General features: G+C 37.3%; 5 protein-coding genes and 1 long non-coding RNA gene across 7 annotated transcripts in view; 1 reads left to right on the top strand and 5 right to left on the bottom strand.

The window, feature by feature from the left end:
* Positions 1-34,900: 34,900 nt before the first annotated feature.
* On the bottom strand, positions 34,901-38,395 carry LOC104084739 (ultraviolet-B receptor UVR8). The gene is made up of 7 exons (XM_009588691.4): positions 38,103-38,395; positions 37,594-37,633; positions 37,190-37,471; positions 36,743-37,092; positions 36,253-36,654; positions 35,746-36,133; positions 34,901-35,378 (listed from the first exon to the last, which is right to left on the bottom strand). Exons 3-7 carry the CDS (start codon positions 37,412-37,414, stop codon positions 35,136-35,138), a joined length of 1,608 nt encoding a protein of 535 aa, XP_009586986.1. The 5' UTR covers positions 37,415-37,471; positions 37,594-37,633; positions 38,103-38,395; the 3' UTR covers positions 34,901-35,135.
* On the top strand, positions 35,380-35,709 carry LOC138903741 (uncharacterized). Its single transcript, XR_011413127.1, has 2 exons — positions 35,380-35,515; positions 35,644-35,709. It is a non-coding gene; the product is annotated as an uncharacterized lncRNA (long non-coding RNA).
* Positions 38,396-53,579: 15,184 nt separating the features above from the next.
* On the bottom strand, positions 53,580-54,147 carry LOC138902900 (uncharacterized). Its single transcript, XM_070190800.1, has 2 exons — positions 53,757-54,147; positions 53,580-53,584 (listed from the first exon to the last, which is right to left on the bottom strand). The coding sequence occupies exons 1-2, from the start codon at positions 54,145-54,147 to the stop codon at positions 53,580-53,582; spliced, it is 396 nt and encodes a 131-aa protein (XP_070046901.1).
* A 2,355-nt stretch (positions 54,148-56,502) lies between these two features.
* On the bottom strand, positions 56,503-57,186 carry LOC138902899 (uncharacterized). The gene has a single exon (XM_070190799.1). It carries the CDS (start codon positions 57,184-57,186, stop codon positions 56,503-56,505), a length of 684 nt encoding a protein of 227 aa, XP_070046900.1.
* Positions 57,187-57,258: 72 nt separating this feature from the next.
* On the bottom strand, positions 57,259-57,928 carry LOC138902898 (uncharacterized). The gene is made up of 2 exons (XM_070190798.1): positions 57,609-57,928; positions 57,259-57,442 (listed from the first exon to the last, which is right to left on the bottom strand). The coding sequence occupies exons 1-2, from the start codon at positions 57,926-57,928 to the stop codon at positions 57,259-57,261; spliced, it is 504 nt and encodes a 167-aa protein (XP_070046899.1).
* A 12,649-nt stretch (positions 57,929-70,577) lies between these two features.
* LOC104121157 (ALBINO3-like protein 1, chloroplastic) overlaps positions 70,578-72,089 on the bottom strand; it is a 6,115-nt gene continuing 4,603 nt past the window's right edge. The window contains exons 8-11 of one of the 2 annotated variants that reach the window (XM_009633072.4): positions 71,957-72,060; positions 71,544-71,801; positions 71,177-71,467; positions 70,578-71,089 (exon numbers count right to left, since the gene is read on the bottom strand). In XM_009633072.4, coding sequence (XP_009631367.1) covers positions 71,179-71,467; positions 71,544-71,801; positions 71,957-72,060 — 651 coding nt within the window. In that variant the 3' untranslated portion in view covers positions 70,578-71,089; positions 71,177-71,178. Of the gene's footprint in view, positions 71,090-71,165; positions 71,468-71,543; positions 71,802-71,956; positions 72,061-72,089 lie in introns of both variants that reach the window. The other variant, XM_009633071.4, reaches the window with a different exon arrangement.

Raw genomic sequence — 72,089 nt, 5'->3', positions numbered from 1 at the left:
CAGCTTGAAGAGTGCCGGTTTCAGTTGGAAGCCCTCAACGGCGAGGTTGCCGAGAAGAAGGAGGAACTTGAGAAGGCGGAGTCCTCTGGTTTGGATGATCGGAGGAAGGCGGAGATGTTCGAGTTGGCGAATATGACCCTTCAAGCCGAGCAAGAAAATGATCAATCAACAGCGAGAGCTAAGGAGGAACGACTCGAGGAGAGGATCGAGGAGATGGAGAAAGACAACTCTGTCCTTCATGATCGAGCAACCGCTCTAGAGGCCGAGACAGCTCAATTTCTTGCACATCCGTCCTCTTCAAATGCTTCTGATTTTCCCAATATACATCTGGAGTTATATGAATAGTGGATCCATGCCGAGGCCCAGTTAGATGTGTTTCGGGACTTGCACGCAGTGGGCCCTGATCCTGAGGCTGCCCGGGTTAAGGCTTGTGAAGCTCGAGTCGCTTATGGATATGATCCCTCTATGCCTCGACCTAACGAGGAGGATGGGGAAGAGGGTGTAGACCTCCTTTAGGAGGATGCTTGGTATGATACCGTTTATCCTCAGGGCGAAGGTGGAGAGGATGCCGGGGACCGAGGCGGCGAGGTCCAGTAGTCTTTCTCTTAGACTTTTTGTGTATTTTTGTCAGAGTCTTTAAGAGCCCTTGTAATGAACTCTTTATTCGTGTATAAATGTATAAGTTATTTTCTACGCTTTCTTCCATACCTGTTACTTGTTTCAGCACTTGTGTACTTTGCTTTTGTTGTTTGCTTGTTATGATTTCTGCTCATTCTATGGCTGTTGTCTTCTAGTTGGTTGTAGCCTTGTTGGCGAATATTTATGGGTCGTGTCTGCCCTTTGTTTATATAGGTCGGGTGTGCTTTTTTATTTAGATTTGGTTTATTGGTGTTGTTTGAACTTGGTTGATTTTGATCATTTGCCAAGTTGTGGCCGAGGGCCGGTAGGTGTTACAAGAGCGCGGTCGAGCTTAACCTTTCCTTAAATCATGGACTGAGGGCCGATAGATGTTGTTCGAGCTGGTTCGAAATTTAACCTTTGTTAAAGTGTGGCCGAGAGCGGGTAGGTGTCATTCGAATTTGGTCGAACTTAACCTTTTATTTATGTGTAGCCGAGGGCCGATAGGTGTTGTTCGAACTGGGTCGAACTTAATCTTTGTTTAGGTGTGGTTGAGGGCCGATAGATGTCATTCGAACAGGGTCAAATTTAATCTTTGTTTGGGTGTGGCCGAGGGCCGATAGGTGTCGTTCGAACTTAACCTTTTATTAGTGTGCGGCAGAGGGCCGATAGGTGTTGTTCGAGCTGGGTCGAACTTAGCCTTTGTTTAGGTGCGGCAGAGGGCCGATAGGTGTTGTTCGAGCTGGGTCGAACTTAACATTTTGTTAATCGCGGCCGAGGGGCGATAGGTGTTGTTCGAACGGGGTCGAACTTAACCTTTTGTTAATCGCGGCCGAGAGTCGATAGATGTTTCTGATAAACGTAAGTTTCTTGTTACTTTGACGTTGTTGCTCTGATTACATGATTGGAGAAAGTTACAAATTGGCCGCAGGCCTCGCCAAATTGGCCGCAGCTACCAAAAGCATCACGACCGGGGATAAAAGTGTAGTCCACCTCCTCAACTCATCGATAGACCAAATCGAGATAAGATCTGTAAGCTTAACTTGGGATTGGAGCAATCGTATTATCGCCTATTTGCAGGATGGTGCACTCCCAAACGACAAAAAGGAAGCCAAGAAACTACGAATGCAAGCAACCAGATACAATCTTCTCCATAGCGACATGTACAAGAGGACATACGGTGGCTCTCTGGCGAAATGCTTGGCCCAAACCAAATCCAGTGCGACCTCGAAGAAGTCCATGAAGGCCATTGTGGTGCTCATTCCGGAAATCGAGCACTCATCATGTGCCTCATACGGGCAGGATACTATTGCCCACCATGAAAAAGGATGCCTCAGAGTTTGTGAAGAAATGCGAACAATGTCAGAAGTACACCCCAATAATTCACCAAACAGGCGAACACCTCTACTCAGTCACCTCTACTTGGTCGTTCATCAAGTGGGGAATGGACATCGTGGGTCCCCTTCTAGCAGGGCGAGGTAATGTACGGTTCCTTTTGGTTTTAACTGATTCTTTCTCTAAATGGGTGGAAGTAGAAGCGTTCGCCCAAATACGCGAACAAGAGGTAATCACCTTTATATGGAGAAACATCATCAACCAATTCAGCCTACCCAAGGAGATCAGTTGCGACCACGGACCCCAGTTCACGGGAAAGAAAATCGTCGAATTCTTCGAGAAATGGTATATTAAGAGGATACTTCCAACCTCGTATCACCTGGTGGGTAACGTACAGGTAAAATCCTCTAACAAATCCATATTAAACATCATGAAGAAAAAGCTTGAAGACGCTAAGGGACTGTGGCTGAAGATACTGCCACAAGTATTATGGGCGTATAGAACTACTCCAAAGATGAGCACAGGAAAAACACTCTATTCTTTGGTCTATGGGACCGAGGCAGTCATACCAGTCGAAGTCGGAGAACCCAGCCTAAAGTACTCCTACGAAAGCGGTACTAGTAATGATAAGAGTAAAAGGCAGGAACTCGATGAAATCAATGAACGAAGAGATATGGCGAACATAAGGATGGTCGCCTAAAAGAAGCCAACAGAACGTTATTACAACAAGAAAGCAAAGGTCCGGCCGCTCAAAGTCGGGGACTACGTACTCAAAGCCAAAACTCAAGCGAGCTAAGACCCATGGGAAGTCAAGCTGGGAACAAACTGGGACGGCACATACAAAATTATAGCCAAAGCAAACAAGGGTCCGTTCCAATTAGACATAATGGAAGGAAAGCAATTACCGAACAATTGGAACATCAGCCACCTTAAATACTTCAACTTCTAAAAGAAAGAAGTGTCCCCGAGTCGTACTCTTTTTTCCCTCACTTGAGTTTTTTTCCATTAGGGTTTTCTCAAGTTGGTTTTTAACGAGGCGACAAATGGGACACTTCGAGCCGAAGTATGCGAGGGAGGGACTGTGTTTCTTATTCATTGCCTGACTCCTCCATACTCTCCAAGTCAAGCAATTAAGGGACTAGATAGGCTGAGACTAGGACTGAAACGTCATCCAATACCCAAAATTTGTAACTTTCTCCAATCATGCAATCATAGCAACAACGTCAAAGTAATAAGAAACTTACATTTATCAGAAACATCTTTCGACCCTCGGCCGCGATTAACAAAAGGTTAAGTTCAACCTCACTCGAATATCACCTATCGCCCATCAGACGCGATTAACAAAAGGTTAAGTTCGACCCATCTCGAACAACACCTATCGGCCCTCGCCCGCACCTAAACAAAGGTTAAGTTCGACCCAGATCGAACAACACCTATCGGCCCTCGGCCGCATACTAATAAAAGGTTAAGTTCGACCAAGTTCGAACGACACCTATCCGCCCTCAGCCACATTTAAACAAATAAAGAGTTCAATACAAGGGCCCTTAAAGATGCCGACAAAAATACACAAAAAAGTCTAAGAGAAAAACTACTGACCCTCACCGCCTCGGTCCCCGGCATCCTCACCACCTTTGCCCTGAGGATAAACGGTATCATACCAAGCGTCCTCCTCAAGACGGTCTACCCCCTCTTCCCCATCCTCCTCGTCAGGTCAAGTCATAGCGGGATCATATCCACAAGTGACTCGAGCTTCACGAGCCTTAACCCGGGCATCCTCAAGGGCAACTTTAGGAACAAAGCCTGCTGCGTGAAAGTCCTAAAACACATCTAACCAGGCCTCGACATGGATCCACTTATAACTCCCGAGGTACATTGGGAAAATCAGAAGCGTTGGAAGAGGACGACCGTGCAAGCAGTTCAGCCTTCTCGGCCTCTAGAGTGGTCACTCGATCATGAAGGACAAAGTTATCTTTCTCCAGCTCCCCGATACTCTCCTCGACCTGGTCCTCCTTAGCTCTCGCCGTCGATTGATCATTTTCTCGACTGGCTTGAAGATTTTTATTCGCCAACTCGAACATCTTTGCCTTCCTCCGAGCATCCAAATAAAAGGACTCCGCCTTCTTAAGTTCCTCCTGCTTCTCGGCAACCTCGCCGTTGAGGGCTTCCAACTGAAACCGGCACTCTTCAAGCTGCCCTCGCAATTCAACCACTTGAACTTGAAGATCACTGCATTAGGCCTCTACGCCCCTATTAACCTCAAGCTCTTCTTCCCTACTTCTCAACGTACCCTCGAGGATGCTGCACTTCTCGATGGCCTGCACCACCTCCTCGTCCCTCTTCTTCAGATCTTCCCTCAGGGCCCGCATATTGCCGCCCTCACAAACTGACTACAGAGATCCCGATACTTGCCACAATACTCAAGATACTTATTTTTTAGTTTCACGAAGATCTCTTTGCGCCTTTTTCTCCCTCTGGGCACTCTCAATTTCTAAAATCACCGTCTGCAAACCAAAAAAGAAAAGGAAAAGGTTAGAACTTAGAATGTTCTAAAAAATTAGGAAAATAATTCATATAAGAGATACTCACCCTAAGAGCGAGACCAGCAATGCTCCTCGACAAGGCACCATCATTTGTCTCCTTAAGGGTCTTACCCTCAACATCGGAACAGAGAGGACTGAGGGTCGAGACTACCTCCTCAGTGTTCACCAACAAATCACGATCCATAAGGATCGTGATAGTCCTCGAGCCCCCCTCTAACCTCACCTCGAGATGGGTAAGCCCCTCTTCAATCATTCTCAGGTCGTCCATGTCCACATCGAAACCTGACTCGACGCCCTCCTCAGTAATACTTTTACCCCTATCATCGGCAGGCAAAGAAGTATCCACGACTGTCTGAGAGGTTGAAGCCTCTTCTCGCCGCGAAAGGTCAAGGTCGCCAGCAGCCGCCCCTTCGGTCTCCATCCCCTTGGAATGAAAAGACATGCCTACATCGGATTCCATTGGCCTCGGAGCCTCGAGACTCGGTTCAACGTCATCACTAACAAAAATTATCGTTTTCTTATGCAATGAAAAGTCCCTTTCCGCCAAGTCAATGGCCAGAGTGACTCTATTACCCACATCCACAGGACTCCTCTTTCGAAGTTGAAGATCTCTGTCGCTGGGCAAATGCCCATCGTCCTCGTCAATGAGTGAATATAGAGGAGGGGCAGAAGTATCAACAACCGGAGCAGAAACAGAGGCGGATGTAGCGACGAGTGGAATTGGAACGAAGGTAGGAGCGGTCATAGTCGAGGCAGGGGCAGAGACTGAAGGCGCAACGACCCTCCTCTTTCGGAATGAGGGCGTGGGAGATCTCGACCTCCTCGTCGACCCCCTGACCGAAGCTAAAGAAAAATGAGAAAGGAAGTAATCAGTAAAGGCAACAGACGTATGCGAAGAAACCACGACGTCAACGGTAAAGAATAGGTTACCTGCCGAGGGAAGAGATGACCAGAATCTCTTAGAAAAACTCGACCAATCACGTAACCCCACCGTATGAGGAAGAATCTGTCTAACCCAATCGGCAATGTGGGTCACCATCTGGAAAGGTCGAGCAGTAGCTACAAAAAGGGAAAAGCAGGTTAACCAACCCACAGTAAAGAAAACATCGGAAACTAAAAGAATATTTAAACATGTATAAGCACTTACGAGTAGGGTTCCAAGCCTCAGGGAAGCCTGCAGCAGCGGATACTACAACCTCCGTCCTAATAAAGAAATAATCGAGCGAAAAACCCAACTAATCTTGTCATCCATCCTCACCCCCAATTTTTTTTTCCCACGGTGGCGAAGGTTCAGCAACGTCCCTCGGTAGAACTAAGGGGCGAAGAGGTGAATCAGGTGGCGCACTGTTATGTCAACGTTGGCCAATTCAACGAATTTCATCAATATCAAAATCACCTTAAAGATATAAGGGGAGAGCTGCGCCGGGCACAAATTGTAGTAGCAGCATAACTCTTCTATCAACGGTGGCAAGGGGAACGAATAGCCGATGATGAACGGATACGCGTAAAGGGTGCAGAAACCGCGACGATGGACCTGCACTTCGTCGTCGCCCGCAGGGACCTACTCCACGTGACCAGGTAAGCCGAGCCTAGCCTTGAATTCGGGTTAATCGCTCAACCGCCATCATTGATTCAAACCTCCCCGTCACCACTTTCGGCGCCTTGTGAAAATCGAGTTTAGCCTCGGGGTTTGGAGGTACGATTTTCTCTACAGTATGAAGGGTTTCCTCTTCAATGGTGGCTCCGCCATCTTCCCCTAGTCAGAAAAACAACGTCTAGAGATAAAAGGGTTCTGCGAATAAGAAGAAGCTCAGCTTATGAAGTAGAAGGAGTGTGGAAAAGTTTCAAAATCCAAAAACAACCCCCTATTTTGTAAGACTTGGGGGCACCAGAATCGAAACGACATGCCATGATTAGCACAAAGATCTAAATGACAGAGCCAATCAAGGGTCACACGTGAATTGACGCAACACGTCGGGAAACGGCGTCATCATGACACATGACATCATTACGTCACTTTTTCTCTTAGACCAGATGGTTCCAACAGACTTTCCGGGAAAATTCGAAGAATTCAAAATGTGCGGTCATCAGAAAGCCACATTGCCTGATGATTATGACGACCACGACCTGTATAGCCAGCTCGGTAATCTAGACCACAAACAGCACTATCCAGTCATCGACCTCACCCGCGAGGACAATCTTGATAAGCGGAGGGACTAACTGTATGGGCCAAAAAATATATTTGATATAGACAAGCCACATCAACACCATTATAGTCTTCATCGACTACCACGTGCTATCAGTAAGGTACCCACAAAGATCGGCCCCAGGGCGAAATAGTCTCGAAGCGATGAAGGGTGTTGTCGAAGAGTCAACAAAGATCAAGGTCGTGAAGTCATCGTAGTTCAAGGTCGAGGTCGAGCATCTTAGACAGAGTTATAACAGCTAGTTCTAAGATAAGACATAAAAGAGAATATTTTAGTGGATATTCTCTACACATGTACTATTAAGGTTTCTAGGAATATGTTCCCTATAAATAGAAAGTGACATAATGGTAGGGGACATAAGATATTCATTTGTAAAAAAACACATTGACTTTATAGAGAGAATCTGATCCTATTGCAAGCATACAAAAACAACATTTTACTAAGATTCTTGTCTAGCATTTTCACCGGATCCAAGAACAACCTAAGTGTTCAAAGGCTTATCAATCATTCGTCATTGTCAGATAGAATATCAACTGATCTCATCCATTTTCGGGTGACTCACACGTTTTTGTTTACTTAATTGCCATTTATTACTATTTAATGTCATATTCCATCTTTTTGGATCATTAAATACTGTTATTATTGCTTCTATTCGTTGCCATCCGGACAAATATACTAGTTATTTATCATAACACCGATAGCTTTACCTTTAGGATATTATTTTTAACTAAAATTAACTCTTTTTTATTTAAATATAATTGATTGAACCAAGATCTATATTTTTGATCAAACAAACTCGAGTTCAAAAAACAAACAAAAGTCTAGTAAAACAAAGTGTTGTGACTCGTGATTATACAGTTTGAGAAGTAAACTTTTGCCAAAGAAAAGGGATCCGAGTGAAAAGCGAAATTACTCATATATGAAGAATAGATGACTATGACGCACATGATCAAGTTTGGCCTCATTTGGAAATAATGTCCTATTCAACCTCCCATGTTATTGTTAGTTCTTGATCAAGTTTGCCTCGGTTGTATAAACAGAATCTTGATCTATGTTTTAGATTATGGTTTATTGGATTTATGTTTTATATACAGATAAAATAAATATTTTTTATATCATTGTTAGTGCTCTAACTCGCAATAACAAGTTAGTTATATGAATTATAAAGAATCATTTATAATTACTTTATAAATAGTTTGATTGTATGTATATTTTTACACCATCAATATATAAAACTTAATTTTTTCTACTATTATAAATATATTTTTACACCATTAATGTATAAAACCTAAATTCTTCTACTATTATAAATATTTCCATTGTTTAGTCTCTAGTTAGCAGTATTTGTGATGAATAACCAATAGCATCCTTTTACACTAGATCTTGACTGAATATTTCAATCATTTCACCTATTATGATTGAGATTATCTCTTGGTTGACATAAAGTTTTTAATATAAAATTAATCACCTCCATAAGAAATTTCCTACCTTCTTTTATTCTCTTTTTAACAAAAAAGTTCAAAGATATGTCACCGTCAAATTTTTAATTATTTTCTGCAGCAGTAAAATATAACAACAAGCAAGACAGAAGGTCCTCCTGAACTCCTCCCATTTTATATGCATTGAGTTGATTTTTAGATGTGTTATTATTTTTGAGTTTGTTACATATTTGTTTCAATAATACAAATGCTGTAATAAGATATGAAAATATCGCATTAAATTAAAAATAATAATAAATGATGGAATGATAGATAGATTTCTTCAGGCTGGCGTAAAATTAGGAAAAATAGGACCTATTATTTGATGAAGATGGGTTGTTTTCTTTTCTCTAAGAAGCTATACAGAAAAAGTGGGAAAAAGATGTTGAAAATGACAAAATAAAATATTGGACAAAATGAAAAAAAGCACAGATTACACATAAGGGCCTCAAATCTCAATAGGTTAGTCTTTAGGCATGAATATTGAATACTATAGAAGCACCGACAATTCAAAATTATTTGTCGGTAGGTTAATTTACTTCCTTAAAATTTTCTTTCCAAGAGTATATTAACATGTTTTTGCTTAAATACTTAAGTGGATTGTTCTAGTGGTAAACACCCTCCACTTTCAACTAAGAGGTTGTGAGTTCGAGTCACCCTAAGAACAAGGTGGAGAGTACTTGGAGGGAATGAGCCGAGGGTCTATCGGAAACAGTCTCTCTACCTCCAAGATATGAGTAAGGTCTGCGTACACACTACCCTCCCCATATCCCACTAGTAGGATTATACTGGATTGTTATTGTTGCTTAAATACTTACAACTTTCATTTCTACATGGCTAATATTTTTTAGCCTAACAAAGGACAATTTCTTTTAAGGTAAAAAGGGACCATTTTGGTGATCCGATACGTTTGTGGTGCCTATTTTCTTTCCCATCCGTAGCCAAAGTAGCACCTAAAACCAACAAAAAGGAGATAGGGGAATAAATCTTAGGTGGATTTGGCTCACTAGACCGGTTAGTCCCAATATCAAAAGGAATTCAATTTATCAAAATCAATAGACCTAACATAATGGAATTAGAGAACCTTTCGAATTGAAAAACCATAGCTAATTTGTTTAGTTCGACAAATGTTTTCTCATTTTGTTTGGAATTGTAGAATAATTGATTGATTGATTGATTGATATAGAAGAGGGGGAGTGTGTATATTTTGGAGAGTGAGGCCTCAAATTTAGGGAGGATAAATGGGACAGAATAGAGAGCATCCACCTTTATATATCTAGAGTAGTACTTAGTAACTTTTACCAATAACCAAAAAAATAAAAATTAATCAGCAAAAATTTAAAATCGAAGAAGCAGAATGTTCCGGTTTGATTTGGATTATGAATTTAGTAAATTAATAGATAATTCAATTTTATTGAAGAAAAAGACTGAATCAAACTGAACTATATACACTATATCTTTCTCTAGCTTTTTATTTTCAATTTTATCTTCTCTTTTCGTTGTTTAAAGTTAAGAAGATCATATACATATTTAAAGAAAAAAAGTGATGACAAAGTAGGTGCCCATGTGTATAATAGCCTGTTTGGCCAAGCTGTAAAAATCAGCTTATTTTGAGAAGTGCTTTTTCTTAAAAGTATTTTTTTCAAAAGTACTTTTGGTGAGAAATAATTTGTGTTTAGCTAATTTATTTAAAAAATACTTATGAACAACAATTAGTGTTTGGTCAACCTTTTAAAAGTCAACCTTTTAAAAACTACTTCTAAGTGTATTTTTCTCAAAAGTGTTTTTGGATACAAACTATTTTTTCTGCTTCTCCAACTCTGCTTCTACTTCTCCTCAAAAACATATTTTTTCTTCCAAAAACTTGGCGAAATACTTCTAACTTTAAAAAAAAAAAGTACTTTTTTTAAAAATAATAATAATTTAGAATTGGAGAAACTTGACCAAAGGAAAAGAAAGAATGAAAAATGCGTAGGAAACTGGTTTTTGGAGCCCCACGTAAACAAACACCGTATAGTCCGTACTGAAAGAAGGCTAAAAATGTCAAAGATGATGACGTGGCCACTTTAGGGGGAAGTCACGTTCCTCCATGTGACTTGTTCCCCAATCCCTATAGTCCCTAGCCACTGCCACAAATACAATCCTCTGCTTTATTCTGGAAACAATTAATACTACACTGATATTTATGAAATTCTTATTAGTATAAAATAAATAAGTCCTCGAGTTTCATTATTGTGCTAAAACTTTCAAACTTTGTCTTCACTTTTTGGATTCACTATTTAAATTTACCATATTAAAATTATAAAGTAAATGCTCGTTTCTAGGCTAAATGGAACACTTATAAATAAAGATGGAGAGAGCTTAAAAAATTGTGAATAGAAGATCTCTTGAGGGGCTTTTATTGATATTCTTTTCTCGTTTTAAGAGTAGATTTTTTTTTTCGTATACAATATTTGAATCTTATTTACTAAAATTGTCCAAATTTACCTGTTTTAAATAAGTTTTTCTTACAATTTATATGCAATCCATTATTAGTGTCTTAATGTATGAAATTTTTTGCTTGAAAAAAAGGCGTAACTTAAGGAACGAAGTCCAAATTGCCCTTTCATCTAAATAAGACTCATTCCAGTTGTGTGTTACCTATTTTAAGCCATAATTAGCGCAACTCTTCTCTCTCTTTGCAATAATTACCTATTTACGAAAGTAATAATGTGTTGTACAGCGGGAACAAATTAAAAATAAATTTCATACAAATTTAATACAAAATTTGATATATCTACGATAACATACATATTAAAAATAAATTTTCATACAACTAATTATACAACTTATCTACAATTTTCATACAACATTCTTACCCAGTTAAATACAACTACAACATCATACAACTTAAATGCAATTTTCATATAAATTCTATACAATATGTCTTTTGTATGTATTTTTATATATGATTTGTATATATTTTATATGCGGTGTGTTCTGTTGCTTCTTCTTCGAATTTTTAATCTGAAAATCAAGTCAAATCAAATGTAATTTTCACCAAACAGCCTCAAAATCGAGATATAAACTTCATAAAATATTCTCAATCGTTTGTAATAACACCCAATCCAAACAAATAATATTTTTTTGAAAAATCCGAATTCGAAATCAAGGCTTCGAAGTTTTTTTTTAATGGTTGTCAATGGTGGAGAGTCAAACACCTTTAAAATTTATTGATTAACATCCGTCTGTTGCTAGCCCGCCATCGGAACGTCAACAAGAAAAAGGGAAGCCCAGAAAAGATCGAAACTCCAGCCATGAAAAAATTCAAATCGATAAAAAATTAATTCCTTTCTTCGCTATTGCTAGAGAAAATTATGAGCTTTTTTGAAGAAAAAATCTTGTAGAAAGATGGTTGATTTAATTCAAAGAGAGAAAGAGTAAAAAAGTACCGTGATTGACGAATTTACTAAATTAATGGACTACAATCAAGGGAGACTCATTTAAAACTATTTTGTATATAATTGATAAATTGTATATGACCATATAATTAAGTTAAAACTTGATTAGAGAGAGTAAATACATTTCATATGTAGTATACATAGGTAAATATTTCTATAAATAATTATTTAAGGCATCGAAAGTTTTGGGTGAGAAGGCTGGGACCGAATGTAGTCGAATAATTAGGTAGTGGGGAAGGAGTTTTCATAAATGATGTGTGGAACATGTCAACAATCACATTCATTTTGCTCCTAACAGTAACAGAGACTGAAGCTACCATGTATTATGGATATAGAGACATTAGCCACATGCATGTTCAATAATTTCTAGCCAATCGTTTATATTCCAAACACTGATGAATATATACATATACACACATACATGCAGTGGCAAATTACGAATTTTAAATTAGTTAATTAGTAGCTAGTGCGAATTAAGTATTACCTCTACGCTCACTATTTTCTTTGTGAGGCTACCAACTTAGCATGAATATTATTCTGGAGGCCAAAGTTTGCCCAAAATTTAGATGTAGGTTCGTACAATCAAATTTTATATTAAAATAGGATTAATCGCAAAAGATAGACCAAATATTTTTGTAGTAAGATCCCACGTATGCTAATGAGTGGCAATAAATGATGACAATAATGATATAATAAATAGAATATGAAAGATAGTAATAAGTAACAATAAATGATATTTAAGTAAATAAATGGATGGAGGTCACCCGAAAAAAGGTGAGATTCCTCAATAATCCTTCTAACAAGGATAGACAATGATAAACCTTTGAATATTCAGATCCACCTTGGATCGGGAGAGAAAAGATAGATAAAGATATGATAAAAAAGTAATTTTTGTATGTGTATGATAAAGGAAGAATCTTCAAAGAATGTCAATGTATTTTTTATTTTATTTTTTTATAATGAATGTCCAATTCCCTCTATAACTACACATCTTTCTATTTATAAGGGTACATGGGTCACAAAATCGTAAATAGTACAACTGCGAGGAATATTGGGAATCGTAATCACAGAACTAGCCATTATTGCATGCATTAATAAAAGGAGTGCTCGTGCTCGTCCTATGTTGAACCGCCTCGACCACGTCGACAACGTGTCGTTTCCTCATGACATCAACCTTTTGGAACCAAATCATTATATCCTGTTGACGACGCGAGTTAATGTCAATTCGGTCCACATATAATTATGGTAATTTTTAGCCCATATAAGCCTGGCCCTAACCCAACAGTAATCCCATGCCAAATCTAACTACGCTTGTCCAAGTAAGACACAACTCGTCATCTCATCCAACATGAGTTTATAGCTGAAATATAAAAAATACAGTAACTTTTTTGTTACCAAAACAAAAAAGTAATTTTGTAGGTGAAATGACAAAAAATAAAGTTAATTTGTATTATAAAATAAAGAAAAGTAATTTTTGCATATTTTTCATTAACTAGTCGAGTGACTAGAGGAGAAATTAACTCCTTGAGACAACATCACTATTGACGTATTGACTAACCATACGTCCATGATGAATCACAACGACTTTCAACATATTACAACTAACGGACTCCAAAACTATATTGAAATACGATTCCACTCACTTGTCAACCATTTCCACCCATTTAGGTGGGTGAAAATAAATTAAACTAAAGACGCCGCTCAACAAAACCCAATGTAGACAGCCTGCTGGTCGGAGCCACATTCGTCTTCTGTTACTTTAGTGGTCGGGGGTTCGTTCTATCTGGATTATTTATTTATTTTTGCAGTTCATTTTAACCTACCTCATTAACTATATATTTGTCTAAATTGGATATATATGGAGATGATTCGAACTAGTCACATCCTCCAAGTCGAGAAACATTGATCTAAACTGCACCAGTGAATAGGTGGTGTAAAAGATGTTATTCTTGAATTAACTATTATGGAGGTATATTTCAAATGAAAACTTGTCAAGGAGAGTTATAGGAACGTGTGTTTTTCAATATGATGTTACGGATTTGTGCTTTCATTTTTTTTAAGTGGTGACACCGTTTATAAAAAGTTCTGCATATATCACTAGTCCGCTTATGGATCCGCCTCTGCTTTTCTCCGTTAACAAACTTTAATAGCTTCTCTCAATCACTCTTGTTCATACCTTTTCTGCTACAACGGTAGCATCGTACATGACATAGCCTGGAAATGTCCCATTAAATAATTAAGAATGCTATCTTCATCTAATTTTATTTATCTTAATATTGCATGACGTACGCAGTTAGTGTACGTCATTTTCCTCTAGTTAGTGCATTTTTTACGTCCACAAATATACATCCACATTAGGAATAATAAACCAGCAGCATGTGCGTAAGCATGTATTGGTCGTCCTTTCTAATAGTCGTCCGAAACAGAGGCGGAGCTAGGTCTAGGATTTAAGCGTGTAATTTCTAAATTTTAAAATAAAATATATTTTAAATCGGAATCGAACCTCTATGCAAATTCACAACCCTTACTGTTGAACCAAAACCCCTTTTATTATTGAGTTCGGCAATATATATTTATATAGATTTAGTAAATATTTCAATATAAATATAAAATTTTGGAAAAAATTATTGGATTCGCCCGAACCCGTACACCACCGGTCCCAAAGCATGATATGTAATTCTCTTAATAGAATTAAACAGTTGGACAGCGATCTAACACTCCCATTGCTGTAGTGCACGTGATTTGACGTTTGTTTCTCTCTTCAAATTAGGGTACGTGGTAGTAGTGGAAAGGCTTCGTTTTTTAGCATTACACGTCTCATTTGTAAGAATTCTTATTTACCTGCAGTACCATATTGTACAATTTACTTCATTCAAATAATGAAGACAAAATCGGCAAACGGTATAATGAAGACAAAATCGACAAACTGCGGAAGTTACATCATAATTTTACAGTCGTCTTGTGAAGTTCATCGTCAAAGTGCTTTCATACTACTTCCACGTTTGACTCGATACAAAATTTTAATTAAAAAAAAAAGATTTTTAGAACTTACAATCTAAAATAAATTATAAATATTTGTATAGCTATAAATCAATTCATTAAGCGTAAAGTAAGAATTCTAAGAACTTGTAATTCTTAATTATATTCCTAGAGCTCCAAATCAATATAAAGTGAGAAGCCGAACAAAAAAAATTCTTTTAGGACTGAAAATGGAGCAGGGCGGGGCAGGACATAGCAGAGAAAATGCTTGACAAGGCCGGGCTGAGTAAGTTAACTATAATAAAAAAAAAATTAAGCAGAGCAAGGCGAGTCAAAGATTAGTTCATCGTAATGTTATCCGATGCAGATAAGCTTTTACCGTGATGATATACATAACGTTTAAATAACTAACCAATTTATTAGCTCTAATTTTGCTGGCGAGGCCGAGGCGATATGTTAATAATGTCTATTTGAGCTTATTTCTTCGCGTGAAGAATACACCTTAATCCTTATCAAAGGAAACAAAGAAGTGTCAGTTGCTTATTCTCACGCTTTGAGCAGAGCGGAATACTATAAATTCCGAACGCTAACATTTCTGCCTTTGCACTACGCAAATGATTTGATGATTAAAATATACTAGCAATGATGGACCCAAATGATAAATGTCATGATCAAATAGTTGCTATAATCTGCAAATCTAGTGATATTTGATTGGACGTAGTTTTTATATGTATCACTTTATTTGGATAAGTTATTTTATATGTTTAACCACTAATCTCCTAGTACTAAATCATTATTCTTCTACCCTGATTTTGTTAAAGAATATTTTTGAATTGTTGACTATGAATTATAATACTTTCTATATAGTTTTCAAATATGTAAATTATTATTTCAAAAATTATATAGAGTCTATGTTTGAATTAGCACTGAAAATTAGGTAGCTTGATCTCATACTCAAAACCCCGTCACATAATTAAAGTGGAACAGAAGAATATTATTAATTTAAGTAAGAAGTTTACACATAAATGTTTTTGAAAGTTTGTGAAGAAACTTGTCTCTTTTTCATTTCTTTTCTCCGTATAATTCCATAGCTCATTAATTTCTGATACTTCCTCATCCATTTCAAGACCTCAACGTACTGATGTTACAACAAACAGAGAAAGAACCTTTTCTTCAAAAATTGTAATTGCCATTTTGATAAATAAAAAAAAAAGGCAGTTTTCTATGCTGAGCAGCTGGAACACAGAAAAGATTTCTTATACAGACCGAGTCTCTTCAATATAACAGAGAACGTTGGAAGTTAATTATTTATAAAACAGAAAGAATTCATAAAAAGCAATTGATTAAAATATACGGCTTGGATTAAAAAGATACTAATTGTGTTGCCGACAACTTTAGCTAGAGTTTCCGTTTTTAGAATATTTCTCTGCACTATTCAGCAGAGACACCATTAAATGAAACACATGCAAGACATAAGAAGTGCAGAAAGTGTATGAGAAAAATGAGAAATTAAAGATGCATTAATTATTAGTGCTGAGTATTAACTGTTGTGAAGAAAAGTGAAGGGCATGTATGGTAGCAGATTCAACATCTTGGTCATATGTTTGTCTGTAGGGTACTGTCTCCACCAATTGTTGAAGAGAAGAAAATAAACCTCACTTCACATCAATCACCAACTTCTCTCACTATATATATCCACAATTAATGTTATCACTCTTAGTTTTCTACAAAATTCTGAAATTGGACATATATTGTTAGAGGTTTTGTTTTTAAGATAAAATAGTTTTAAAATGAGGGTGAATGGGAAATGGAGGGAAAATAAAATTTTGAGTAAAATTTTAAGTTTCCCCCTCTTGACAATGAGACATTGTCCCATATTGGAAGAGAAAAAGATTTTTGGTGGGTATATATATAATTGCGCTTCTTCTAACTCTTAAAGAATTAAGAAGAAAGCAAGCCCCGCGCCGTCGTCGTCGTCGCTCGGCTCGGCTTCGGCTACGGCTACGGTCAAATGATTGATTGATTAATTTTTTGGACCAAATTTATTTGTTAATAGTAAATATTAACGTAAAATTATCCGCATTTGTAACGGATATTTTCCAATCCGTATATTGACCACAAGGCAGCCGCCTAATGCTCTTCCCACCATGAATGTGCTTGCTCCACAAATAAGCTAATGCTTGCTCCACCATGGAGGGTGGACGATTGTTCTTCTTCAACACTGGCTGCTATATATATGTGCAGCAGTTGTTGAAGAAACACACACAACACACAATACACAAGACTGAAATCGCTCAACAGATTTGGCAATACATTGCACTCCTTCCTCTCAGCATTTCCATACGATTTTCTGAGTTTCTACTCCTTCGTTCTGCATTGTTTTTAACTTCAAACAAAGCAACTGTAACTGTGATTTGCTACCGAACTTTGTGTTCGCTGAAACACTGGGGTTTGAAGTACCGCTACACCAGTGTGTGATTCGTTCTATCCTGAGAGGAAATAATCCATTACCTTGGGTACTAGGAGGGGATTAAATTCCTTAAGGAAACACTGTGAATTCAGTAGGCTCGAAGTAATTACTGTTTTATTACGTTAACTTATATTTTGCAGAATTATTATTTACAAATACAGCAATATTGGCGGGAATAACATATATTTGATTGAAACTTGAGAAAAGAGTTTTTGAAGGTATGTTAAAAATTTATTTTTGAAAGTTGAAGTTGTATTTTGACATATATTTATTCGAAGAAAAATTGATGTTTCGTGAGTGCCTAAACCAGTTTTTGAGAACTTGAAAATTTTTGATATTTTTTTCCCAAAATATAATCATATTTCATAAACAAATAATGTTTTCAATTTTTTAAAAAAAAATAAAGCCAAAATCTATGGCCAAACAAGAGTTTAAACCCGTCATTTTAAAATATATTTTTCACCATTTTAATATGATAAAATTTGTAAGTTATTTAAATTTCAACTAAACACTCTATTCTGTCCATATTATAGTGACATCTTATATTTTTAAACGTCAAATATTTAATAACAAATTGGTTTTTGCTAAGACAACTAGAGTACTAATATATGGGAGCAGAGGGAGTACTAATATTAAGTAAAAGTGATTTAGTTAGTAGTTAAAATAGATCAAATTCACTCTCGGCAAGCAAAGATTTTCAAACAAATAGGAATAAAAGGAGCAGCGTTTACTTCAGTAATACCGTCCAAACATTTGGAATAGAAAAATCTTTCGAGGAGGAATAATTATATATATTTCTGCCAAATCCATTTTAAAAATATAATAAAGGAAAATAGTTCAAAGTCAGGGACTAAATACAAGGTTTTGAAGGACCTTAACCGCATCAGTCCATCCAGGAAAAAGAGCTTTCAGCTCTTATCCTAAATAAATCTGGATGCAGGGGTGGTAAATAGGTTGTTTGGGCTAAATTTGGGCCGATCAAAATGGGTTGAACTAGAGGTGTCAAAATAGTTAAAAGAAAACAGTTATACACCCGTATTATTCATTAAAAATGGGTTGGATAATGAACTTTTTAAAAACGTGTCGAATATGGATAAAAACCATATTATCTATTTAGAACATGGTTAACCAAATGAGTTATTGTCCAACCCAGCCCAAAACTTACTTGAACTAAAATGAGTTGGGTCAAGATGGGCTAAACAATGGGTCAATGGGCTAAATAGATAATTATTTAGGAAGTTAAGAATCAATCTCAGAAATCATTATTTTGAAAGTCAAAATAGCTTGTTAATTGATTAAAATTTTCAAAACATTTTATAGATATCTTCATCTATTGAATATTGTGAGTATAATATATTTTATGTAGAGTATATAGGTGCACAGCTATAAAACTAGAATTCTTTTGCTTAGTCGGCATTTAGGAAGTGCATTTTGTTTTAGAATAAATACTATTAGCATTTAAAATGAGGTCATAAATTATACTCACAGTTTTTTTATAAGTTAATAAATAAAGCACAAAAAAAGTAAAGCACCTTTTTATTAAATAATTACGTTAATTTATCATTCTTCTAGATGAGTCAATATGGTCAATTTTCCTAATGATATCAGTCATTGTTAAACTTCTAGTAAACATAGATCATATACTTAGAAAACTAATTAAAGTGATGGATATACTAGTGACAAAAATAAAAAGCATACATTTAAAAACAAAAACAATATAGGAAGTTACAAAAAAATTCAATTTGTAGTATTTATTTAATCTTTTCTCAAATATAAATTTGTTTAATTCTTTAAAGAAAAACTGAAAATTCCCTAAAGCATAGTTCTGTAATTTCCTCATCAAATCGCTTCGTTCCGTGCAAAACAAATGATAAAGCATTAGAAAGAAAAATACTTTCTTTTCTAAATAAAAAAGAATTCTAGAAGGATAAAGATTGCCACGTTGAGTCCTTGACCCATCAGGTACATGCCCACCTTGGGTTCTGCACAGAACAGCTGACAATGATAATGACCCATTGGGCTGATTTTTAAATTCGTCAAACGGCCAAATATACCTATCTACGTTGGAAAATGGTCTAAGAATACCCCAAGTTATACTATTATATTATCTATACCCCTACAGTCATACTTTTAGTTCAGATATACCCCTCATTTAAACGGATGGACACGTATATCGTCCTGTTGGTCAATTCTAAATATCTTCTAATTAATTAAAAAGACCCATTACCCATACCCGAATAATAATATTTTTTTTGTAAAAACTGGAAAAAACTAAAAATTATTTTTACTAAAAACTGAAAAAAGCGAAAAAAATAAAATTCCCAGTTTTTACAAAAAAATTACTTTAAAAAAACTAAAAAATATTTTCTAAAACAATAGTTTTGTAAAAACTAAAAAGAAAAACTGAAAAGCAATTTTCTAAAGCAATTAAAAACTGAAAAAAACTGAAATATTGTTAACTAAAAACTGAAAAAAAAATATATTTATTTTTTCAGTTTTTACAAAAATATTGCTTTAGAAAATTATTTTTTAGTTTTTTTTTTCCAGTTTTTACAAAAATATTGTTTTAGAAAATATTTTTAAGCTTTTTTTAAAGCAGTTTTTTTGTAAAAACTGGAAAAACAAATATTTTCGTTTTTTTCAGTTTTTAGTTTTAAAAAATTCAATTTTTTTCCAGTTTTTACAAAAAAAGTTGCTTTAGAAAATTGATTTTCAGCTTTGTTTTTTTTCGTTTTTACAAAAACATTGTTTTAGAAAATATTTTTCAGTTTTTTCTAAAGCAGTTTTTTTGTAAAAACTGAAAACAAATATTTTCGTTTTTTTTTCCAGTTTTTAGAAAAAATAATTTCAGTTTTTTTAGTTTTTACAAAAAAATATTGCTTTAAAAAATTATTTTTCAGGTATGGGTAATGGGTCTTTTTAATTAATTAGGAGATATTTAGAATTGACCAACATGACGATTACACGTGTCCCTCCAGTTAAATGAGAGGTATATTTGAACCCAAAGTATGACTGCATGGGTATAGATAACCCAATAGTATAACGAGGGGTATTTTTAGACCATTTTCGAAAGTAGAGGGATATATTTGACCCTTTGCCGTACTCCTATACTTTCGAAAATGGTCTAAGAATACTCTCGTTATACTATTGGGTTATATATACCCTTTCCGTCATACTTTGGAACAAATATACCCTTATTTTGGATGGAGTGCCACGTGGCAGCACCAGATGAAAACGACCCATTTTTTTTATCCGATCCGTTTTAAAAATCCACCACCCGACCCATTTTAAAATTCAGTTTTTTTAGTTTTTTTAAAGCATATATTTTGTAAAAACTGATTTTTATTTTTGTAAAAACTGGAAAAAAAAAAAGGAAATTGCAAAATATATATTTTTATCTCTTTTCAGTTTTTTTAAAACTGGAAAAAAATATATTTTTGTAAAAACTGAAGAAAAAAATATTTTTTTTCCAGTTTATACAAAAAAAAATACTTTAAAAAAACTTAAAAGAGTTAAAAATATATATTTTGCAATTTTCTTTTTTTTTTTTCCAGTTTTTACAAAAAAAAATCAATTTTTACAAAATATATGCTTTAAAAAAACTGAAAAAACTGAATTTTAAAACGGGTCGGGTGGTGGGTTTTTAAAAACGGATCGGGTAAAAAAAAAGGGTCATTTTCATCTGGCGCTGTCACGTGGCACTCCATCCAAAATAATGGTATATTTATTCTAAAGTATAACAGGAAGGGTATATATAACTCAATAGTATAACGAGGGGTATTCTTAGACCATTTTCGAAAGTACATGAGTATATTTGGCCCTTTGCCGTTTTAAATTTCACGGGTTGATTTGGGTTTACAGACTAAGCCCAAGTTGACCCATTTATTACACGGGTTAGTTTGGGCAACACCCATAATGACCCATCATCAGATATAACATTCGCCCAACCCGTGAAATATTGGACGGGTCAAATGGGTTTGGGCCAAATTTGACAGCCCTATCTGGATGTATCCACTGTGGGCCGAAATGGAAATATCTTGGAAATTTGGTGCCGTATATCAACTCAGTCTACTAACGCTTAGTTTTAGTTCTTTTTTCATTTATTGGCATCAGATAGTCAATAAATATATATCACAATAATAATGTGTATATTAAAGTGTATAGCAAAACATTATTTTCCTTCTTTATGTATATCAAATGTATATGAAAACTTTATTTTTCTTCTTTGTTGTGACGACCTGATAGGTCATTTTGAGTACTAGGCTTAATTTTCATGATTCGAGACCTCTCGTAGCTTCATTTAATGTTTCTTGATTTGTGTGTGTGATCCGTGTCGCTTTTCGAAAAGCTTTTATGTGAAATTTTGAAGAAAATAAAAATTTTGACTAAAAATGAGGCTAGAGTTGACCACGGTCAACATTTTGGGTAAACGACCCGGATCGGTATTTTGACGATTTTAGTAGTTTTATAAGATGTTTTTAGACTTGTACGCTGGTTGGGGTCCGGGGTGACCAGAACGCGTTTCGGCGCATTATGTGCGAAATTGTGAAAATTGAGTTAAGTTGAAAATTCTAGAGTTTTGATGATCGATTCATGTTATTTGATGTTATTTTGATGATTTGAGGTAGCGATCAAGTTTATATAATGTTATTACACTTGTGTGCATGTTCAATTTAGAGTCCGAGGGGCTCCGGTGAGTTTTCAGATGTGTTACAGAAGAGTTTGGTTGATGTTTGAATGGTTGGTGCAAAACTGCTGGTGTCTTAGGTCTACAAATCTCGCATTTGGCTCGCAATTGCGAGCTCGCTTTTGTGGCTCAATGATCTCATTTGCGATAAGGGCTGGTGGGTTGGTATTTCGCATTTGCAAAAATTAGATCGCATTTGCGGACGCTAGGAGTTCGCATTTGTGACTAGGGATAGGGGTAGGCAGCTTCGCAAATGCAAAGCTTAGCTCATATTTGTGGTCAGAGGGCAAATCGCAATTGCGAGGTTTTGTCGCATTTGCAACATTGAGTGGTATGATACACTGATCGTAATTGCGGCCCGCATGTCGCATTTGCGGGCATCGCATTTGCGAATAAATGCGACACCTACAACTGGGTAAAAGAGGAAAAAATCGGGATTTAGCTTATTTTTACACCATTTCTCAACCCCAAACACTCTAGAGGAGATTTTTGTAGAATTCTTTCTTCCCAAATTTTATTGATAGGCAACTCTAATTCATTTCTATCAATTTTTCATTACATTTCATGAGTTTTTAACATCAAATCTTTAAATTACGTGGTAGAAATTAGGAATTTTGGTTAGAAATTAGAAATTTTATAAAATTGCGATTTAGACCTCAAATTGAGGTCAAATTTTGAAATAAATGGCATAACCGGGCTCGGGGGTGAATGAGTAATTGGGTTTTAGTCCGAATCTCGAATTTCGATAAAGTGAGCCTGGGATTGACTTTTGTTGACTTTTTAAAAAATAATCATAATTGAACTTTTTTTCATTCGTGGGCAGGTTCTAAAGCTTATTTAAAATTGTTTGATCGATAATTGGCTAGATTTGGTTAGTTTAGAAGCTTGTTCACAGCGCAAAGTCGTGGTTAATTGATTGATTTGGTTGTGGAGTGAGGTAAGTGTCGTGGTTAACTTTGACTCGAGAAAATTAGGATTTGGTGGTGTCTTTGTTATATGTTCTATGTGTGGGGACGACATATATGTAAGGTGACAAGTATATATGTGTTGTCGTGGGTTAATGCATGCGGGTGAAAAATATTTTATTGTACTATCTTATTTCATTGACTATGCTTTCCAAGCCTTAGTTAGATTAGTATTTCTTTAATTGTTTGCTTTCGTATTTATTGTTTCTATCAAAGTTGTAGGGATATGGAAAGTTGAGTTTGTTTATCATCACACTATGATTGAAGTGAAATTTACTTCTCACCTTGCATTGGTACCTTGGATTATTGTTGTTGCTCGGTGGGGAAGAGTGAAAAGCAACATGCCTTGTTTGCATATTGCTATCATTGATTGAGAGATTATGAGGATTAAAGCACGAAGGGTGATGCCATGCACTTGATTGCTTATTATCATTTATCATATCATGTAAGGAAGAGAGTAAAAACACGAAGGGTGATGCCGTGCCATTTCATTTTTTATATCATTATTATATAGTGAGGATGAAAGTAAAAGCACGAATGGTGATGTCGTATCATTGTTGATTTCATTGCTTTATTTAATCTCCGGATTGGTGATTTAATCGGTTGCATTGTTATTTATTTCGAAAAAAAGGCTACTTGGTGATTTTGTACTTGCCGTTCTTATCGTACATTCCTTTCTACATGTTCCCTCCCCGTTATTATTTTAAATATCCTACTTGTTATTTCTGTTGCTTTATGTATATATCTGCACATGATTTTAGTAGGTATCTTGTCATAGCCTCGTCACTACCTCGTCGGGGTTAGGCTCGATACTTAAGGAGTACATTAGGTCGGTTGTACTCACGCTATACTTCTGTATTCTTTTGCAGATTCTGGGTTGAGCTGTGTCTAGTGATGCTTCTGCTCGGATCATATCTGCAGCGGAGATTTGAGGTAGAACTACTGGCATTCACAGTCCCTGAGGTCCCCTTCTATTTCTATCTGTACTGTTTATTTCATTTCAAACAATTATATTTTGTTCAAGCCATACTTGTAGTATTTTAGTTACTCATGTACTGGTGACTCCAGATTTCAGGGATTAGACTAGATCGTGTTATATTATGGGTTTATCTTATGTATTACAGCTTATTTTAATCGTTAATAATTGTTATTACTCTATTTTAAATTGTTAAAAATGATTAATTGGTTATCTAATGTTAGCTTGCCTAGCAAGTAGACGTTAGGTGCCATACGGCCCCGAGGTTGGACATCCGGGTCATGACAAGTTGGTATCAGAGCACTAGGTTGCTCAGGTCTCACGAGTCATGAGCAAGCTTAGTAGAGTCTGGAGGATCGATACGGAGACGTCTGTACTTATCTTCGGAAGCTATAGAGCTTTAGGAAAATTCCACTTCTTCATTTCTCTATCGTGCGGTTTTTTTCTATCACTGAAGTTTGAATCATTCCATTTATGTTCTCTCTCAGATGGTGAGGACACATACAACATCCACGGCGGTTCAGGAGCTGGAGCCCTAGGTTGCTGCCATTACCCGAGGTAGAGGTCGGTGCCGAGGTCGAGCCAGAGACAGAGGCAGAGCTCAGCCTAGACCAGGTGCAGCAGCACCTATTACAGAGCCTCAGATCGAGCAGGAGGAGGAGGTTCCTGTTCAGACCGTGCCAGTTGGACCAGCTCAGATATCGGAGGGGTTTATTGCTACGCTGGTACTTCAGGAAGCTCTAGTCCGCTTAGTGGGCCTTATGGAGAGTGTGGCCCAGGCCGATACATTTCTTGTGGCACCAACTGTCTCTCAGGCTGTGGGAGGAGCCCAGACTCCCGCTACCCATACTTCAGAGTAGATGGATCCCATATATCAGACTCCAGCGGTCCTACCAGCTGGAGTAGTTCAGCCTATCATTGTTGCTCAGCCCGGGGAGAGGCCTGCTATGTCGTCAGAAAGGTTGAAGAGATTGGACAAGTTCACTAAATTATTTCCTATTCTCTTTGGTGGCACACCTTCTGAGGACCCACAAGATTTTATTGACCGTTGCCACGAAATGTTGGGCAACATGGGTATAGTGGAGTTGACTTCGCGATATTTTAGATACACAGCTCCGCCAAGAGATGTCGGCAGGATTATGATCAAGCCAGACTAGCAGGTTCACCTCCACTAACTTGGGATCAGTTCTCACAGCTATTTTTGGAGAAGTTCATTCATTTTACTCTAAGAGAGGAGTACATCAGGCAGTTTGAGTGCCTCCAGCAGGGTAGTATGACTGTTACCCAGTACGAGGCCTGATTTGTAGATTTATCTTGCAATGTAGTTGTCTTGCTCCCTACAGATAGGGAGAGGGTGTGGAGATTTATTGATGGCCTTACTTTTGGTATCAGGCTACAGATGGCCAAGGAGACTGGAGATGATATTTCTTTCCAACGGGCGGTAGAGATTGCTAGACGAATCAAGATGATTCATAGTCAGGGTAGGGAGGCAGTATCTAAGAAGAGGCCTCATCATTTTGGTTGTTTTAGTGGCGCCTCGTCTAGAGGCAGGGGTTCATTTGGCAGAGGCCATCTTCCCAGGTCATTTTAGTCAGCACTTCAGGAATCCCACGGTGCTTCAGGCAATCGTGGTTTTTATGGGTCTTATCCTGAGTAGTTAGCCTACAACGCACCTTCAGCTCCGGTCAGTGCACCTCCGATTCAGAGTTATCAGGATGGTTATTTAGGTCGACAAGGTTAGTTCCAAGGTCCACAGTCATAGCAGTCGAGGGCTTGTTATACTTGTAGATATTTGAGGCATGTCGCAAGGTTTTTCCCCAAATCACATAGAAGCATGACACATCAGAGTTCTCGTGCCATGGTTCCGACACCGGTTGCCTCACCACCCGCTCAGCCAGGTAGAGGCGGGGGTCAGGCAGCTCGATATGGTGGTCATGCCATTAGAGGTGGAGGTTAACCAGGGAGAGGCCGACCGAAAGGCGGAGGTTAGAGTGGTGGGGCTCAGCCTCATTTCTATGCATTTCCAGCTAGACCTGAGGCAGAATCATCTGATGCAGTCGTCACAGGTATTGTCCCGATTTTCCATAGAGATGCCTCAGTTTTATTTGATCCGGGCTTTACTTATTCGTACGTGTCATCCTATTTCGCTTCATATCTGGTTATGTCTCGTGATTCTTTGAGTGCTCCTATTTATGTATCTACGCCTGTGGGAGATTCTATTATTGTAGATCGTGTTTATCGCCCGCGTGTGGTTTCTATCGGGATCTATGAGACTTGGTAGACCTTCTACTTCTTGATATGGTGGATTTTGACGTGATCTTAGGTATGGATTGGTTGTCACCTTATCACGCTATTTTGGACTATCACGCCAATACTATGACATTAGCCATGCCAGGGTTGCCTCGATTAGAGTGAAGAGGGACTTCAGGCCATTCCACTAGCAGGGTCATTTCTTATGTGAAAGCTCGGCGTATGGTAGAAAAGGAATGTCTATCATATTTGGCCTATATCCATGTTCCTAGAGCGGAGGTTCTTTCCATGGATTCGGTACCAGTTATGCGCCCATTTCTAGAGGTGTTTCCTACAGATTTGTCGAGGATGCCACCCGATAGAGATATCGACTTCTCTATGATCTGGTTTTCTACCGCACCATATTATATGGCCCGAGTTGATTTGAAAGAACTGAAGGAGAACTTGTAGGATTTTCTTGATAACGGATTTATTAGACTGAGTGTCTCGCCTTGGGGTGCACCAGTGTTGTTTATGAAGAAGAAGCATGGAACGATGAGGATGTGTATAGACTATCGGCAGTTGAACAAAGTTACTATCAAGAGCAAGTATCCTTTGTCTAGGATTGATGACTTATTTGATCAGCTTCAGGATGTCAAGGTGTTCTAGAAGATTGATTTAAGATTTGGCTACCATCAGTTGAAGATTAGGGCATCAGATATCCCTATGTCAGCTTTTCAGACTCGGTATGGTCATTATGAGTTCTTAGTAATGTCATGTGGCTTGACTAATGCCCCAACAGCATTTATGGAATTGATGAATTGGGTGTTAAAGCTCTTTCTAGATTATTTTGCGATCGTCTTCAATGATGATATTTTGGTTTACTCCCACAATCGAGAGGAGCATGAGCAGCATCTGTGGATTGTACTTCAGACTCCGAGAAATCTTCAGTTTTATGCCAAGTTTTCACAGTATGAGTTCTGGTTGGACTCGGTTGCTTTTTTGGGCCATGTTGTATCTTTCAAAGGCATTAATGTGGATCCTAAGAAGATTGAGGTAATTCAGAACTGGCCTAGACCTACTTCAACTACAGAGATTCGGAGCGTCTTGGGTTTGGCAGGTTATTATCGCCGGTTCATGGAGGGGTTTTCATCTATCTCAGCCCCATTGACCAAGTTGACCTAGAAGAGTGCTCTTTTCAGATGGTCCGACGAGTGTGAGTTGAGCTTTCAGAAGCTCAAGACTACATTGACTATAGCCCTAGTGTTGGTGCTGGCTACAGGTTTGGGATCTTACACCGTGTATTGTGATGCATCACGTATTGGGCTTGGTACGGTATTGATATAGGATAGTAGGGTGATTACCTACGCGTCTCTGCAGTTGAAGGTTCATGAGAAGAATTACCTTGTTCATGATTTAGAGTTGGCAACCATTGTTCACGTGCTGAAGATTTGGAGGCACTATCTGTACAGAGTTCATTGTGAGGTCTGTGCCGACTATCCGAGTCTCCAACACCTGTTCAAGCAGAAGGACCTTAATTTGCGGCAGCGAAGATGGTTAGAGTAGCTGAAAGACTATGATATCACCATATTATATTATCTGGGGAAGGCCAATGTAGTGGCCGATACTTTGAGTAGGAAGGCAGAGAGCATGGGTAGTTTGGCATATTTACCGGTAGCAGAGAGGCTACTAGCCATGAATGTTCAAGCCTTGGCCAATCAATTTGTGAGATTGGATGTTTCGGAGCCCAGCCGTCTTTTTGCTTGCATTGTGTAACAATCATTGTTATTGGAGCGTATCAAGGCTCGCCAGTTTGATGATCCTCGCTTGTTGGTGTTGAAAGACACGGTGCAATAGGTGGTACTAAGGAGGATGTGATTGGTGATGATGGTGTTATGTGGCTTCAAGGGCGGATTTTCCCCCCAAATGTTGATGGTTTGAGAGAGTTGATCCTTGAGGAGGCTCATAGTTCATGCTATTCCATTCACCCATGTGTCACGAAGATGTACCGGGACTTGAAACAGTACTATTGGTGGCGAAGAATGAAGAAAGACATCGTTGCTTATATATCTTGGTGCTTAAATTGTCAACAGGTGAAGTATGAACATCAGAAATCGGGTGGATTGACTCAGAGATTGGAGATACCTGAGTGGAAATAGGAGCGCATCACTATGGATTTGTGGTAGGCTTACCACAGACCTTGAGGAAATATTATGCAATCTGGGTTATTGTGGACCGGTTGACTAAGTCCGCACACTTCATTCCGTTGGCAACTTCCAATTCTTCAGAGCGGTTGGCTCAGATTTATATCCAGGAGATTATCCACCGGCACGGCGTGCCCATTTCCATTATTTTTGATCGAGGCACGTGGTTCACACTGCATTTTTGGAAAGTCGTGCAATGTGAGTTGGGCACAATGGGTCGAGCTGAGTATATTATTTCATCCTCAGACGAACGGACAGTCCGAGAGCACTATCCAAATCTTGGAGGACATGTTACTCGCTTGTGTTATGGATTTCGAAGGTTTATGGGACCAGTTCTTACCTCTTGTAGAGTTTGCCTACAACAACAATTATCAGTCAAGTTTTTAGATGGCTCCGTATGAGGCCTTATATGGTAGGCGATGTCGATCACCGATTGGTTGGTTTGATCCCGGAGAGGTTAGATTGTTGGACACTGATTTGGTCTGTGATGCTATGAAAAAGGTTAAGGTGATTCAGGAGCGACTTTGTGCAGCTCAGTCTAGGCAGAAGAGTTGTGCGGACTGGAAGGTTTGAGATGTAGCATATATGGTGGGCAAGAAGGTTCTCTTATGAGTGTCACCTATGAAGGGCGTGATGCGGTTTGGGAAGAAGGGCAAGTTGAGCCCGAGGTTTATTGGCCCGTTTGAGATCTTGGAGAAAGTTCGGGAGGTTTCTTATAGGCTTTCATTGCCTCCTAGCTTATCAGGAGTACATCTGGTATTTCACATTTACGTGCTTCAGAAGTACAATGAGAATAGCTCACGTGTTTTGGACTTCAGCGCGGTTCAACTTGATGAGAATTTGGCCTATGAGGAGGAGTCGATAGCTATTCTAGCCCGACAGGTTCGAAAGTTGAGATCTAAGAATTTTTCTTCTGTGAAAGTGCAATAGAGAGGTAAGGCAATCGAGGAAGCTACATGGGAGTCCGAATCCGATATGTGGGGTAGGTACCCCTAGCTTTTCACCAGTCCAGGTACTTTTCTGTGTCCGTTCGAGGACGAACGTTTCTTTTAGATGTGGAGAATGTGATGACCCGATAGATAGTTTTGAGCCCTAGCCTTAATTTTCATGATCCGAGACCTCCCGTAGCTTCATTTGATATTTCTTGGTTTGCGTGCATGATCCATGTCACTTTTCAAAAAGCTTTTATGTCAAATTTTGAAGAAAATAAAATGTTTGACTAAAAATGAGGCAACGGTTGACCACGATCAATATTTTGGGTAAACAATCCGGGATCGATATTTTGACGAGTCTGGTAGGATCGTATGATATTTTTGGACTTGTACGCACGTTTGATTGGGGTACGGGGTGACCCGAACACGTTTCAGTGCATTATGTGCGAAATTGTGAAAATTGTGTTAAGTTGAAAATTCTTGAGTTTTGATGATCAATTCATGTTATTTGACGTTATTTTGATGATTTGAGGCATCAAACAAGTTCATAAAATATTATTACACTTGTGTCCCATGATCGATTTGGAGCCCGAGGGGCTCGGGTGAGTTTCAGATGTGTTAGAAAGAGTTTGGTTCAAGTTTGAATTGCTGGTGCAAATTTGTTGGTGTCTCAGGTTTGCAGATCTCACATTTGCGAGATCTAGCTCGCATTTACTAGCTCTCTTTTGTGGTTCAAGGATCGCATTTGCGATAAGGGGCTGGTGGGTTAGTATTTCGCATTTTGCGAAAATAAGATCGCATTTGCGGACTCTGGGAGTTTGCATTTGAGACTAGGGGCTGGGGCAGGCAGCTTCGCAAATGCGAAGCTTAGCTAGCATTTGCGGTCAGAGAGCAGATCGCAATTGCGAGGATTTTGTCGCATTTGCAACATTGGGTAGTCTGATGCACTGATCGCAATTGCGATCCATGTGTCATATTTGCGGGAATCACATTTGCCAATAAATATTCACAAATGTGACACCTGCAGCTAGGTAAAAGAGGGAAAAATCGGGATTTAGATCATTTTTATACCATTTCTCAACCCCAAACACTCTAGAGGCGATTTTTGAAGAACTCTTTCTTCCCAAATTCATTGGTAAGCAACTCTAATTCATTTTCTATCGATTCCCCATTACATTTCATGAGTTTTTAACATCAAATCTTTGAATTCTATGGTAATAATTAGGGATTTTGTCCAATTGAGATTTAGACCTCAAATTGAGGTTGGATTTTGAAACAAATCACATAACCGGACTAGGGGTGAATGGATAATTGAGTTTTGGTCCGAATTTTAGATTTCGACCAAGCGGGCAAGAGGTTGACTTTTGTTGACTTTTTAAAAATGATCAAAATTGAATCTTTTTCATTCGTGGGTAGTTTCTAAAGCTTATTTTGAATTGTTTGATCAATAATTTGCTAGATTCTGTTGGTTTGGAGTCTTGTTCAAAGGGCAAGGACATGGTGGATTGATTGATTTGGTTGCAGAGTGAGGTAAGTGTCGTGGTTAATTTTATCTCGAGGGAATTAGGACTTGTTAGTCTATTTGCTATATGTTTTATATATGGGGACGACGTATATGTAAGGTGAGGAGTATATATGTATTTTTATTGGGTTAAAGCATGCGGGTAAAAATTATTTTATTGTACTATGTTATTTCATTGACTATGCTTTTCATGCCTTAGTTAGATTAATATTTCTTTAATTGTTCGCCTTCGTATTTATTGTTTATATCGAAGTTGTTGGGATATGAAAAGTTGAGTTTGTTTATCATCACACTATGATTGAAGTAAAATTTACTTCTCACCTTGCATTGGCACCTTGGATTATTATTGTTTTTCGGTGAGAAAAAGTGAAAAGCAACATGCCTTATTTGCATATTGCTATCATTGATTGAGATTTTTGTGAGGATTAAGGCACGAAAGGTGATGCCATGCACTTGATTGCTTATTATCATTTATCATATCATGTGAGGAAGAGAGTAAAAATACGAAGGGTGATGCCGTGCCATTGTATTGATGATATTACATGGTGATGATGAGAGTAAAAGCACGAAGGGTGACGTCATATCATTGTTGATTTCATTGCTTTATTTAATCTCCGAATTGGTGATTTAATCGGTTGCATTGTTATTTATTTCAGAAAAAGGCTACTTGATGATTTTGTACTTGCCGTTCTTATCGTACATTCCTTTTTACATGTTCCTTCCCCGTTATTATTTTAAATATCCTACTTGTTATTTATGTTGCTTTATGTATATATCTGCACATGATTTTAGTAGGTGTCTTGTCATAGCCTCGTCACTACCTCGTCGGGGTTAGGCTCGATACTTACGGAGTATATTGGATCAATTGTACTCACGCTACACTTCTGCACTTCTTGTACAGATTCTGGTGTTGGTCCCAACGGTATCTAGTGGTGATTCTGCTCGGATCATATCTACAACGTTGACTTGAGGTAGAGCTGTTGGCGTTCGCAGTCCTTGAGGTCCCCTTCTATTTCCATCTTTACTGTTTATTTCATTTTAAACAATTGTATTTTGTTCAAGCCATACTTGTAGTATTCTAGTTGCTCATGTAATGGTGACTCAAGATTTCTGGGATTAGACTAGATCATGTTATATTATGGGTTTATCTTATGTATTACAACTTATTTTAATCGTTAATAATTGTTACTACTCTATTTTAAATTGTTAAAAATGGTTAATTGGTTATCTAATATTAGCTTGCCTAGCAAGTAGACGTTAGGCGCCATACGGCCCCGAGGTTGGACAATCGGGTCGTGATATTTGTATATCTAAAATATGAAATTATAGATACAATTATCTATAATTTATTTTTATCTCTATATCCAAGTGTATAACACAAAAATAATTATAAATACATCAAATAATATGTATACCAAAATGTATATCACAACTTTATATCAATTTTTTTTATATATATCAAAATGTCTATCAAAAATTTATTTTCCTTCTTTGGGTAACTTAGTGTATAACGGCATAATTGTTGTGGATATATACAAAGAAATCTATTCAAATATGAAACCATTTGGTAGACTACAAAGTCAAGATTTTTTTCATTCTTGATATTGGAAGAGGTGTGATCATATTTACCTCATTATCTTTCTCGATTTATTCTGGTGTACTTTGTTTAGATACTTTTTGATGTTTAAGAATAAGGTATTTCATTTACACGACTTATTTGTTTTGATAGGTAAAAAGAAACATATTGACCCAAAAAAACAAAAGAAATATATTTCTAAGAAGAAGCCTAAACACATGATATTCGACAAATATAAACAAAAGCAAATAGTTGAATATACTTTTCATTCATTTTATCAGTAGAAGTTTTGTACTTCTTTTCTCTCTTGCAATACTTCTATCTCTAGAAAAATATTTTTAATATTAATTAGTATAAAATTTAGAACCTCAAGACTAAAATATTAAAAAATAAAATCTAAACACTCTTCTAAAAACTAAAGATGATCATTTGGAATAGCTTTTATTCAAATTTTGGATGAAAGTAAAAATAAAGTTATTTTCAATATTCAAACAAGATTCATGTATAAACCAGAATCAATTCTCAACTATTTAAATAATGATACAAACTTGATGACTCCATCTCCCACCTCTTCTCTTCTCTCTGCCTTTCACAACGAAGAACAACCATAGCTACCACCACACTTGGTCATATCCTTTCACTCATCACTCTCTCTGTCCACTAACACATTTTTACCCCACAAGCTTTCCGTTGCAAAATTTGATGGTGAAATTTAACATCTCAGCTATCTGTGAGATCTCCACAACCACGAAATAGACTTTAGAAAAACTAAATACTTTCTGAGCATCCATAAAATACACTCACTAGGACATCAACAAACAGACTCTAATAGACCCATAACCACTTTCGTTATCATCTTATTCATTCCACTTTTTCTTATCAAATTTAAAAGTACTCATCAAAATCAAATTAAATTAGCGACCAAATTTGAGGTAGAATTAAGAAGAAGAGAGATGAGGGAGAGAAAAACTGAGGAAGAAAGAGTACTACTCTGATCCATAACTTAGTGGGGAGAAGTGTGATGGAGATATGACATAGTTATAGTGGCTGAGATTTTTTTTGGGTCTATGAGGGATTATTTCCAAGCTACAAAGTTGAAAAAAATAATGCACACCTTTTTCCAGAGGAAGAAGAAAAATGGTAGGGTGTTTTATTTTAAACTTGTACGTCCAACTCAACAATAAAAAAAATTGTTATGTGAGTTTTAATATGACTTGGAAGTCTCTAAGTGTGAGGGGTAAGAATGAGCCAAAAAACTAACAACAAGGACTTTTTTAATACCAAAAACTAACAGAGGGTAAAAGTGATCTATTATGGATAGTGCAAGGTTATTTTTGGCCATTTTCCGTTAAAATTATACAAATTTAGATTTTGAACTTATCCTTTCCGGATAATGTTAGACTCGTATCTACTGTTTGCTCATAGTTTTCAATTTGCTCACAAATATTAGACTGTGGTTACCATTTGCAATAACCTACAAAATCTTAGATTGTGGTCTAACGTTTTTTTATAAGATTTTCAGTTTGCTCAAAAAGAATTTTTAGACCAATCTATGTCCATCATTTTTGTTAAAAAATAAGGAAAAAAATTATTTATTAGACAACTGATACGAAAGGGATAACCTGCAAAAATTTCACCACTACAATGGCTATGGTTTTGGTTTTTTGCCCACTATCAATACGATATTTTACTTAGGAATATATTCCCAAAAGCTTTGTGATAGATGCAATTCCATTAGCTAAAGACGGACTCTTTCATCTTCTCATGCATTATATATATATATGTATGTATTTTTTTGTTTTAACTATATTGTTCAAACTAACTTGTGTACACGTGAATATTACCACAAATATGAATAGTATAGTCCACACCCGTTACCACAAATAATGATATTCTGCATCCACGTACTAAAATCCTGATTTTGGTTATTAAATAATAAAGCAATGTTTTAACGAGCAAAATTGAAAGCGCTGGTATAGCTTACAAAGAGAAGAGCTAGTAGAAAAGACATATTGATAATAGCACGTTATTTCTTATCCTCGAATGGTTTTTCCGATTGCAATGATGAATACCAACTAAACCTGTTAATCAACACCAAGTGCTGGTCTAAAGTGGCAAGCATGCAATAACTTATTCAATATAGTCCAATTTACATTACCAAACAAAGAAGAGAACAGTTAGAAAGCAAGTTCACAAGAGAAAAATGCAGTAAATTTCATATGTATTATACTAAAAGCCTCAATGAAATAGAGGGTATAGAAACTTCAAATGGTTATATACTCGTCTGATTGTCTGGTTGGGAAACAAGTTATCTCAGGATTAATAATTGTTATCCCACCCTCCCATATAAATATAAATAAAACTACAATCCCGGGATTAATACCTCGTACCAAACGAGCCCTATATGAATTCACAAAATTCCTCTTGCATTCCAACCCAACCCCCTCTCCACCCAACCCCTAAACCCTCAAATACAATGGCGACACTTTTATAGCATAACCCTAGGGATCATAGTGTGTATTTATGCAAAGACAATCTCAAGTCAGTGTGTTGAGAATGATTGTGCTCTTATTATATGTACACATTTTGAACTTTTTTGCATACGTACACACATAGTTCGACCCGAAAGCAATGAGTTAAGTTGAACCCCCAAAACCTGCCCCGGGTCCACCATAGTATTTATGTTTGTTACACTAGCATAAGAACATAAAATGAAAATTTAAAAGGAGCAGAGCAAACAAGTACTTGTAAAATCAACATTAACGAATGTATCAACTATTTACTGCTTGTGGCTAAGAGCCAACAAATTCTTAGGAGGTTAACTTGTGCAGATTCTAAAAACCTAAGCTTCTTCACAATCATTTGTTTCTATTTACAGAATGGAAATGCAAACAGCAGATATAGACCATGATGAGGTTAATGAGAATGATAAACTACCAATGTATAGATAATGTGAAAGAGCAAGAATAATCTATATTTAACCGAGATCAATGTCAACCCGCTCCGGGATTGCCCTTTCGGTTTGGTTGGCACTGAGCTCCACACCTAGCTGTCCTTTATCGCCAGCGCCAAATGCATAAAGCTTACCAGTTTCTGTCAATGCAAATGTATGGGCATTCCAGTATATTGAATTAGTGAGACTTATCTGCACCACTCTTTCATTCAGCTGCTTCAATGATGTTACAACCTCAGGGAATAAAACATTTGAGTGCCTGTTACCCTGAAATTCGGAACGGTCATTTTGTAAACGAAGAGTTAGAAGAACTCAATGTTAAGGACAACTTTTAACATTTGGACTTGATATCCAACAGGATCAATGTTCAGGTGGCCACCCTATGTCAATACAAGATATTGAATGTTTTCATCTATGTTGCGCAGACTCTCCAAAATGATGCCGCACCCATGTCGGATCCTCCAAAAATACACTATTTTTGGAGGATCCGACAAGCACCCAATAACATTTTCGGAGAGTCCGAGCAACATAGATTTTCATATTACTAGTCAATCCAAATCTTATGCACTCGAACACAAGAAAAATATTCAATAGGGAAGGGAAAAGAGAAACCAAAGTTATGAGAAGGCCAAACCTGTTCTTCAGCTACAGCAGTATTATGTCCTAGACTAGATGATTCTCCACAACCAAATGAATAAACATTTCCTTCATCAGAAACCACAAAGGTCGTATAATCCCCTGTGGCAACATAAATAGCCTTCACATTGCTTAGTGCTTCCACTACCTTAGGTGCTGCTTCACAATCTTCATTACCGTGACCCAAGCACCCGTAACGGCCCCAACCCCATGTACAAACTCTTCCATCTTTCCCAACAACTGCGGCATGCCAAGCCCCAGCCGCAACAACTGCAGGTTGAAGATTCAACGTCTGAAATTGTTCAATTAACCTTGGGACCTTTTCATCAGTTCGCGCTCCGTGACCTAGCTTTCCACCCAATCCGCAACCAACAGAATACACAGACCTGATGTTGGCCAAAAGAAGATGTCAAAGAAAATTCTGAGAATCATTTATTAATAACACATTTGTGACTTATCTCAAGACAATGAAACAGTCTTTCTAAAAGATGAAAATGGAGCTTACATGCCACTAGGTTGACAAGCCAGAGCAAGAAGGTAGCAATATCCTGCTGCAATTTGCACGACTGGAATATTCTCTAATGCGCCTAATAATGCACGGGGTTCCATATCAGCTGGTTCAGTTTGATGACCAAGTTTAGTTTCATTCCCCCAGGAGAATGTATAAACCCTTCCTTCTCTTGATAATACGGCAGTGAAGAAATTCCCAATCGCAGCTTGTACAACAAAGATGTCTTTTAAAGATTCTACCAGCTGAGGAGTAGTCACTACTTTATTTCCTTGGCCACCATACTCAGCTTCGCCGAACGAGTCTTTGCCAAAAGCATACACCCTCCCGGCGTCACTAATCAGCATAGTCCGGCCAGCCCCTACAGCGGCCTGAATAACGCGAATGCCTTGAAGCGATCTAGAAAATAAAATGCTCTATTAGTTCTCCCTGCATTTCTCAACTCGCTTGCTTTACAGCTTGAGATAGATAAAGAAAATTAGCAAACCTAATCGGATGAGGCCGCCATTCCTCTTCTGTAGTTCCATTTCCAAGCTGCCCTGAGCTGTTAGACCCAAATGAGTAGGCAACTCCGATTGAACTCACGGCAATACTATGACCGGGGCCAGCTACAGCGTGTGATTTTTCCCGCCTAGAACATGCTTCCCCGGCTAGCAGAAATCTTAGAACAAGTTTCCAGGAGCCGCCACATCTTTGCTTTAGATCTTGACGTTGCTCCTGAGTCATTGGCTTAAATATAGCTCTCTTTCGGCACATATCAAGAGCTGCCAGCTCTGCTAAGGAGAGCTCATTATCGGGTGCAAAGTTTGCAGGAAGCCGAAAGAAGGAGCAGGTAGCCTGCAATACACATTATAAAGGAAATCAGCAGCACCATCAATTCTAAGACAAATCAATGATTTAATAATTGTACAACACCTAGTAAATAAACACTTGCCTCTAGAGTTGCAAGGTCTTGTGGATCCAAATTACATCCAGTAAGTACATGAAGAACGATAGACGGGTTGGCTGACAATGGGAATTCGCCAGGAGTCGCATTCCCAAAGCAGTGCCGCACTTGTCTTTGAAACGTTGAGGCGGGGGTGGTTACAATAGTAGCAATTGGTTGTTCAGCAATGTTATGGTATTGAACACTCGAGGTTCCACTCATTGAGGCGTCCATGGGCACTGCTAAAATTCTGCAGTGCCCAAATTAGGCAATGGGACGATTTCTAAATCACTATAAGAAAAACCAAAAAGGACATACATATTACACTCAGAGCTAAATTCCAAAAATTATATAGAAAAGTTTCCATATTTAGCAAGTACAAATGCAAGAATCTTATTGTCGAGCACTTTTACCTTAAATTAGAAGCTGATCACAAAACTTCAAGCCTCAGACCTACACAAAAGGGCAATAGAAATTATCATCACTCAACATTAGATTGATCAACAAAGATTTAACTCAAGCGAAGAAAAGCATATGATAACAGAAACTTAAAGTCAAGAGGTACAGTAATTTAGAGCAACAAGCAACAGAGACAGAGTCTACAAGAAAGCCAAAGGTAACTGTAACGTGAAGAATACCAAAATACCAATCCCTCTGCATAGGATATTCCACCCTTAAAAGAAACCCCACAAAGAAATTCTAAATCAAAATTGATGATCAATCACTTAACATCAAAATTCTAAATCAATTGACATAATAAAGTTTTGATCTTTATTGTGCCATAGGTCTAAAGACCATCAGATGATCCTAATTCATCATCCAAACCAATAGATAAGTGAGAATTATATGGGTAACTCTGAAAGCCTGTGTACATTTTGATCATCAAAGATCCAAGAAGAAGAAGAAGAAGAAAAATTATTACATGAGAAAGAGCCTCAAAGATTTCTCAAAACCCATGTGAATTTATCTATAAAATTCTGATCAAATTCACAAGTAACCAAGTGGGTATTAGATTCAAAAACGATAATTAATCTGCTTGTTTGGACTTTGGATAATGATATAAAGCAGGAAAATAGGTGATTTGATTTGATGGGGTGGTGTTTTTCTTGAAGAATTAATATATGAAGAATAATTATAATTATTATGCTTAAAAATAGGATAGTTCAGCATTTATTATAGTTATAGAATATAAAGGTGGAAACCGAAGGGAAAGATGATGAGGTGTCTCACCCTTTGCTTATATATATACTGACACCCACACATTGCAATTGCATATGACATATCAATCATCATTTCATTTCAAAAGACACAGGTTTCTTTTTGCACGTCAGCTTTTTCTTACCTTGCGGTAACTTAGACAAATTTATTGAAATTTTTCTATTAGTGAGTGCGGCACGAATTCAAAAGGTATATATCAAATTTTCTATTATATTTAAAAATTAAATTGGATGATCTTGGTTAATTATCCTGGTATAAATTTTTGAATTCCATTAGGCATGGCCTAATTGTTCTTTAGCTTGATTGAAATTAGGGGCACATGTGGATCAACTATATATATATATATATATATATATATATATATATATATATATATATATACGGGTCTATATAAATCCAAACTTATTTACTATTGTATATTAATTTGAAATCGTTATAGAAACGCATATAACTTTAAATTTGATTCTAATTATTTGGAATAAGAAGTGTTATTTAGTAAAACCAAACGCCTAAGCACATGGTGATGTTGTTGATGTAGATAAGGAGTGAAATCTAAGCAGGATTCTAGGAACACGGGCTTTTGGGCTTTCATCCTACCAAGAATTTTGTACCATGCAAGTTAGGAGCTTACCTTAGGCAACTATGATAATTTTACTAGTTTTGAGAGTCTTGTGTTTTGCTCCTTATTTTTTTTAAGGAAATTACTAGTTATGTCCGCTATTTAGTACAAAAATTAGTCAATTAGTGATATTATTAATATTAACTATATACTACCAATATTAGTTAATTAGTTATTTGTAGCAAAAAAAAAAGTCAAAATTTTGTTTTCTTCTGAGTGGGTGTTGTTGGAAATAGATAGGGTACATCTTAAGAAATTTAAAACTCAATTTGAGATGATTTGGTGGAGTTTTGAGATGATTTGGTGGAGTTTTGAGGTGGTTTGAATTGAAAATTCGAAGTAGAAGATGAACATGAAAAAGGATGATATGTGCATCACACTGTATTTTATTTGTGTATCACATATGTATCATATGTGTATCACATGTATATCCATATATATATATATATATGTGTGTGAAATACATGCGTGATACAAGTTTGATACATGTGTCAAAAAATTTAACTCGATTTTAACTACGAATTTTGATACAAAACCAATTCAAATCACCTCCAATCTTGCTCAAATTTGTATATTGCCTCACCTATATGTTTTCAACGAATTCCAACCATACCCATTGAAAAAAATCCTTTTTTGCCTAAATTTTTTAATATTGTATATCATTGATAATGAATTTTAACTTCAAACTAATCCAACTCACCTTTAAACTTTGTCAAAATTTGTATATTGCATCATCTATGTGTTTTTAACGAATCACAACAATACCTATTGAAAAAGAAAAAAAAACATTTTTTGCCTATGTATTTTGAATGTATGTCATTGATAATATTTTTGGCTATTTTTGATAACATGACTAAAGTGATTATTATTGATAAATAGTGTCTTTTTTAATACATTCCCGTAAGATTCCCTTTCTTTTTCCTTTTGCTAATTTTTTTGAGTCAACATATAAGTTGGAATATCAGCCTCAAGACGTATTGTTTAGTGGTATCGCTCGAGAGTGTTCTACAAAATAAGCGCGAGTTCGATGCTCACTGTCTCTTCCCTTTACATTGTAATAGGAATTTTTTTATTTTCCAAAGAAAAGTAGGAGTATCTGTTTATATAGTAGTAGCCATAAGATTAATGTGAATATACTCATGTCACTTCGATTCACATAATCACATTGTGACTTTTTAACTATCTTTATAAGAATGTTTTGTTAGCTACTCATGGTGTCAGCTTTCCTTGACAAATTGAGTGGAGGAATTTGAAAATTTTAATATATTTTATCATTTTTTTTCCTACTCCGTCCTATTTTAGAGGGTGCTTTAAAGTCGGTTTGATCAACTTTTAAGCTAAGAGGGTGTTTGGATTGATTTTTAAGTTGGTCAAATCAGTTTTTAAACTCTTTTTAATTTTTTTCAGTGATTAGCAAAGTTAAAAATGCTTAAAATAAATTTAAAATTGTTTAAAATAAGCCTAAAGCAATAAGCTGAACAACCCTAACTTATTATTTTTTGGCTTAAAAGCTACTTATACTGAAAAACTACTTTTTTAAGCCAATCCAAACGGGTTCTAAGTCAAATACCCTCTTCAAAACAATTACCCTCTAAGCCAACATCTTTCAGCAGAGGAATTTGCTTAATTTTGCTATCTTTTGTGTTTAAAAAAAAACCCTACAAAGCTGCTACACAAGGGTCAAAATTTTGCTCACAAAAACACCTTGACCTCCTTCGGTTTAGTTGTTTTATCCGAAAAATGAATAGAGTTAAATTTGTACGTAGTTCTAAGGATATGTGGTATAGCTTAATACAAACCGTAAGGACAAATAGAAATATTAAATATGGATTGCAAAGGGTACAAAGTAAACACGGTTGTAAAGAAGATGATTTTTTAGGACTAAACATGTTGAACCAATTTATGAAGCTTAGAAAAATAACTCTTCTCTATATGATAATATGGTGCTTGAATTACAATGTAAAAAAACTAGTCCCTTACAGAAATCATAACCATTCCCTTTATAGTAGAGGGACCTTACTTTAAATATAATTAAAAATACATAGTGGGAGACCTATGATAAATCAGCTTTTCCATAATTCCTGCCAGGATTCTCTCCTCTAGTGGGATTGCAACGGCTCTTGTCTGTAAGCTCGATATTGACTCGAGTGTTCGGTCTCGACTCGAGCTCTCGATCTTGACTTGAGCTCGATTCTAACTCGGATCCTTGCATTGGTTCGGGGTCAGGGTTGGTCGGTCTCTGAATCATAAGCTCGATAACTTTACTTTGTATCATAGTTCGATTCGGATTCGAGCTTGATAATGATATCGAGCTCGAAAATTGACCGGTCCCTCGGGCTCGAAGGTTGTTTGTACCATCTTCGAAACCCATTTTGAAGTCTTACTCCGATCTATTACGTTTTGACCTCGACCGATCGTACGAAGGCCAAAAATCTATTTCGACCGTATATAGATAGTCCCCTCATTTCTCGGGAAGGATGTGGTAAGAAACGATATGATTTTTCAACGGCTCGATCGGATTATAAGTTGACGTTTACATTGGGTTCGACCATGACGTACGTGATAGTTGTCCCATCGATTTAGTCTTTCAAGGCATTTAATGCTTGTCAGACGGTGGTCGGCCACCGCTGATACTGAACCGCAATTGCTTTAATCTATAAATAGCCCTTCCTTTTATCATTTACCACTTTTACATCTTCAATCTTCCAAATTCCCTAAGTTCTTTTTCGTTCTCTCTCAGTTTATTCGCAAATCTGTGATTCTTCTTTTCAAGATTCTTCTTCTAAACCACCAAATCTTTGTTACTTTTTTTTTTAAAATTTAAAATGGTGAAAACATCAAAGATCGTCCCCCAAAGAGACAAAGCTTCTTCTTCCCAATCCGCCGCCGACTAAACACCGGTGGATCCACGGCCTGAAGAGTGCGTTCCGACGGCATGTGTTCTTACCTCCGATTTCAAACTCGATAAAGGTTCGCAGGTCCCTGGCCGGTATGAGCCCGTATCGAGATATATTTGTTCGATAACCCGGGAGCACATCGATCGGATAAAAAAGGATTGTAACTGGGAGAATAAAGAAGTAGTAGTGCCGTCTCCCGAAAAGTATATTACTACTCACGTGAGAGGGTTTTAAGCGTGTATACTTACCCTTTTACGTTAGGTCCCCTCGACCCCGTTATCATAGATTTTTGTCGCAAATACCTAATAACCCTAGGCTAGATACATCCTTCCTTTTGGCGGATCGTTATTTTGATCCGATATTTTGTGAGTAAAATCGAGGGGATGCCTTTCACCCTCGATCACCTTATCCGATTATACCGTCCTCGCCTTTTTTGAGGAGGGTTAATAAAACTCCAACGTCTAGCTACCAAGGCTCTGTTCTCGAGTATAGATGAGGATAAGGATTGAGGCTGGATTGGCAGATTCGTTCGAGTAAGGACTTCGGACCTGATTCCGATCGAAAAGATGCCTTTTCCCGAGGAGTGGAACATGAAGCGTAAGTGTAATTTTGCTGTTATCTCCTACTATTTTATCCTTTCATTTCCTTCACCAATATTCTCTTTTTGTGATGCAGTGGTTCCCTGGATGCCCGGCACAGTGCCCGATCTCAAGAACTAGGTACGTGTTCTAGTTTTGACCTCCTCCTACGCCGAGCGCTCATGGCGCGACTTGTCGAAGGGTCGATGGGAGGCCAAAAATCACGGTAAGCACATTTTTCGTATCTTTTGATAATTTGAATAAAATATTTTTCACAGACTTTAATAAAATTTTCCGTGTATAGGTGTGGGCAAAGATGTGATTTTGAGGCCCTCATCCATCGAGGAAGAGGCTTCGGCCTCTGTCCCAAAGCCGGTGAAAGATAACAAGAGGAAAAGAGCCCCCGTCCTCGAAGATCAGAAACTGAAGAAAAGGACGGCTCGTAAGCCGAAGAAGAATGTCATTCCTTTGACTGTAGAATCAGTTCTGCATCTGAGGGATGAAGAAGAAGAAGAATAAGAAGAAGAAGAAGAGAACAACGGGTCCTCGCTGGCGGCCCGAACGAAGAAGACCACCGATGTTCCACAGGCAGCTGGATCGATGGTGGTTCATAAGGCTCCGCCTCGAACTGAGGATATATCAGAGAAAGATTCGGGCAGAGTCCCCGAGTTGTTGGAGATCGAAGACGCTTCCCATCGAAGCCAATGGATGGGGGATATATCTGAAGGGACTCTTCTCGAATCTTTTCGAACCGAAGAGAATGCCCCATGTGATTCACTTGGGGCAGTAGCAATCGAAAACTTGCCCACCTTTCCTGCTTTTTCCACAAGGGCAATTCGGGAGGCCCAAGCTTTGGGGGCCCTCGAATTAGATAGGCCTCATGATGGAGAGGATCCTTTTCGTGACCTGTTTATCGGTGTCGAGGACACTATCGGTACGAATGACGGATCAGATCTTTTTTACGGAGTGCAGTAGGCTTTGATTCAGGTAAGCCTTAAATTATATGGCGTTACCTTTAAGTTTGCTTTTCTTTTCTAACTTCGTTTCTTTTTTCTTTGCAGGCAGCGGCAATTCATCGAGAATCATGTTCTCGATCCCGAACCGAGCTGTGTCAATATGAGGCCGAGCTTCAACGGGTTGCGGAGGAGAGGAACTCCCTAAAACTCCTCTTAGGCCAAAGGGGGGAAGAAACAAAAGACCTCTGAGCTGAGTTAGCCAAGGCTCACCAAGATCAGATCGATCTGTCCGAGCAGGTAATAATACTTTTAAAAGCCTATGGGCTCAATACCGGAACGATGGCTAATTTTTAGGTCTCACAGCTGCAGTAGAAAATTGAGATAATTAGAAAACTCCGTGAAGAAGTCGATGTGATAAAAGCGGAGTCTTTGGAGTGGAAAGAAGGAATGGACCACTTTGCTGCAGAGAAAGAAACTGCTCGAGCCCAATTGTCATCGGCCGAAAACCAACTCCAAAAAATGAAGGAGAAAGGCTCGGTCCAAGCGAGAAGAATAGAGGAGCTCGAGGCTCGGTTGGCCTCTGAACTTGCAAAGGCCGAATCTGACGCCGAAAAGGCAAAGGCCGATGCGGATGCACTCGTGGCCGTCTATCGGGCCGATGCTGAAGCTACCTAGGTCCAAGCAAGAGAGGTAACCGAGACCGCCGATACTCGAGCACATTGGGTCGCTGAACTTGCTAAGTGCCGATCTCGGAGGGAGACCCTCGAGGAGATCCATGCTCGAAGTTTCGACCTCGCTAAAGAGATTAAAAGGGCCAAAGAACTCGAAGCCGAAGCTGAAGCCTTGGTTTTCGATGACGATGATGATGATAATGATGATGATGATGGGAGTAAGAGCGGGTACGAGAACGGGGGGAACCCGATAGAGAAGAGACCGCTCCTGGGGATAACCAAGGAGCTTAGTCCTCGATTTTTATGTTGTAATCAATTATGTAAACAATCTTGTATAAAAATATCCCTTTTTTCCGACTTGCTTCTGTTCTGTTTCTTCTCTTGTGAAGATTTTATTTACGCCTTATGAATATTTTCACAAGGATTTAGGCAACTTGATCAAATTTGGACATCGTAGCCTTTGTAACCGAGTAAGCGCTTACTCAAATTTGAAGTGATGTAGCCCTTAAGCCTAGTAGTCGAGTGAATGATTCGAACTCGAAGTAATGTAGCATGTAGGCGTAATGATCGAGTGAGTGCTTGCTTGAACTCGAAATAAAAATAGCCCGTAGGCGTAATGTTCGAGTGAGTGCTTGCTCGAACTCGAAATAAAAGTAGCCTATAGGCGTAATGGTCGAGTGAATGGTTCGAACTCGAAGTAGTGTAGCCCGTAGGCGTAATGGTCGAGTGAATGATTTGAATTCGAAGTAGTGTAGCCCGTAGGCGTAATGGTCGAGTGAGTGCTTGCTCGAACTCAAAATAGAAATAGCCTGTAGGCGTAATGGTCGAGTGAATGATTCGAACTCGAAGTAATGTAGCCCGTACGCATAATGGTCGAGTGAGTGCTTGCTCGAACTCGAAATAAAAATAGCCCGTAGGCATAATGGTTGAGTAAATGATTTGAACTCGAAGTAATATAGCCCGTAGGCGTAATGATCGAGTGAGTGCTTGCTCGAACTCAAAATAAAAATAGCCCGTAGGCGTAATGGTCGAGTGAATGATTCGAACTAGAAGTAATGTAGTCCGTAGGCATAATGATCGAGTGAGTGCTTGCTCGAACTCGAAAATAAAAATAGCCCGTAGGCGTAATGGTCGAGTGAATGATTCGAACTTGTAGTAATGTAGCCCGTAGGCATAATGATCGAGTGAGTGCTTGCTCGAACTCGAAAATAAAAGTAGCCCGTAGGCTTAGTAGTCGAGTGAATGATTCAAACTCGATCCTGTTTGCATAATAAATCTCGAAATAAAGGAGTTTTGCTTGGATATAAGATATCGTTATAGAAGAGAACTTTTCTTTGCTAGTCATTATACATGTGTTCATGTTTTGCGTCAGGGCTCAGGCCAACTACATGAGCATGGCTCTTTTTGACCATTTGGCTCTTACAACTTTTCCTATTGGAACCTTGTCGTTACGAAATATCTTTCTTGCCTCAGAACTTGATATATTTGAGGGCTAATGCCCCCCCCAGTATTCGATGTTGATTATGAAGAAGCCTCGGATATTATTGAATTGCTCTCAGGTAGCACATGGTTGTTGCCTCGTTGAAAACCTCGCCGGAAAAACCCATTTGGGATAAAAGCCGATCTAAGGGAAAAAGAGTGCAATGCGTACTTTAAAACCTGAGGTCTCGACTTCTTTGATCGAACTCCTGCGATGGGTTAGCTTCGAATATGTATATATGGGTGAAAGGAAAAAGAGAATCATTCTTTAACAATAATATCGTTTGAGGAGTGATATGTTCTAGTTGTTCGATAATGGCTTGCCATCCATCGTTCCGAGTTTCTAAGATCCTTTTCCGACTATATCGAGGACTTGATAGGGTCCTTCCCAATTTGGGTCGAGCTTCCCTTCATTATGATCTCGAGTATTGATGGTGACCTTCCCTAGGACTAAGTTCCGGATTCTGAAGTGGCGGAGGTTGGTTCTTCTATTGTAGTACCTTTCGATTCGTTATTTTTGTGCAGCCATTCGAACGAGTACTGCTTCTCGTTTTTCATCTAATAATCTGAGGCTAGTGTTCATTGCCTCATGGTTTGATTCCATCGATGCATGTCGAAACCTTGCACTGGGTTCTCCGACTGGAATTAAGGCTTCGGAGCCATACACTAAAGAAAACGGAGTTGTTCCTGTACTGGACTTCGATGTTGTTCGATATGCCCATAGGACTTCGGGCAGAATTTCTCTCCATTTCCCTTTGGATTCGTACAATCTTTTCTTCAAGTTTTGGATGATAGCCTTGTTCATTGATTCGGCTTGTCCGTTCCCACTGGGGTGATATGGTGTCGATAATATCCTTTTTATTTTATGATCTTCGAGAAATTTTGTTACTTTACTGCCGATAAATTGCTTACCATTATCGCATGTTATTTCTGCGGGTATCTCGAATCGACACACGATGTGATCCCAGATGAAATCTATAACCTCTTTTTCTCTTACTTTCTCGAACGCCTGTGCTTCAACCCATTTAGAGAAATAGTCAGTCATAAATAAAATAAATTTAGCTTTACCTGGGGCCGATGGTAGGGGGCGACGATATCCATCCCCCATTTTATGAATGGCCATGAGGATAGGACTGGATGAAGTTGTTCCCCGGATTGATGGATCATTGGTGCAAACCTTTGACATTTATCGCATCTTCGAACAAACTCCTTAGTATCCCTTTCCATGCTATCCCAATAATATCCTGCTCTGATGATTTTGTGAATCAGTGATTCGGCGCCCGAGTGGTTCCCACAAGTGCCTTCATGGACCTCTCGTAAAACATAATCGGTGTCTCCTGGGCCCAAGCATACTGCCAATGGTCCATCGAATGTCCTTCTGTACAATGTTCCATCTTCAACCAATGTGAATCGAGCAGCTTTGGTTCGTAGGTCCCTTGACTCTTTAGGGTTCGATGGGAGTTTTTTGTTTCCCAAATATTCAATATACTTATTTCTCCAATCCCAGGTTAAGCTTGTGGAGTTTATCTCGGTGTGCCCCTCCTCGATTACGGACCTTGAGAGTTGAATGAGAGTCCCTGAATCGATCTCATCTTCCTCGATCGATGACCCCAAATTTGCGAGTGTATCGGCCTCACCGTTTTGTTCTCGAGGCACATGCTGCAAAGTCCATTCCTTAAAACGGTGCAAAGTTACCTGTAACTTGTCCAAATACCTCTGCATTCTGCCTTCTCGAACCTCGAAGGTTTTGTTTACTTGGTTTACTACCAGTAAAGAGTTACATTTAGCTTCAATCATTTCTGCTCCTAGGTTTTTTGCCAGCTCGAGACCTGCAATCATGGCCTCGTACTCGGCCTCATTGTTAGTTAACCTAGAAGTTTTGATAAACTTCCTAATGATGCCACCCGTTGGGGGTTTCAACACGATGCCAAGACCGGACCCCTGCACATTCGAAGCACCATCCGTGAAGAGGGTCCAAACCCCCAATGATGTATCCGATTTTAACAAGAGTTCTTTTTCAACTTCGGGTACGAGGGCTGGCATGAAATCGGCCATGGAGTCTACTAAAATTTGAGACTTGATGGCCGTACGGGGTTGATATTTGATATCGTACCCGCTAAGCTCGATGGCCCATTTGGCCAATCGGCCTGATAGTTCGGGCTTGTGTAAAATATTACGAAGTGGGTAAGTTGTCAACATGCATATGGGGTGAAATTGGAAGTATGGTCCTAATTTCCTAGAAGCGTTTATCAGTGCGAGTGCTAATTTCTCCAAGTATGGATATCTAGTCTCTGCTTCTCCTAAGGTCCGACTTACTTAATAAACTGAAAATTGTGTACCTTGCTCTACTCGAACTAGGACACCACTTACTGCGATTTTTGATACGGCCAAGTATAAGTAAAGTCTTTTATCTGCCTCCGGAGTGTGAAGCAGTGGCGGGCTTGGCAGGTATTGCTTCAATTGTTCTAAAGCTAGTTGGCATTCCGGGGTCCAAGCAAAGTCGTTCTTCTTTTTGAGTAGAGAGAAAAATCTGTGGTTTCGATCCGGCGACCTCGAAATGAATCGGCCTAGGGAAGCTATTCGTGTGGTTAGCTTTTGAACCGCTTTCACACTATCCACGATGGTGATGTCTTCGGTGGCCTTGATTTTATCGGGGTTGATCTTGATTCCCCGATTTGATACCATGAAGCTAAGGAATTTGCCCGAGCCAACCCCGAAAGCACATTTCTCGAGGTTGAGCTTCATGTTGTATTTCCTTAAAATCTCAAACGTCTCCTGCAAATGAGTTAAATGGTCCTCTGTGCGCAGGGACTTGACTAGCATGTCATCAATATAAACTTTCATCGACTCACCTATTTGTTTTTCAAACATTTTATTCACTAGGCATTAATAAGTAGCTCATGCATTTTTTAGCCCGAAGGGCATTACATTATAACATGTTCCATACTTGGTGATAAACGAAGTTTTTTCTTGGTCTTCCGGGTTCATTCGAATTTGATTGTACCCGGAATAGGCATCGAGAAAAGTAAGGATCTCGTGACCGGTTGTGGCATCGATTATCCGATTGATGTTAGGCAGTGGAAAAGAATCTTTGGGGCATGCTTTGTTTAGATCTTTATAGTCTACACACATTCTGAGTTTGTTCCCTTTTTTAGGGACTACAACTACATTATCTAACCATTCGGGATATTTTACTTCCCGAATCGACCCTATTTTAAGAAGTTTACTTACCTCGTCCTTCACGAACGCATGCTTTAACTCGGACTGAGGTCTTCTTTTTTGCTTCACCGGTCTGAACCTAGGGTCCAAGCTCAGCCGGTGCATTGTTATCGACGGTGGGATCCCTGTCATGTCTACATGGGACCAAGCAAAGCAATCTATGTTATCAATAAGAAATTGAATAGGTTTTTTCCTGAGTTAGAGGGTCAATCCCGTTCCCAGGTATACCTTTCTTTCTGGCAGATGTTAGATCAATATAACATGTTCCAGCTCTTCGACCGTCGATTTGGTGGCATCAGAATCCTCGGGGATGATAAAAGTTCGGGGGGTCAGGAAATCTTCCTCGTCATCTTCTGTTTCCTGCTTCACCGATTTGGTCGAGACGGGCGGCTGTGATTGCTATTTGGCCTCTCGTACATTTCTAATGCTCGATCTTTCTGAGGCTGATAATGTTGATATCGGTGTTACCTCATCGACTGCAAACATTTCTTTCGCCGCATGCTACTCCTCGTACACTATTTTCACACCGTCCTACGTTGGGAATTTCATTACTTGGTGGAGAGTCGAAGGTACTGCCCTCATGTTGTGGATCCAAGGCCTTCCGAGTAGGGCATTATATCTCATGTCACCTTCGATTATGTGGAACTTTGTGTTTTGGATGGTTCCAGCCACGTTCACTAGTAGAATAATTTCCCCTTTAGTCATTTCGCTGGCCATATTGAAACCGTTTAAGACCCGATTTACGGGCATGACTTGATTCTGCAGACCGAGCTGCTCCACGACCCTTGATCGGATGATATTCGCAAAGCTACCTAGATCCACCAAAACACGCTTAACCTGAACTTTATTTAATAGGATAGAAATTACCATAGCGTCGTTGTGGGACTGAGAGATGCCTTATGTTTCTTCATTTTTGAACGATAATATGCCTTCGGACACATAATCTCGGGTTTGTTTTTCCCCTGTGGCTGATACCTTAGTGCGTTTGAGTGCGAGTCTCTGTGGAGTGTCGACCCCGCCGATGATCATGTGAATGATATATTGAGATTCCTCTTGTTTGTCCTCTCTGTTGGAGTCCCTTTCTCTAAAGTGATTCTTGGCTCGATCACTGAGGAATTCTCGAAGGTGGCCTTCAATGATTAGACGGGCTACCTCCTCCCTTAACTGTCTGCAGTCCTCGGTCCTGTGGCCATGCATAACATGATATTCGCACATAGAATTTGGGTTTCTTTGGGAAGGATCGGTTTGCATGGGTCTGGGCCACCTAGTATCTTTGATTCTTCTGATTTCCGATACAATACTCGATGCATCGATGCTGAAGTTATACTCCGATAACCGAGGTGCTTCTCTAGGACCGGCATGGTTGTCAAAGCCATTCTTGCTCATCAGTCCCCGAGAATTCGGTCTTCGATCACTTCTTTGATTGTTCCGAGCGGCATTGTATATCGAACCGTTATTCACTCGATCTATGACGTACGGTTGATATCGGTCTCTGTTCGACCTCGGTTCTCTATCGATGTCCCTCTGGTTTTTAATAGCCGATCTGTTTGGATGTGCCGATCCGGAAGGAGTTCCTAATTGGTCGTCTTCGACCCTAATCTTTGATTGATATCGATTGTGCACATCTGCCCAAGTTATTACCGAGTACTCGATAAAATTTTGTTTCAGCCGATATGATGCCATCGAGCTTTGCTCATTCAACCCTTGAGTAAAAGCTTGGACGGCCCAATCGTCTGTGACCGGTGGCAATTCCATGCGTTCCATTTGAAATCGGTACACGAACTCCCTCAACATTTCATTATCCCTTTGTTTTACTTTGAAAATGTCCGATTTTCTTGTTGCAACCTTTATGGAACTGGCGTGTGCCTTTACAAATGAATCTGCTAACATGGCAAATGAATCGATGGAATTTGGTGGCAGGTTATGATAACAAATCATTGCTCCCTTCGAGAGGGTCTCTCCAAACTTTTTCAATAACACGGATTCGATTTCATCGTCTTCCAAATTGTTACCCTTGATGGCACACGTGTAAGAGGTGATGTGTTCGTTGAGATCGGTCGTACCGTTATATTTGGGGATTTCGGGCATACAGAATTGTTTGGGGATTGGTTTTGGGGCTGCACTCGAGGGAAAAGGTTTTTGTACAAATTTCTTGGAATCCAGCCCTTTTATCATGAGCGGAGCCCCTGGGATTTGATCGACCCTGGAATTATATGTTTCTACTTTCTTATCGTTGGCTTCGATTCGCTTTGTGAGCTCCTCAAGTATTTTAGCAATTTAGGGAGTAGTCCCCGATTCTTGCTCGTTCGACCTTACTACGGCTGGCTCCGTTCGGTAGGCAATTTCTCGAGGTGGACTGGGTTCTGGTCTGCTTGGTAGCTGGGTTTGGCTCTGCAACTGAGCTATCACTACCTGCTGGGCTTGCAACATTTCAAAGATCATACGCAAGCTGACTCCGTTCTCCTCCATATTATGGGAGTCTCGAGCTGCAGATCAAGTACCTCCATGAATGCTATTTTCAGGCTCGGAACATTGATTTGCCTCAAAGGCCACATGAGAGTTGACATCTAGCGGTACTTCGGCTCGAGCTTCAGGTACTTCGACACGAGCTTCAATAACATCGATAAGCGGCCTTCCGACCCTAGGCATCAAGTTATTGGTTTCGTCTTGAAGGCCGGCTTCGTTGTCGGTAGGTAAATCCATTAATTGAGGGTTTGCCATTTCTAGTTCGAAGTCAGAGACACCCTCAAAAGACGAGTGTAAACTGATGTGTGTTGCAGATTTGTATCAAACAAACACTGTTATCCTTAGCCCCACGGTGGGCGCCAAACTGGTTTACCTGAAAAACGGATAGAGTTAAATTTATACGTAGTTCTAAGGATATGTGGTATAGCTTAATACAAACCGTAAGGACAAATAGAAATATTAAATATGGATTGCAAATGGTACAAAGTAAACACGGTTGTAAAGAAGATGATTTTTTAGGACTGAACAGGTTGAACTAATTTATGAAGCTTAGAAGAACAACTCTTCTCTATATGAGAATATGGTGCTTGAATTATAATGTAAAAACAATTGTGCCTTACAGAAATCATAACCATTCCCTTTATAGTAGAGGGACCTTACTTTAAATATAATTAAAAATACATAGTGGGAGACCCATGATAAATCAACATTTTCATAATTTCTGCCAGGATTCTCTCCTCTAGTGGGATTGCAACGACTCTTGTCTGTAAGCTCGATATTGACTCGAGTGTTCGGTCTCGACTCGAGCTCTCGATCTTGACTTGAGCTCGATTCTAACTCGGATCCTTGCATTGGTTCGGGGTCAGGGTTGGTCGGTCTCTGAATCATAAGCTCAATAACTTTACTTTGCATCATAGTTCGATTCAGCTTCGAGCTTGATAATGATATTTATGTCTAAAAATATCCCTTTTTAATTGGCCGATATTTATGTCTCTTTTTTTTTTTGGGGGGGTTTCTAATGGAAGATATGGAAACATCAAATAGAGCACTTGGTGATGGTTTGGATTGAATAAGTAACATATAGTTTGTTTGCCAAGCTTTCATTAGAATTGCTTAGTTTAAAAATAAACCTTAGTTTAAAAGGTTAAAGTGTTTTACTGAACTTTTGAAAAAAATAATGGCGATGATTAATTGCTGATCAATTTTTCTATTGTGCAGAAAAAATAGAAAAAATGGTAACTTTCCCTTGAAAGTGCACGGAAGCGGGCATAGGAAATTAATTTTTGTCGAAGAAAATTATTACAATATTAAAAATTTATATTTATCAAACCGTCCCTCCTTAATTTTAGCTACTTGTCTCGCATGCTCTCCTTTCTTGTCCATTTTGAAGATATACAACGAAAGCATAACCACACTCCGTTTACATTCTAATGTATTTTCTCATTAATAAAATAAAATTTAAAGAATCATTTCAAAATAAGTTGAGTTATAGTCTGTTTGGCCAAGCTGTAAAAATTAGCTTATTTTGAGAAGCGTTTTTTCCCAAAAGTACTTTGAATGAGACTTAAAGCTTGTTTGGCCAAACTTCTAAATCTGCTTATTTTGAGAAGTGCTTTTGTCACGCCTCCAAACTGGGGTGGGACGTGATTGGCACTCAACCCTTACCACTCGTTAAGTGAACCATGTACTATTTGTATCAAATTTCAAGTTCAATAGCAAAGGAACTAACATGCTTAAATATTAATTCTAATCAAATTACAGTTGTTAAGCTGACTGATAAAATATAATAAATAAAGGATAAATTCTAAAATATTTTAATACTGACCCACTAACAAGAAATACTTTCTACATTCTCTGTGTTGCCTAACTCCTAAAGCAATTAAATTGCTTTGGTTTTCTTGCTAAAACCTCATTTTTCCCTCTTTACTTTTTCAGAAAAAGACCTTTACCAACCCTTCTCAAGAAAAAAAAACTTTTACCCCTCTAATTCCCTTAGGCTTCAGTCCCACTAAGTGTCTTTTTCTTTTTCTCTTTTTGCTTTTTAATTATTGTAGTTGCTACTTGCTATTATTAAGCAATATGTATTTAAAAGCTAGTGAAATGGGGCATTACATTCTCTCCCCCTTAGAAATATTCGTCCTCGAATGTCATATCACAGCTATTCTTGAGTATAAAGAAAGATCTTAGCCCTTATGCCACTCTCACTATCTCTTCGGACCTCAAAATTTGGCTAACTCCTAAAATTTTTAAAAATTTCGGCAGAGTTTCCTTGGTAACTGGAGTTATCCCAAAATTTTCAACCTGTCAAAACCAATCGAACAATAACACTTTACACCTCCAGCTACTCAATCCAATAATATACAACATCAAGGCATACCCATATATCCGCCAAAGCCATTTTACATCATTATAAGTACAAATATCACATAACTTGACAATCTAAATATTTTAAAGCTTAAATTGAATTATGTACCTGAAATCTCGAACAAATAAGGATACTTTTTCTTCATGACTTCCTCGGGCTCCCACGTAGCTTCCTCAGCTGAGTGGTTGCTCCATATTACTTTCACCGAAGCAACGTCTTTGGTTCGAAGTCTACGAACCTGCCTGTCTACTATAACTACAGGGATCTCCTCATATGTCAGAGTATCATCTACCTCTATCTCATGTCTATCAAGTACATGACTCGGGTCGTGAAAGTACTGTCTCAGCATGGACACATAAAAAACTGGATGCACAGAAGATAACTCTGGAGGTAAAGCTAGTCGATACGCCACAAGCCCAATCCTTTCAAGAATTGGATAAGACCCTATATATCTTGGGATAAACTTCCCTTTTCTACCAAACCTCATGATACCCTTCATTGAAGACACCTTTAAAAAGACATAGTCACTCTCTTTGAACTCAAGATCACGGCGTCTTATATCAGAGTATGACTTTTGTCACCTTTGAGCTGTTTTAAATCGTTCCTGAATACGTTTCACCTTTTTCAAGGCATCATATACTATGTTTGGCCCAATAAGCTTCTATTCACCTATCTCAAACTATCCTACAGGCGAACGACATCGCCTCCCATATAGGGCCTCGATTGGGGCCATCTGAATGCTTGCTTGATAACTGTTATTATTTGCAAAATCAATCAAAGATAGATGATCATCCCAGTTTCCTTTAAAATCAAGAACACAGGCTCGTAACATATCTTCCAAAGTCTGAATTATCCTTTCGGCCTGCCCGTTCATTTGGGGGTGAAAAGTTGTACTCAGATTAACTCAGGTACTGAGACCTTCCTGAAAACTCTACCAGAACTGGGCAGTAAACTGTGCACCCCTGTTAGAAATAATAGATATGGGAGAACCATGCAACCGAACAATCTCCTTTATATATAATGATGCATACTGGGGTGCCATGTAGGTTATTTTGACTGGCAAAAAGTGAGCTGACTTAGTGAGTCGGTCTACTATGACCCAAATGGAGTCATGTTTCTTAAAAGTTCGCGGCAAACCAACCACAAAATTCATATTTATTCGTTCCCATTTCTATTCTGGTATTTCAATGACTTGAGCTAAGCCACTTGGCCTCTGGTGTTCAGCTTTTACTTGCTGACAGTTAAGGCACTGTGATACATAATCTGCAATATCTCGCTTCATATTATTCCACCAATAAACATCCCTCAAATCATGATATATTTTAGTAGAACCTGGATGTATTGAATTTCTGGAGCTATGAGCTTCTACTATAATTGCCCTTCGAAGATCTTCTACATTAGGCACGCATAAGCGGCCATCAATTCTCATCACACCATTCTCATCAAGTGCAAAATTCTTAATCTTACCACTGAGGACATCTTCCTTGAGCTTACGCAAGCTAGGGTCATCAAATTGTTTGGCTTTAACTTGCTCTACTAAAGTAGACTTAGCACTTATACTTGCTATCAACCTTCCATCATACTTCTCATCGAGACGAACCCCTTGGCTAGATATTTGTTGGGCTTCCTTAACTATTGGACGTTCGACCACACACAACCTGGTCAAACTCCCCATGGATCTTCTGCTCAGAGCATCAACAACCATATTCGCTTTGTCGGGATGGTAAAGGATATTACAATCATAATCTTTAAGCAACTCCAACTACCTACGTTGTCTCAGATTCAATTCTTTCTGCTTAAATATATACTGCAAACTTTTGTGATCTGTATAAATGTCACATTGCTCTCCATAAAGGTAGTGATGCCATATTTTTAGATAAAAAATAACTGCTGCTAGCTCAAGATCATGGGTAGTATAATTTCTCTCATGATTCTTTAACTGCCTAGAAGCATAAGCAATTACTTTGTCATTCTGCATAAGAACACATCCTAATCCTACTCTGGAAGCATCATAATAGATCACAAATTTACCTGTAGGATTAGGTAGAGTCAGGATTGGGGCTGTAGTCAACCTGTTCTTGAGTTCTTGAAAACTTTTCTCATAAGCTTCAGACCATTGGAACTTCACATTTTTTTGAGTTAACTTTGTCAACGGGGCAGCTACTGAAGAGAATCCTTCTACAAAACAACGGTAGTAACCTGCCAACCCTAGAAAAGTCTAAATCTTTGTAGGGGTCGTCGGCCTAGGCCAACTCTTAACTACTTTTATTTTCTGTGGGTCTACTCTAATGCCTTCTTTCGAGACCACATGTCCCAAAAATATAACTGTATCAAGTCAAAATTCACATTTGGAAATTTTGGCATAAAGCTGACAGTTCTTGAGTATTTGAAGAACTGTTCTCAAGTGATTCTCATGCTCTTTCTGGCTACGAGAATATACCAAAATATCATCGATAAATACTATGATAAAGGTATCTAAGAAAGGCTTGAAAACTCTGTTCATTAAGCCCATAAAAGCTATCGGTGCATTGGTCAACCCAAAGGACATCACTAAAACTTCATAGTGACCGTACCGAGTCCTGAAAGCTATTTTCGGGATGTCTGCTTCTCTGATTTTTAACTGATGGTATCCCGATCTCAGATCTATTTTTGATAAATACATGGCACCCTGCAACTGATCAAATAAGTCATCTATCCTGAGCAGTGAATATTTATTTTTGATAGTAACCTTATTCAGCTGGCGGTAATCTATACACATCCGTAGGGAACCATCTTTTTTCTTCACGAACAACACTGGAGCACCCCAGGGTGAAACACTAGGTTGAATAAAACCCTTATCTAAGAGGTCTTGTAACTACTTCTTGAGTTCATTTAGCTCAGATGGAGCCATTCTGTAAGGAGGAATCGAGATTGGTTGAGTTACTGGCAATGTATCTATGCCAAACTCAATCTCCCTATCTGGTGGTATCCTTGGGAGATCATCCGGGAACACGTCTGAAAACTCTTTCACAATCGGTACTGATTCAAGCACTGGGGAGCCAACTTTCATATCCCGCACATGTGCTAGATACGCCAAACACCCGTTGCTCATTAGTTTTCTAGCCTTAAGGTAAGAAATAAAGTTACCCACAGGCGTACCCACTTCACCTCTAATTATAATTGGATCTTCCCCAATAAATGAGAATTTAACCGTCTTTGTGTGGCAATCAACTGTAGCATGACAAGAAGATAACCAGTCCATGCCAGCTATGATGTCAAAGTCTACCACATCTAACAAGTTCAAATCGGCTAATGTTTCTCGGCCCTGAACTGTGATGATGCAATTTCTGAATATATACTCAACTTTAACAGATTCCCCTATAGGTATGGAAACCTCAAACAGAACCCCTAATTTTTCGGGTGTTTTTCCAAACTCGACACAAAAATAAGGAGACACATAGGACAAAGTTGAACCAGGATCAACTAATACATAAGCAAGGCGACCACAAACCGAGAGAATACCTGTAATAACTCTATTAGATGCCTCAACATTCTGCATGTCTAGAACTGCATAGAATCTGGCTGGTCCGCCTCCTCCCTAAGCTCCACCTCTATTGGCACCACGGCCAGTCTAAGTATTAGATGCCCGAACTGGAGGAGGTGCAACTATAGAATTAACCATGGATGTTGCCTGTGTAGTTAGAGTTTTCCCCGAAGCTTGTCCAAGCAGTGGATAGTCTCTCTTAATATGACTCGGATCATGGCAATGGAAACAACCTTTCTGACCCAAAAGGCATTTCACTGGATGTCTTTTGCTACACGGAGGACATATAGGATAGGAGAACCGAAGTTGACCCTAACTAGTTGAACTTTGCCCTTGAGGGGCCTGACCCTTACTCTGCTGGCCATGTCTGAGTGTAGCTGGATAAGTAGATTAGTGAGCCGTTGATTGAATGTGAGCTGAATGATTTATGTTCTTACCCCCCAACTGAAAATCCACTATAAATACCTGTTGTTCTAGCCTTCTTGTTGTTATCTCTAGCTTTCCTGGCAATTTTATCAAAAGCCTCCTTACGCGTAGTGTTATTGACAACCTGAAGATAAGTCTTGTCATCCTGATGTGAAGTCATATCTTTTGCCATATGTGGATTCAAGCCTTCAATGAACCTTCTCACTTTTTCTCTCTCTGCTAGTATCAAATTAGGTGCATACTCTGACAATTTTGTAAATTCCATCTCATATTCAGTCACTGACATGATACCATGTTTAAGATGTTCGAACTGACGTCGGATCTCATCCATCCGACTGCTAGGCAAAAACTTGGCCCTGAAAGCTTCTTTAAACTGGGGCCAAGTAAGTGGCGGTAATTTAGAATCTCTGGCCTTCTTGTAACCTCTCCGCCATTATCCTGTTGCACCCTTCAATCGAAACCCAATCAACTATGTAGCTTGTGTTTCAAGACAATCCAAAGAAATAAACATTTCCTCTATCTCTTCCAAAAATAACATTGTTTCATTTGGTTTATCGATACCATTATAAGTAGGAGGGTTTAATCTCAGAAAGGCATGTGGATCAATTTTTCCTGTTGGTAACGACACTGTCTGGGCAATATTTACAGAGACAACTGGTGGTGGTACCTCGAGTGGAGCTTGAAAATCATCTCTTATAACCTCTTCATCTAAATCATGAGGGTCCTGAGGAGGAGCATGAACAGGTGCAGCCCGACCACCAGTCAGAGGGGCTAGGGACTCAAGAAAGTCCAAAATTCTGTCAATTCGATTATCCTGCTGATATGGTGGTACCCGATCATTAACAACCTGCTGAAGTGGAGCTTGTGCTTGTCTTGTGGCCCTACCACGAGCCTAATTACCTCTGACATTTCTACCTCTACCCCTAGGATTTTGACATATACCTCTACCTCTGCCACGTCCTCTAACTGCAGCTGGTGCTATTAGTGCGGCTTGCAACTCTGGTGCTGCTTCTTGATGATTAGCAGTTGGTATCTCAATATTGTTAGCAATAGAGGATAAAGTTGATCTTGTTCTAACCATCTTATTTGTGCTAAAATGAGAGATAAATGTGTGTTAGAATTCTGAAACGTTTAGCTCTAATGCACGATATAGGAATCAAAGGAGAGAAAGAAAAACAAATTCCTAACATGTCCTGCAGCCTCCCAAATATAAGTATGGTGCACAACATACGCATATTTGAGACTTTGCTAGACACGACTAACACCCTAGAACTCCGTAAATCTGGGTGCTCTGATACCAACTTGTCACGCCCCCAAACTGGGGTGGGACGTGATTGGCACTCAACTCTTACCACTCGTTGAGTGAACCCTGTACTATTTGTATCAAACTTCAAGTTCAATAGCAAAGAAACTAACATGCTTAAATATTAATTCTAATCAAATTGCAGTTCTTAAGCTGACTGATAAAATATAATAAATAAAGGATAAATCCCAAAATATTTTAATATTGACCCACTAACAAGTCATGAGCCTCTAGAAGCTGAAAAAATAAAATTTAAAATACATAGCCTACGGGGGCATCCCCAGAAATAAAATAAACGTAAAAAAAAGTTATAAATAATAGTCTAAAAAGGGTTCTCTACCGCTGGGATGAATCAACAGAGTCTGTAAATTGAATCTAGAATATCTCATCTAGCCACGTGCCTCGTTACCTGCGTCCTCAATACCTGCCACACGACGTAGCAGGCCCAAACAGGCTAAGTACTACTAAAAGATACCCAGTAAGTCTCATAGGCTACCTCCTAAAAAGGCGGAGCGAGACCTTCTGGAAAATATAAGAAAGAAAAAGGATATACGTAATATGATATAAATCATATAAAATTTTACAACCAAGTAATAATCTGGAAACTGAAACTGTAAGCTAAACTGCTTAACGTAGAAATTGAGCCCGTAACTGATATCTAAAATAGAAAGTGAGTTTTATATATATATATATATATATATATATATATTTTTTTTTTTTTAAGATATAGCTTTGCAAAGTTAATTGTTACGCATAATGGCCCTGCGTACGTGAGCATTTAGGAACACGTACGGGGGAGTGTCGGCCTATCTCCCCAACAAACAGTTGACACCTGCGAGGGTGGGGTAGGTAACCCTGACATCATGGCAATCACGCTAGGGGAGGTTGGCCACTTCTCCCTTCTGAATGTGAATATCACAATTAAAGGCACATAACAATTGGTAATACACATAAGCATGTATTCATGTCACAAATAATATCATACCGAATAAGAATAAGTGAACTGAGCATTGGATCACGAGAAGACATGACTTAGCTTTAGCTAACATATGGAGCACAAGGGTTATAATGGAATTCCCTACTAGGAAAGTAAACCTCAACTCACCTTAAAACTTTAGCTGCAATTCGTCTCTTCAAGTTTTTCGAGTATTCGACAACGCAAAATCTACAATAATAGGCTTAACCATGTCAATTCATAAGCTATTAAGTCTTACTTGTTGTTACTTAGCTATAAATCTAGAAACTCTCACCTCACTGATTCAAGTAAAATTTTCAACTAAATATTTTCATTCTTCCACAAAGGTATATAGATGACGAGGCCATAAATTCAAGTAAACTGATTTTACAAAAAGATAAAGTGACCTCATTATAAATCCTTGGTTCTAGACCCATAACATCAATTATGTATTCTACAATTAAATAATAGATATGGAAGAATCTCTCACTTAACTTTGGCACTAACTAAAAGATAAACTTTTATTATATGGGCATTCAAAGAAAACTTCTCTGTCATGACTAGAAAATATGAACCTCAAAAGCTCTATCAATTTATTTCAATGAATACTTAAACTTACGTATAAAAATAATTTCATAGAATGAAAACTTAAGGGTTTTGACTAAATTTTCACCTAGCGATAATAACTATAGAAAATTTGGAAGAATTAAATACTTGGGTTTCGAGAATGACAAATTGGAAAACCTTGAATTTTTTTATGACTTTCTACATTCTCTGTATTGCCTAACTCCTAAAGCAATTAAATTGCTTTGGTTTTCTTGCTGAAACCTCATTTTTCCCTCTTTACTTTTTCAGAAAAAGATCTTTACCAACACTTTTCAAGGAAAAAAAACTTTTACCCTCTAATTCTCTTAGGCTTCGGTCCCACTAAGTCTCTTTTTCTTTTTTTCTTTTTGTTTTTCATTCATTGTAGTTGCTACTAGCTATTATTAAGCAATATGTATTTAAAAGCTAGCGAAATGGGGCATTACAAATTTTTTCAAAAGTGTTTTTCAAAAAAGTAGTTTTGGTGAGAATCAGTTTATGTTTGGCTTATTAATTTAAAAATCACATTTGAGCAGTAATTAGTGTTTGGCCAAGCATTTGAAAACTGCTTCTAAGTGTGTTTTTCTCAAAGGTGTTTCTCAGAAAAGTACTTTTGGAGAGAAACTACATTTTTCTGCTTCTCAAAAACTGATCTGCTTCTCCTTAAAAGCACTTTTTCTTTCTAAAAGCTTGGCCAAACACCTTAATTTTTTGGCCAAATAGGCTATTAGGGTGTGTTTGGTATGAAGGAAAATATTTTTCATGGTAAATATTTTTCTAGAAAATATTTTCTTGAAAAATGAGTGATTTTATCACTTATTTTCCCATGTTTGGTTGGCGAGTGAAAAACATTTCCGAAAAATATTTTCTAGTGTTTGTTTACAGAGTAGAAAATATTTTTTAGAAAAATAATCTTTTATGCTACTTTCTTTAACCCATTCCCCCAAATTTCCATGTTTCCTGTGCTCCTCCTCCCCCTCCTCCCTCCCCCCCCCCCCCCAAACTCTAAATACCCAACATTTTCAAGACTCTATTTTCTTCAAGAATTTAATTATTCTTTTAAAAAATTCACACAAACCCAAAAGAAACTAATGTGTTGCTTTACTTTTCACTCAAAACAACGTTGGAATTTGTGCTACATAACTAAAAAAAAAAATACTCTTTTTTTGGTTGAAAAAGAAAGTATTTTTTCTAGTATTCATTATGTTAAAATGAAAGAAATATTTTTTTCACGTCATGAAAAGAAAATACTCATTTTGTTGAAATAAAAAAAAAATACTTTTTACTACATTATTTTATTGAAACGAAAGAAAATACTTTTTCTACATCATAAAAGAAAGTATTTTTTTTGTTGAAATGAAAGAAAATACTTTTTTACATCATGAAAAGAAAATAATCATTTTGTTGAAATGAAAAAAAATACCTATTACTACATTATTTTGTTGAAACGAAAAAAAATACTTTTTCAACATCATAAAAGAAAGTATTTTTTTGGTTGAAATGAAAGGAAATACTTTTTTACATCATAAAAATAAAATACTCATTTTATTGAAATAGAAAAAAATACGTTTTCTACGTCATAAAAAAAAGTATTTTTTTTTTGTTGAAATGAAAGACGATACTTTTTACTACATCATTTTGTTGAAATGAAAGAAAATACTTTTTCTACATCATGAAAACAAAGTACTTTTTTTGTTGAAATGAAATAAAATATTTTTTTAATATCATGAAAAAAAAAACACTCATTTTTGAAGTGAAAAAAGAAAGTACTCTATTTACAACATGAAAAGAAAGTATTCTTAATAATATTTCTATTTAGGGTGAGGGTAGGGAATATGGTGGGAAAGGTTGAAAAAGAGTTATGGAAAATGTTTTGTGGGGGTGGGTTGGTGGGGATGGGGAATAGGGTGGGGAAGGTTGAAGAAGAGTTTTGGAAAATATTTTCTCTTCTCTTGATAGGTAAAATATTTCCTCCAATTGGAAGAAAATGAGTTCATGAGGAAAATACATTTAAGCCAACCAAACATGGAAAAATTGGAAAATATTTTCCTTCATACCAAACACACTCTTAGTTTGTGTTTGGCTAATTAATTTGAAAAGTATTTCTGAGCAACAATTAGTTTTGGCCAAGCTTTTAAAAACTATTTCTAAGTGTATTTTTCAAAAAAGTACTTTTGAAGAGAAACTACTTTTTTCTGCTTCTTCAAAACTGTTTCTGCTTCTCCTCAAAAGCACTTTTTTTTCTTTCAAAACCTTGGTCAAACACTTTAACTTTGAAAAAATTGTAAATTTTTTTTAAAATAAATACTTTTAGAATTGGAATAGCATGGTCAAACAGGCTATTAGAAAGTATGGTCCAACAGGCATAAATATCAGAAACATACCTGATAATCTACTCATTGACTGTTATTCCTAAAATTATGCCGAAACAATTATTTATCGGAGGAGAAAAATTTCTTTAATTGAAACATTAGAGAATTCCCTTTCCTTGAAAAACACCTTGATCAACCAATGTTCATTGACTATATTACCCCTAATAAGTCAAAAGTTCTCCTCTTCTCGGATACCCCTTTTGTGCAAAAAACATAAACCTTTCATTAACATAATGCGAAAAAGAGGAAAAATAATCTAATCCTAATAATTAGTCTTTGGATCCTTGCTCTAAAGTATTCTTAGACCTGTAATAATTACTCACTCGCTTGTTTCCAAACAATACTCACTTATTTTCTTCTATTTCTTGGGCATAATCAGAAAGGGAGTAACCATTAGGTCACTAATGTTGTTTAGCGATTTTAACCAATTTGAAAAAAAAGTTTATTTTTTAAATCTGGTTAATTATTGCATGTTTACAGTATGTCTGTTGTCTAATCTTCATACTGGTGATTCTTGTCTCTTGAAACCAATCTGACAAAATTATATACCATGGACAAGTTTAAACCAAGTTGTTACCAGCATAATTATATGAAAGAAAAGATGGGACTGCTCTTCTCTTAACCAGAGGTTTCGGGTTCGAGTCTTGGGTATAGAAAAATCCTTGGTAGGGAGCGCTTTCCCTCGAATGGAGCCCTACGCGGCACGAATCCGGATATAATCGGGCTCCAATGCGGGTACCGGACACCGGATGAAAATAAAAAATAAAAAAAGAAATTACCACCTAGATGTCACGTGGTACGAAGGGAAAATTCCAAGTTATGGTCCAACATTAATAAGCTGTTATAGTACAAGCTTTCTACATTTTTTTTTCAAAAGCCATAACCAATTACTTTTGTCAATATACCCAAATTGGAAAATGAGAAATTTTTTAGGAAGAGAGAAATTCATAAGAAATGATTTTTGAACACAAGGTGGTCCAACTGAGTCTAAAGATGCAAAAGTTGCTATACCAAAATAAGATGCAAACACTTGCTCTCACATTGTTGACAATCTTTGGGTATATATTTTAGGGATTTTCTCATTCCTATACACTATTTGAAATTTTATTACGAAAAATATTCATGTTTTAGTATTTATCCGATCTAAACATATTTTAGTTACAAAATATATACAATCCACCTTAAAAGACTCCCAATCCATTATTTCATTATTTGTGCCTTCAATCAAGATATTTAGTTATATCTTTTTTCCTTTTTTTCTCCTCTTCTTTTTCCTTATTTTTCTGCAATCATCGGCAGGCTCTGCAATCTTCACCTTCTTCTTTGCATTATGCTAGCCATTCTCATAATCACTTTCAGGGTTTCAATAATTCAATATATGATTGGACTTAGTGTAAATTTGTATAATAAAGGCGTAAGAACATACCAGAAAGCGAACGATCTGGAACAACAGAAGGTTTAGGAGAGCTCAGCGATGGCGTTGCTTTCCGAGGAGTAAAAGCATCAATTTTTCATCTAAAATTTCAATGCTTTTAAGTAATCACTTATTTACCAAATTGAGATGCTAACTCCAATGTTTCACTCTGGAGCAGGGAGCTCCACAGACGGAATAGAGAATTCATACAACTTTCATACATTATTTCTATACAGTTAAATACAATTACAATATCATACAACTTAAATATAATTTTTATACAATATGTCTTTTGTATATTTTGTATCTGATTTATGCATAGTAAAAACAAATTTCATACAACTAATTATATATTATACAGCTTATCTATAACTTATCTACACTTTCATACATTATTTCTACCCAATTATATACAACTACAATATCATACCACTTAAATATAATTTTTATACAATATGTCTATTGTATATTTTGTATCTGATTTATATATAGTAAAAATAAATTTCATACAACTTATCTACAACTTTCATACATTTCTACCCACTTATATACAATTACAATATCATACAATTTAAATGCAATTTTTATACAATATTGTTCAACTTTCATAAAATATTTAAATAAAAAAATATATATAAACAATTGAATACATTTTTTCTACAACTTTACTACAATTTTGTAAGTATAATGTATGCCATGTCTTCTTCTTCTTCTTCTTCTTCTTCTTCTTCTTCTTCTTCGAGTTTCAATCTGAAATTCAGCCAAAATCAAGTCTAATCTTCGCCAAAACACCCTCAAAATTGAGATATAAACTCCAAATAATATTCTCAATTGTTTGCAACAACACCCAATCCAAACAAATAATGATTTTTGAAAACCCAAATTCGAATTTAAAGCTTCAATGGTTGTCAATGGTGGAATTGCTGCTCTCTTACTGGAATTAGGGCTGATCTTCGAAAGTGTTTTCTTCTTCATTGAAAGTTAAGCAAGCAACAGGCATGAATGGAGGTGTGTGGTAGAGTATTTAGAGTTCGAATCTATCAAAATAGAGAGAAATTTTTGAAGAAGAGTGAAAAATGTAGAGGGATTTTTGAAGAAGAGTGAAAACAGGTGTTAATGGAGGGAGATATTGAAGATACGTGAGGGGAGGAGGTGGAGAGAGAAACGTGGGGAAGTGGGATATAGATGTTAGAGTGATTTTAGGATTTAATTATTATCATTAAATGCCTAAAAATGTACATAATTGGTAATTTTGTATATATATTATGTAATTAGATTAAAACTTGAGTAGGGAGGGTAATAAAGTTTGAAATAGTGTATAGGAATGTAAAAATTCCTATATCTTAAATCAAAATTCTAGAGAATATTTTTACACATGTTATCCTTATATTAGCTCAACCTAACATAAGGGTGGCAAGTGGGCCGATCATGGGCCTAAACGGGCTAAGTGGGTAGGTCCAAACGGTCCCGGTTCCAGGCCGGCCCCAAATTAAACGGGCCAAATGGTCCTGGGCTAAGTGGTCTTTTTGTAGGGACTGGCCCGGGACCTGGACCGTTTGGTCCCGGACGAAACGGTTTCGGCCCGCGGGCTAAATGGGCTAAGTGGGCCCAATAGATTTTTTTTAAAAAAATTAAATAGAAATTATAGACAAAAGAATGTTAAAAATAATATCTAAGGTAATGCCTTATAAATTTTATTATAGAATTGTGACCTAAAATTTTTAATATTTTTTAATTCAAATTTAAAGTCTAAAGACAAAAATATTGTAAAGAGATATTCAAAGCAATGCCTTGTAATTTTATTATAGTATTAAAAAACATTGCAATATCTTTCTTAGTCTTCATCCCCCCTATGGAATGAGCACAACAAGATGCTAATACCACCATTTAGAAGAAAAAGAAACTAATCAAGATGTGCCAAAATACAGGTTACATAATATCTACTATTTTTTGTTCATACAAATTACTTGGTATCTCTTACAAACTTCATAAATCCATCAAGGTCCGGAGGAATTTCCATTGGTGGTGGCGGAAAAGTAGCCATCGCCACTTCCGGGCGAAGCAACATCCTCCGCAAATAGCTAGCATTATAAACAGTTTCATACCAAAAACGAGGACCTCTTAATTTCATACAAGGATTTAACAAAGCAGAAACACCATAAATAGGGGGAATAAGATGTATATATAGCTTATCGAATATAGTTTATATATATATATATATATACACACACACACACACACACACACACACACACTTTTTTTAGTAGTAACATGAAAGGACCAAAGTATGGTACTTTTTAGCTGGTATAAATATGGGATTATGGAAGATCAAGTTTTAGCTCAACTCAGATTACAGTTTTAACTAATTTTCCACTCTTAGATATATTATCCTCTCTATCGGCTAGCTACACCAGTAGCATAGCTAAATATAATGTCGCTTAAAATCACAGCAGAGAATTTGACAGTTGGTGACCCCATTAGACATATTATATATAGTATAATACGATATAAGATTGTACATCTTTTATTCGGCTAATGGGGTTACCAGCTGCCAAATTCTCTGTTGTGATTTTAAGCGACATTATATTTAGCTATGCTACTGGTGTAGCTAGCCGATAAAGAGGATAATATATCTAAGAGTGGAAAATTAGTTGAAACTGTAATCTGACTTGAGCTAAAACTTAATTTTTCATCATCCCATATTTATACCAGCTAAAAAATACCATACTTTGGTCCTTTCATGTTACTACTAAAAAGTGTGTGTGTGTATATATATATATATATTCGAATATAGCTTATACATTATACACTTAGTAATAATAAAGTAAGCAATAGTAGTAATTATAGAAGAAAATTAAAGAGAGATTGTGATAGATTGATGATTTTGTAAGAAAAATGTCCCCAACGGCAGCCTGTGAATTGACGAACAACTTGTTGAAAATTGATTATTGTTGAAGATTTCAATTCACCAACTTCACAATTGTTTCACAAATTGTAACAATAAAGTAAGCAATAGTAGCAATTATAGAAGAAAATTAGAGAGAGATTGTGATAGATTGATGATTTTGTAAGTGTAATTATAAAAGGTTTAGGGTTAAAACAAAGTTTGGGAGAGGGGGAGGGTTAAATGGCTATTTTATACATAGCTAACGGCTATTTTTGACAGTCCAACGGCTATATTTTAAAATTAATTTTATTTTTATTTTTTTTTTTTTAAAAAGTTGATCGTTGGGACCGTTTGGCCCGCTAAGGGACTGGTCCGGTCCCGAGCCGGGCCCAAGCTCTGGCGGGCTAAATGGTCCCGGTCCTGGCGGGCACAAAGCATAGGATCGGCCCACGAGATCGGCACAGGCCCACTAAAACTAGTCCTAACGGTTCTGGCCCATTTAGTCCATTTGATCCGCGGTCCCGGACCTGGACCGGCCCACTTGCCAGCCTTAACCTAACATCCTTTTGACTACTTTCCTATTTTAGGCATTTAAATATTTTTGTTGGATCATTTTTATATATTCTTTTCTACAGAATTGCACTCTAGATGGATATTGAGTCTCCTATTCACCACCAATAATTGTGACCTTTATCCAAATACAATAGGATATACTTATAATCTCTTAAATAAACAAAGAAGGAATCATTTGGACTACGTCATGTTCTGCCTTGCAAGAAGTTGTCTACTAGTAATTATTTGATCACACTGAAAATAAGTACTTTTAGGTTTAACTAATATAAATATAAGGGGGGGATATAATTATGAGGTCACTACAAAAATATTTACCAATAATCTTTTATAATAGTGAGATTTGTAATGTTGAACATAAGACAATTTTTTTTACAACAACGAGTAAAAGGAATTAAATGGTATAAAATTATTTATAATGTGAGTGTATATGTGTAAAGTAAGTAATTTTGAGTAAAGTGAGTGGAACCCGGGTTGAACAAATATTTTAACCCTTAAACCGTTTTAGCAGCAAAAAATATGACCATTGTAATCTTAATATATACTTGAGTTATGTTTCCTTGGTTAAGTTCCTTTAATATTATCAATATGTATAGATTCTACGGATTATATATATTATATTGAGTAAGTAGCTTAGCAGATACAGGGAGGTTGTGCATGGAAGCACTTGCAGAGGTAGATGTCATTATATAAAGAAATAATTAAGGGGAGTCAAAATGAGTCAAAATATAAAGAAATAAACTCATCAGAAGTCAAGAGGTGTCATTATATAGTATATATACATATTTTTTTAAAATTATCGAGCTAAACAATGTAATTTTTTTACGAATGGGTGTCAGCATGCGGCTCCGCCACTGTCTAAGTGCACATGAATATTAGTAGTAGTGCTAGTGCTACAAGATCGTTGGGGCATATCGACAGGCCGTGTATTACAAAATCCTGTTGGTGATCATCATCATTTGGAAATTTGAATTTCGAAAATGAGAAACAAAATCAGGATTTTAAAAATAAAACCCAGCATATGTTGCACCAAATGTCGTGGTGGACACAGGAAGAAGACAACTTTCAAGAAGAAAAGTAGTGTAGTTAAAGTTTTTCTCTTAGGAAAAAGGCTTACAATTGGAGAGATATAAACAGAGAGAAGAATATTTTTTTTTTCAGAAATGATCAAACAGCATGTATTGTTTGAAAGTGGATGTGTTTAAACTTTAAAATAATGATTTTAAACATGTCCTGGTGCTTGAACGAGAAGTCGTGAAGTTGGGACAAAAATAAAAAATGGGATTTTTTAAAGTTTTAGATGTATTTTAAGTTGGGGTGTGTTTGGGTTGAGTTCCGGGTTATATTGAATCGAACCGGGTAATAGAAAGAAGTTGGGTTATTTTAATTTGGTGAAGCCACCTGACAGGCCGTGCAAATAAGGGTATTTTTGAATTATAGTGTATTGGTAGGGACTCAGGTAACTAAATAGAAGTTAACAGAGGGTATTTTTTAACCAATTCCAAAAGTATAACTTTTCTGTACTATTATAATTGGCACAATCATTTATTTCGAGGAACAATGAGAACATGTGTTGGGTACAGCACTTTGCATTTACGTACACGCCAAGTCATGATAACTTGAGTTACAATTACTAATGTCCCAATGATCATCATAAACTAGTCTTCTTTTGAGATAATAGCCCAAAGTTTTGGAACCATAAGCTATTTCCACAAAATAATAAAACATTAATAATTGCAATTCCAGATCTTTACATTGAAATTCCAGATACTTATGCTCCTTTGTAAGTATAACCAAAACACAAATACAGTAGGTAAAGTTTATTGTTTTTCTTTTAGCGCACACAACTTTTCTAAGGGCGATGAGTGTCAATGAATTTTCGAAAACCGACTAAACTGATCGAATTGTATCGTACCGAACCGATTTTTAAGTTTCTTTTTAAGAAATCGTAGGTTTTTATATAAATTTATAACATCACCGATAATTAGAGTAATTTTTTTATTTTATAAAAATAAACCGAAAAATATCGAACCGTACCGAATAAATTTTACATGTGAAAAATATATTTATCTAGTAAGTTTAAAAATAATAATGCATTAAATTTTTCTTTGGGCCTTGGAATTATGCAAACTATTACAAGCCAACAAGTAATTAAACTCAAAATATTAATTCCTAAAACCTATTATGCTACATCTACTTCAACTAAGTTTTTTCAAATATCTTTATTAGCAAGACACAAAGTATTCTACCGATAATGAATAGCAAGTTATAATGTATTGAATATGTTTCCTTTCATATAATTTAAATTTATCTTTTTGAACATTTAATCTTCTATAGACTTTATTCTTGAGTCTCACCTTAGTTAATATCTTTTCACTCGTGTGATTTATATTTTCTTTGCCTTTGCTTGGTTTCTTTTACGTTGTTGTAGAATAGTTGATCGATCTATACTCTAGCCATCTTTTTTTTTTTTTTTTAATTCATCACCCTTTAAACAGTAAAAATGTCTAGAGAGTTTTGCTAAGTCCTATAAAAGAACGTATGTTATTGCATTCTACTTCTACTAGTGAATTTTATATGATATTTAAAAAAATAACGAAAATTAACCAAACCGTACCGATACCAAAGAGAAACCAACGTAATCGAGACGGTTTCGAAAAAGTCTAATTTTGGTTATACATAATAGAATAACCTAACAATTTGTATGGTACCAATTTTATAAAATAACCGGCTGAACCGAACCATTGACACCCCTGGCCCTACAACCGCACAATTCGAAACACAATGAATAATGAATCAACCCTTTACCTTCTCCATATAGATACCGGACTTTTCCTTGCGACAAGTTCAAACTTGTAATATGTACTACTGAACTCACACATCACGCGCTATGCTTCTACCAATAAAGCAATTTCACTTCCACGTTGTATGGTAGAGCAAGAAAATTCGTCATGTCACTTCCAATTTCTGTTACTGCAGACAAGTAAAAAGAAAAAGAAAAAAGGACCCCCAACACATTGAGATGCAATATAGCATTGCTCTACAACAATTCTACTTTCCTTTTTTAGGTACTAAAGCAGATCCTTTACACCAAAAACCCAACTATGCTCGTTAAAGAATCCGCAGCGATTGCCATTTTGAACATCATAATTTACAACTTTGCAGCTTCCAAAAGTAAAATCTTGTCAGAACCTGGTCCCTCCAAGCTGCAAACACAATAATAGCAGCGCGTTTAGAGATGTTGCAAGTTCCTGATGAACTTCAACCGACTCAAGTATGGGTGGAGAACCAAATAAGCTTGTAAAATGTATAGCCTTTTGTTTAAGTTGCTTATCCATCTGTCTTCTTGTACATCTTCAAGTGCAAGTTTCTTATCTGTAGCTCTGGTAGAAGTAACAGTTTCGCCCTGAAAGTGGGAATGGAAATCTATAATTAGAACTAGGCCAATTAACAATATCATAATCATACATTCACTTGCATACAAGTATATTACTTTCAATTTTTGACTCCACGGTTGTGATCATCTGAAATTTCACCAATCTGTTTTCTTTCATCTTCCTTCACTTCAGAGGAAGCACTATCACCATTTACGACACGATAATATTCAGAAGTGGAAGCATTGAGACTCTTAGAGATAGAATCACCAATAACAGAGTCAGTTCTGATACTATTTTCTATCTCAACTGGCTTATCTTCTTTCTTATTGGCTGCTATTTCAGCTTTCCTCTTCTCCTCCTCCCTCTGTTGCCGTTTTCTTACTTCTTGTTCCTTTAACTGTTTAAACCTGCAAAAAATAATTAACAATCAAGTCCTAACCACCAACTTCTCACCTCCAAACAAGGTCAACAAGTCTTTCTAACCTGTCACCCTGGCGGGGCCTATCTGATGTAGGATTCTCGTCTTTCTTTTTAGTTATTGTTGCTTCAGAGACTTGTTTCTGAATTTGAGGTTGTTCTTCCCTAGAAGTTTTATCACTTAATTTCAGGGTTGGAATTTTTGCACCCCCAAGTTGCTCTTTCCTAGAAGTATCATCACTTAATTTCAGCGCTGGAGTTTTTGCACCCCCAAACTTCTGAAGCCATACTTGTTGAGCGGTGCTAAGTATGTTGTTTGTGAACCTGCATAAGATGGTAAAACAATTCTGAGAGATTATTGAGTGTGGGAGAATAACAGTGGTCAATAAATTGGATAATTAAGTATAAAAGGATAAAAGAAAATGAAAATCAGAGGAATACACCGCTGTTTCCAAACAGAGTAATAAAGAAGTGCTTACCAATATAGGCTCAGACCAGAAGGAACTGACAGTGAAAAGTAACCAAGCATTAGAGGGAGAAACTTAGTTATTGCTTGAGAGTTCTTCACATTTGGATCATCACTCTGGAAATTAATCAAAAAGGGATTAGAAA

This window comes from Nicotiana tomentosiformis, chromosome 12, assembly GCF_000390325.3.
Source record: "Nicotiana tomentosiformis chromosome 12, ASM39032v3, whole genome shotgun sequence".
In the NCBI taxonomy this organism is placed as follows: domain Eukaryota; kingdom Viridiplantae; phylum Streptophyta; class Magnoliopsida; order Solanales; family Solanaceae; genus Nicotiana; species Nicotiana tomentosiformis.
The sequence above is the reverse complement of the archived record's forward strand: the minus strand, read 5'-3'. Positions and strand labels throughout refer to the sequence as shown.

Excerpts from the sequence above, each read along its gene's own strand:
- LOC104084739 (XM_009588691.4), bottom strand. The coding sequence starts at position 37,414 with ATGGACGCCTCAATGAGTGGAACCTCGAGTGTTCAATACCATAACATT. Across the intron at positions 36,655-36,742 it reads TGGCGGCCTCATCCGATTAG|ATCGCTTCAAGGCATTCGCG; the intron begins GTTTGCTAATTT and ends TTTATTTTCTAG. Across the intron at positions 36,134-36,252 it reads GCTTGTCAACCTAGTGGCAT|GTCTGTGTATTCTGTTGGTT; the intron begins GTAAGCTCCATT and ends GGCCAACATCAG.
- LOC138902900 (XM_070190800.1), bottom strand. The coding sequence starts at position 54,147 with ATGAAGGGTATCATGAGGTTTGGTAGAAAAGGGAAGTTTATCCCAAGA.
- LOC138902899 (XM_070190799.1), bottom strand. The coding sequence starts at position 57,186 with ATGCAGAATGTTGAGGCATCTAATAGAGTTATTACAGGTATTCTCTCG.
- LOC138902898 (XM_070190798.1), bottom strand. The coding sequence starts at position 57,928 with ATGGATGAGATCCGACGTCAGTTCGAACATCTTAAACATGGTATCATG. Across the intron at positions 57,443-57,608 it reads AGTGGATTTTCAGTTGGGGG|CAAAAGACATCCAGTGAAAT; the intron begins GTAAGAACATAA and ends TCCTCCGTGTAG.